The sequence below is a fragment of the Apodemus sylvaticus genome, chromosome 23, assembly GCF_947179515.1.
Source record: "Apodemus sylvaticus chromosome 23, mApoSyl1.1, whole genome shotgun sequence".
In the NCBI taxonomy this organism is placed as follows: Eukaryota; Metazoa; Chordata; class Mammalia; order Rodentia; family Muridae; genus Apodemus; species Apodemus sylvaticus.
Genome location: NC_067494.1, coordinates 56048607 through 56120695, shown reverse-complemented (window position 1 = coordinate 56120695; position 72089 = coordinate 56048607). Strand labels below are relative to the sequence as shown.

At 39.2% G+C, this 72089-nt stretch overlaps 2 protein-coding genes across 5 annotated transcripts; both read right to left on the bottom strand.

The window, feature by feature from the left end:
- Positions 1-12002: 12002 nt before the first annotated feature.
- Positions 12003-54371, bottom strand: LOC127674117 (zinc finger protein 54-like). Of its 4 annotated transcripts, none has more exons than XM_052169985.1 (5): positions 54325-54371; positions 27054-27156; positions 21102-21183; positions 19180-19306; positions 12003-17132 (listed from the first exon to the last, which is right to left on the bottom strand). In XM_052169985.1, exons 3-5 carry the CDS (start codon positions 21129-21131, stop codon positions 15085-15087), a joined length of 2205 nt encoding a protein of 734 aa, XP_052025945.1. In that variant the 5' UTR covers positions 21132-21183; positions 27054-27156; positions 54325-54371; the 3' UTR covers positions 12003-15084. The 4 variants fall into 4 exon arrangements, with proteins under 4 accessions (XP_052025945.1, XP_052025947.1, XP_052025946.1 ...); XM_052169987.1 differs by lacking the exon at positions 54325-54371 and adding an exon at positions 32350-32494; XM_052169986.1 differs by lacking the exon at positions 54325-54371 and adding an exon at positions 28620-28791.
- Positions 38534-54409, bottom strand: LOC127674122 (zinc finger protein 54-like). Its single transcript, XM_052169994.1, is given in 5 exon segments — positions 38534-38700; positions 38703-40220; positions 43077-43203; positions 47688-47781; positions 54325-54409. Coding segments are annotated over 4 exon segments (1791 nt in total). The 5' UTR covers positions 47772-47781; positions 54325-54409; the 3' UTR covers positions 38534-38638.
- Positions 54410-72089: the final 17680 nt, after the last annotated feature.

Below are 72089 nucleotides of genomic sequence, written 5' to 3'. Positions count from 1 at the left end.
CATATATTTACATAGTGGCAATTTGATTAGCTCAATTTTCAATCCAAGTTAGTGTAGTATAAACAGCAAAAGACTTCTGCTCAAGTGTTTCAACTTCTCAGTACGAAAGTACAGCAAAATGAATGTTTAGATGTAATGTGTTTTTATGAACATGATCTTAAAATTTTTTTATTTTCTAAATGAATCCAAGAATTGTTAAGTTCAACAATGTTTTTCACTATTGCCAACAGATTGAGCCACCAGATGAGGTTGTTTTGCAGCCAGCACCAGTTATTGTAATTGTAAGTTAACCTTTGTACTTTGTAAATAAAAAGCAGTTCTTTTTAGTTATAACTTTATAACTTTCTTTTTTAATTTTCTTCTTGTGCCTCTCTAAAAGTTTTTTTTTTAATTTTTTCTTTTATGGGATATTTTCTTTATTTACATTTCAAATTTTATCCTCTTTCCAGGTCTTCCCTCTGGAAACTCCCTATCCCATCACCCTTCTTGCCTCTATGAGGGTACTCACCCACCCACCCACTGACTCCCCCCTTCCTGCCCTGGCATTCTCCTACACTGGGCATCAACCCCCTTCAGGCCCAAGGGCCTCTCTTCACACTGATGTCCAACAGGGCCATCCTCTGCCACATATTCGACCAGAACCATGGGTCCCTCCATGTGTACTCTTTGGTTGGTATTGCAGTCCCCCAGAGCTCCAGGTGGTCTTGCCAGTTGACATTGTTGCTCCCCCCATGGGACTGCAAACATCCTCAGCTCCTTCAGTCCTTTCTCCAACTCCTCCATCAGGGACCCTGGGCTCAGTCCAGTGGTTGTCTGTGAGCATCCGCCTCTGTAGTTGTCAGGCTCTGGCAGAGCCTCTCAGGAGACAGCTATATCAGGTTCCTGCCAGCAAATACTTCCTGGCATCCACAATAGCATCTGGGTTTGGTGACTGTATATGGGACGGATCCCCAGGTGGGGCAGTCTCTGGATGATCTTTTCTTCAATCTCTGCTCCACAATTTGTTTCCATATTTCCTCCTGTGAGCATTTTGTTCCCTCTGCTAAGAAGCACTGAAGAATCCACATTTTGGTCTTCTTTCTTCTTGAGTTTCATATTGTCTGTGAATTGTATCTTGGATATTCTGAGCTTCTGGGTTATATCCACTTATCAGTGAGTGTATACCATGTGTGTTCTTTTGTTACTGGTTTACTTACCTCAGGATGAGGGCAGGTCTCTCTGAGCAGAAGTGGTGGTCTTCTCCTGGAAGACCAGTTCTCTCCTGGTGCTATTTGGGTATGGAGAGGTTGGCACAGTGTCCTTTAAAAAATATTTAATCTATTTTTACAATCCAGATTTTATCCCCCTCCCAGTCTGCCCTCTGATTGTTCCACATCCATATTTCCTCCCCCAGCCCACCCAACCTCCACAAAGATGTCCATCCCCCACCCCACCAGACGTCCCCACTCCCAGGTGCCTCAAATCTTTTGAGGGTTAGGTGCATCATCTCTGACTGAGTCAAGACCTGGCAATACTCTGCTATACATGTATTAGGGGCCTCATATCCAATGATGCATGCTGCCTAGATGCTGGCCCAGTGTCTGAGAGATCTCAGGAGTCCAGGTTAGATGAAGCTGCTGGTCTTCCAACAGGGTCGCCTTCCTCCTCCCTTTGTTCCAAGTTTTCCCTAATTCAACCACAGGGGTTGGCAGCTTCTGTCCATTAGTTGGGTGTAAATATATGCATCTGACTCTTTCAGCTGCTTGTTGGTTCTTTCAGAGAGCAGTCATGATAGGCTCATTTTTGTGACTGCTCTATAGTCTCTGTAAAAGTGTCAGGCCTTGGGGCCTCCCCTTGAGCTGGATCCCAATTTGAGCCTATTGCTGGACCTCGTTTTCCTCAGGATTTTCTCCATTTTGTCCCTGCAGTTCTTTGAGACAGGAACAATTATGGGTCAGAGCTTTCGACTAAGGTCCCTCCCTTTGAGTCCTGAGAATATCCTACTTCCCAGATTTCTGGTACATTCTGGAGGGTCCCCCTACTTGCTACCTCCTGAAGTTGCCTGTTTCCATTCTTTCTTTTGGCCCTTAGTGCTTTAGTCCTGTTCTGTCGCACCCTAACCTAATCATGTTCCCCTCTTCCCCTCCCTGTCTTCTTTCCCACACAAGTCCCTTTCTCCCTCTCCCCTCCTGTGATTGATTTCTTCTCCCTCTCAAGTGGGAATGAGGCATCTTTACTTGTGCCCTTTGGCTTGTTAACCTTTTCATGTTCTATGGATTGTATTCTGGTTATTCTGTACTTTTTGTGTGTGTGTGCCTACCTTTTTGGGTCTGAATTACCTCACTCAGGATATTTTCTAGTTCCATCCATTTGTCTGCAAAACTAAGAATGTCCTTATTCTTAATAGTTGAGTAGTATACCATTGCATAAATGAACCATATTTTCTGTATCCATGTTTCTGTTGTGAGACATCTGGGTTGTTTCCAGCTTCTGTCTATCACAAACAAGGCCTCTATGAACATAGTGGAACACATGCCCCCTGTGGCATGGTGGAACATCTTTTGGGTATATGCTCAAGAGTGCTATAGCTGAATCTTCAGGTAGATCTAGTTCTAGTTTTCTGAGGAATCTCCAGATTGATTTCCAGGGCATTGTACCGGTTTGCAATTCCACCAGCAATGGAGGAGTCTTCCTCTTTCTCCACATCCTCACCAACATGTGCTGTCACCCATGTCTTTGATATTAGCCATTCTGATTGGTGTAAGATGGAATCTCAGTGTCATTTTGATTTGCATTTTCCTGACTACTAAGTACTTTGAACATTTCTTTAGGTCCTTCTCAGCTATTCGAGATCCCTCTGTTGTGAATTCTCTGTTTAGTTCTATACCCCATTATTTTTTGTTTGAGTTGATTGGGGTTTTTTTTGGTGGTTAGCTTCTTGAGTTCTTTATATATTTTGAATATTAGCCCTCTATCAGATGCGGGGTTAGTGAAGATTTTTTCTTGATTTTGTAGGTTGCTGATTTGTCCTATTGACTATGGCCTTTGCTCTTTCAATTTCTTTGAAGGAATGCATTGGGATTTTTATGTAGATTGCTTTTAACCTGTGATTTTCATTTGGTAGGATGTCCATTTTTACTATGTTACTTCTGCCAATACATGAGCATGGGAGATCTCTCCATTTTCTGAGATCTTCTTAGATTTCTTTTTTTGTGAGACTTGTTTTATTGTCATACAGATCTTTCACTTGTTTGGTTAGAGTTATCCCAAGATATTTTATATTATTTGTGAAGTTGTTTCCTCAATTTCTTTCTCAGCTTCTTTAACTTTTGTATAAAGGAAGACTACTGATTTATTTGAGTTACTTTTATATCCAGCCACTTTGCTGAACTTGCTTATCAGCTTTAGAAGTTCTCTGGTAGAATTTTTGAGGTTGCTTATGTATGCTATCATGTCATCTACAAATAGTGATACCTTTATTTAGTAGCCAATTTATATCCCCTTGATCTCTTTTTGTTGTCTTATTGTTCTAAGTAGAACTTTGAGTACTATGTTGAATACATATGGGAAGAGTGGGCATCCTTGTCTTGTCTCTGATTTTAGTGAGATTGCTTCAAGTATCTCTCCATTTAATTTGACATTGGATGTTGGTTTGCAGCAAATTGCTTTTATTATATTTAGGTATGGGCCTTGCATTCTGGATTTCTCCAAAACTTTTAACATGAAGGGATGTTGACTTTTTTCAAAAGCTTTTTCTGAATTTAAGGAAATGATCATGTGATTTTTTTTCTTTGAGTTTGTTTATGTAGTGGATTAATATTGTGGACAAGCCTGGTGCTGTTTGTATTTTGATGCTAATTCTGATCTTCTGGGAGGGGCTGTGGACAAGGAGTGAGTCATGTATCCAGGTGACTTCTTGTGAATCAATCCCCTAATGAATAAAGGAGCCAATCACTGGGCAAATAGGTGGGACTTCCAGGTTAGAGAGAGGAAGAGAGGAAGCAGGAGAGAGTTAGGCCCTTTTGGACAGGGATAGCATGAGAACAAGATGTAATTACTAGTGTCTTCTGATTTCAATGGCAGATCCATCAGGATTTGCCACAGGAGGATTTAGATTTAATAAGGTTTACAAGATTAGAATTTTAGGGGCTGTGCTCAGTGATTCAGTTACTGCTGCTTCTGAACTAAGTTTGTGTTGCCGATTCTTTCACAGAGCAGCTCATGTGGGTTCGAGAGAGAAAGGTATAGTAGCAAAGCATGGGTTTGCCTGATGTGCACCACAAAGGTTGAGGGGGTTTTGAAACATGGGGCTGGTGCAATAGCAACCCACCAGTAGGAACTTAATGAGATGGGTTGAGAGGTTTTAGAGCTCTGAGTCAGAGAGTTTCCATGAGATAATAATGGTTGGCCATTACCTGCTAGTGCATGGCCACCCAGACTGCCAGGGCAGAGAGTTGCCGGCACAAGCACAGGAAAATGCCTGTTCATTTCAATGTTTCCCACAACAGATTATGTTAATGGATTTTCATATACTGAACCAAACTTGATTCTCTAGGATGAAGCATACTTGACTGAGGTGAATGATGGTTTTGATGTGTTTTTGAATTTAGTTTGCAAGATTTTATTGAGTATTTTTTCATTGATATTTATAAGCAAAACTGATTTGAAGTTTTCTTTTTTTTGTATCCTTTTGTGGTTTGGGTATTAAGATAATTGTGGCTTCATATAATGAATTAGGTAGTTTTCTTTCTGTTCTATTTTATGGAATAGTTTGAGGAATATTGGTATTAGGTCTTTGAAGGATTATAGAATTCTGCACTAAAGCTATGGGGCCATAAACTGTTTTTAGTTGGGAAATTTTTAATGACTTCTATTTTCTTATTGGATATGGGCCTGTTCAGATAGTTTACCTGCTCTTGATTTAACTTTGGTATGTGGTATCTGTGTAGAAATTCATCCATTTCATTGTTATTTTCCAGTTTTTTTTTTTTTAAGTATAGGCTTTTGTAGTAGAATCTGATGATTTTTTTTAATTTCCACCATTTCTATTGTTATATCTCCCTTTTCATTTCTGACTTTGTTATTACTGATACTGACTCGGCCCTTTAGTTAGTTTGGCTAGGGGTTTATATATCTTGTTGATTCTCTCAAAGAACCAGCTTTTAGTTTTCTTGATTCTTTGTACAGTTCTCTTTGTTTCTTTTTGGTTAATTTCAGCCCTGAGTTTGCTATTTCCTACCTTCTATTCCTCTTAGGTGTGTTTGCTTCTTTTTGTTCTAGAGCTCTCAGGTGTGCTAAGTTGCTAATGTAGGATCTCTCCAATTTCCTTACCAGGGCATTTAGTGCTATGAATTTTCTGCTTAGCACTGCTTTCATTGTGTCCCTTAAGTTGTGGGCATGTTGTGTCATTTTTTTTTGTTGTTGAATTCCAGGAAGTCTTTAATTTCTTTCTTTCCTGACTACATTATTATTGATTAGAGAATTGTTCAATTTCCATGGGAATGTGGCTTTTCTGTTATTTTGTTGTTATTGAAGACCAGCTTTAGGCCATGGTGATCTGATAGGATGCATGGGATTATGTCAATCTTGTGTCAGTTGAGGCTTATTTGGTGACCAATTATATGGTCAATATTGAAGAAGGAATCATGAGGTTCTGAGAAGAAGGTATATTCTTTTGTTTTAGGATGAAATGTAATGTAGATATCTGTTAAATCCAGTTGGTTCATAACTTCTCTTTGTTTCACTGGATCTCTGTTTAGTGTCTGTTTCAATGACCTGTGTATTGGTGAGAGTGGGGGTATTGAAGTCTATTATTGTGTGGAATTCAAAGTATGTTTTGAACTTTAGTAAAGTTTCTTTTATGAATGTGTGTGCTCTTGCATTTGGGACATAGATGTTTAGAATTGAGACTTTCTCTTGGTGGATTCATGAATATGAACTCTCCTTTACCATCTTACTTGATAACTTTTGATAGAAAGTCTATTTTATTGGATATTAGGACGGCAACTCCAGATTGTTTCTTGGGATCATTTGCTTGGCAGACCTTTTACTAGCCTTTTACGCTGAGGTAGTTGCTTTTGTTATTAAAGTGTGTTTCTGGTATGTAGCAAAATGCTGGATCCTGTTTGAGTATCCAATCTGTCAGCTATGTCTTTTTATAGGTGAGCTGTGTCCAATAATAGTGAGAGATATTAAAGACAGATGATTTTTAGTTCCTGTTATGTTTGTTTTTGTAGGTATTATTATGTGCATGTGGTTTTCTTCTTTTGGTTTTGTTGTGAGATAGTTAATATCTTGTTTTTTTCATTGGTTTAAGTACCCTCCTTGTGTTGTCATTTTCCGTCTAGAATCCCCTGTAGGGCTGGGGATTTTTAAATTTTTATATTTCAAAAAAGAATATTATGAAGCAATGTAGAAAAATGTATGCCTTGGTTTCAAGTTGATGGCTAGATCTCACTTCCTGGAAGAAGGGAGAAAAGAAAAGATACAATGCAAGAATATCCAGTGCATGAAGATATTCTACTTAGGTAGTATATTTTATAATGTAGAGATAAACAAGAAAAAAGAGAAATTTTGTGCTGAACTCTATAGTTCAGTGTCTCCAGTTTTGCTCCTCAAATATGCTCCAATCAAATTTTCTGTTATGATTACATTAAAAGAAGCCTTGGATGGGAAAATACCCTGTGAAGTACTGCATTTTGTAGTTGATAACCTTGAATCAGCATATCAATACTTTTAATGGTCATCAAAAGTGGTGAAATGAAATCATCTTTGGTAGGAAAAACTTGGAAATTTATACAAAATCATAAGATGGTAGGGGTAGTCTTAATTGAGAATATGTATGTAGACCATGTTAAAACAAATATAGTATGTATGGTGTGTATATGTGCTATGGGGGTATGTGTTTTTGTGTGTGTATACATATGAATATAGATGAAGATATATGCTTTAATATATTCTTAGGCTCACATATGTCTGGGTTAGTGTATATACAAATATGTACTTAAAGTCAGTACATAAGATAAAAATAGTCTTGAAGAATTACTGCAACTTTTCAAATGATTTTTATTTTCCTGATAAAAGCTTATGCACTGGCAAAATGTAAAATAATATTGTACATCATGTGCTATATTTTTGTTCATGAACTCTATATATGCCTCCAGCAATCAATGAAGTTTCACCTGTGCTATGATGCACATTTCACATATTTGTGTGTTTTAATTAAAATATCCATGAGTAGCATTTTGTGGATAAAGCCTAGAATAAAAATACAGATAAATTGCTGCTATTAAAGAATAAAAATGCCACTAATAAATCATGCTATGTCAAAATAAGAAGCAAAAATATATAGGTTTTAATGATTCCCTTTTTGTTTCCTTGCAGATAAACTCTCCTATCATCTATTAATCTTCTGTAACATTTAGGACATCTGGGTCAAGTGTTCATACCATTATGATACCCCTGTATACTGCCTGTGTTCTACAATCAAAGCTTTCTGCTGCCTCCCCACCACTAGTATTTTGACCTAGTCTTAAATACATATCCCTACCATGCTTATAAAGGTGATGTCAACAGTCCTTTCATCCATTCATAATTTTTGTTTCTCATTATATCTGTGGCAAATTCCTGTGTAAAATTCTCATAAGACTGAAGAGAGAAAATACACAGCCAGCAAAGTAGGCACAGAACTTGGCTTTTACATATAGATAAAGCCTCCCAGGGAATGGGAATTTGAAATTACTACAATTTGGTGGAATTTGTCAAATATCTTCTTCCTGCAAAAGACTCTTCACAACTTAGAGAATACCTAACAGAAAAGTTTCGCTTACCCAAAGCTTTTATTAAATTATTAAAAATAGATGCATGTTAATTTTCACAAAGTTCTTTCATGTGTCTGTCAGGTTTGAATTCTGACATAATAAATGTATTAAACGTAGCCCAAAGAAGTATATTTGTGCTGAGATTTTTGTGATAGTTCTTTTAAAACAGGGTTGAAAGAATATATCTTGAGAGATGTCTTAGTGAAAAAAATAAAGAATTCCATATGGAATTTTCTAAGAATTAATGAAAAAATAGTTTGTTTTTCTTTTTGTTTCTGCTAAAAATATAATCTCTCTTCTCCCGTACAATATACTCTGACCACAGTTTCCCATCCACCCACTTCTCACACATCCTCCGCCCCTCCTCTCTCACCATATCCACTTTTCCTCTATTTGCCTTAAGAAAAGATCAGGCTTCCTAGATACAGCCACACATGACAGGAAAAAGATAAAACAAAGCAAGGCAAAGCCCTCATATTAAAACTGCTCAAGGCAACCCAGTAGGAGGAAGAATCTTAAGAGTAGCCAAACTATTCAGGCACTGTTAGTTCCTCAAAAACACCAAGCTAACAGTCACAACATATATGCAGAGAACCTGTTGCAGACTCTTGCGGTGCCAAGTTCCTGATTCAATCTTTGGGAGACCATATGCACCCTGCTTATTATTCTGTGAGCCATGTTTTTCTGGTGTCTTCCATCCCCCCTAACTCCTACAAACATACCCATGCCGCTAGTGAACATACCTGATGGACGTCCCTAATTTGGACTCCCTTTAAGCCTAATGTTTGGGTGTGGCTCTCTTCACCTGTTCACATCTGTCCTAGAAAGAATCCTTTCTAATGATGAATAGACAAGGTACTAATCTATAAGTATAGCAGACTATCATTAAGAAACAGATCATTAATTTTTCTGTTGGTCTTGTACAGTTTTATACAAACTATCTAGGCTACTCAGTCTCTAGTCCCTGGTTATTCAGGTAGTATACACGGAATCTCTGCCATAGATTAGATCTAAAGTTAAACCAGACATTTGTTGGCTACTTCCACAAGTTCTGTGGCACCATTACCCTAGACCATCTTGCAGGCAAGACAAATTGTAGGTTGAAGGTTTTCTAGGTGGGATGGAAGCCATGTTTCTTTTTCCGTGGTCTGCAGAGATGATTTAGCTAGAGGAAATGATAAGTGTTCTAAACAAGAAGAGATTTAAAGGATGAGACCTGTTCCATAATAACATATGATAAAAATCACTTCAGCCTGTGAAATGTCCTCCACAGCCTCAAGTAAATGAACACGTAGTTTCCAGCATGTTGTGAAAGCCGTGGAAAAGTAAGCTAGTAATTAGAACTTCTATATTGCCTCTGTTTCAGTTCCTGTCCCTACGGCCTTGATTCCCATCAATGGTGGACTGACATAGACGTATAAACTATAATAAACTATTTTCTCTCTCTCTCAAAAGCTGATTTTGTTCATGCTGTTTATCAAGATTACAGACTGCAAACTATGAGAGATGTCCACTCTTACATCTGTTCTATTACAGTCCATTTGAGGTATTAGCAGAGAAATAAGAGGCTGGAAGGAAATAAAGTGGATACAAACTAAAACAAAAATGGTCTTCATCTTTACATTTTGTGATTATATATTATGCCCTAATGTCTCTGCCACAAGGCTCCTATAGATAAGAAACATGCTCAGTCATGTTCCAGGATACAAAATTAATATACAGAGTCTGCACAATTCTGTGTACAACAGAAAACATAAACAGAAAACCTACAATGGAATGTCATTTACAGTACCATCAAAATAATAAAATATATATATAAATAAATATTATCAAAGTCATGAAAGTATTGTAATATGTAAAATTGTGAGACACTGAAGAAAGAACCAGAAACTAATATGTGGAAAGTTCTCCTGTATTAGTTTGATCCCTAATGCAGTGATAAAAACACAAAATTAAAAACATGATGTGTAAGAAAATTGTATCTGGCTTTCACCTCCATATTTCAGGTTATTATTATGGGAAGTAAGAGCAGGAATCAAGAAAGACTCCTGGAGTCAGGATATAAAGTCAAAACTCTAGTATTGGGCTGTTTAATAGCTTGCTTTCCACGAATATTTCAGCTTGCTTTGATGTGCAACCTAGAACCTCCTGCTCAGAAAAACCATGAATCAAGAAAATATTCCTACAGAAATCATAACAGCAAACACAGGACATACTCAAATTCAATCAAGACAGAAATGTTATCATGGTTGTGGGGCAGATGCAAATTCCTAAATATAGGTTAGGAAGTATTTATAAGCCATAGCTTCATAAAAGAGAGTCAGTCTTCTTTCAGCGTATACATCCAGGATGATTGTACCCACAGAGAGCCACAACTCAAGAGACTACAGGAGGTATGAATTAGACTGATTCAAAATAACAATGTGAACACACATTTAAGTAGGTTTGGAAATGGAGTAAGGATATATGAGGTAAATGTTTGTGTTATAAAATAAACTTTACGTTCTATTTGTGTAGGTTGAGTAGGACTTTATTCAGTCTGAAAAGGTGTCAGCAAAGAACAGAAGATATTTATGTTCTATATCTTGCACAATCATGAGTATAATTGTTCCAGCAGCTGTGGATCCATCTGTCTCCCTGGTTAAACTGGGATTGTTTTCAGAAGCTATCTACAGTTTTCAGAAGCAGTCTAAGTATAATCTTATAGGAGCAAGTGACTGTGTTTTTACAGTACCATAACATCAGTGATCATGTCATTAGGGACAGGAGAGATTCTGGGGCAATCTCAGTATGCTGGCCTTGGGTATGAAGCAGTCCGCTGTGGTTGTATGAAGGAAAATGGTCTCCATATGCTGATATATTAATAATCTGTCTTAAGAGTGTATAACTATTTAGGAAATATTAGCTGTGACTTGTTGGAGAAGTGAGGAACTGAGGAACAACTTGATGTTTCAAATCCAATCCCAGGGTTGTGTGCTTCCTGTTTGTGAATCAGATGGAAGTCTCAGTTACTGCTCCTGTATCATGACTACTTGCCTGGCACCATGTTTAAAATAAGTTACAATTCTGGATAGCCTGTATAAAAGACATAAAATCCAGGTATTTCATTTACATGATGTAAGCTTAGATTGGGCAAATATGAAGAGACACCTTACACAGCAGATAAAGTTCTTAGCTATAAATTTATAGTATAATGGACAAAAAAAAACAGAATTTGTCAATAAATTACAAAGGAAGCAAATTATAATATAAACAATAAGCAAATTAATTGAACTCACTACACTCAACAGCAGTTGAAATATCCAGTATGTACAAATTAAAAAACTCTATGTTGTAGGCTGTAGAATACTGTATAGAGATTACAATTAAGCCTAGAAAGTGTCCACAATCCTGGGCCATCAAATCTCTGCCAGGCTATTCCACTGAAGCCAGACAAGACAGCCCCAGCTCGAACATATCCTACATGAGCTTTTGGAATAGGCCCAGCTGGAGTTGCTCAGGACCCACATGAAGACCAAGCTGCATATCCACTACATATGTGCAGCAAGGCCTTGGTCTAGCCTGTGTATGTTCTTTGGTTGGTGATTCCGTCTCTGAGAGCCTCAAGGGTCCAGGTTGGTTGACTTGGTCAGTCTTCCTGTGGAGTTTCTATCCCCTTCTGGCCTGCATCCGTCCTTCTGTTCTTCCATAAGAGTCCCCATACTCCATCCATTGTTTGACTCTGGTGTCTGCATCTGTATGAGTCAGCTGCTGGGTGGAGCCTCTCAGAGAACAGCCATGCTAGCTAGACTCTTATCTGCAAGCATAACAGATTATCATTAATAGTGTCAGGGATTGGTGCTTGCCATGGGATGAGTCTCAATTTGGGCCAGTTATTTTCTAGCCATTATCTCAGTCTCTGCTCCATCCCATCCTTGCCTTTCTTGTACATGGGATAAATTTGGGGTAGAAAGTTTTGTAGGTGGGTTGGTGTCTGTATCACCCCACTGAGGTTCCTGCCCACCTAAAGGAAGTACCTCTTTAGGTTCTACATCCCCCCCTTAGTCACAACTAAGGTCACCTTCACTGATTTGGGGTGCCTCCCTTATCCAAGGTCTCTATCTCATTCTGAAGATGTCCCCCACCTCCCATCCCCATCAGTTGAAGATGTCCCCCCATGTCCCTCCCCATACCTGATCCGGAGCCCCATTTCCCTCCCCATCCTCTTGCCCACCTGATTCCCTTCCTCCATCTGCCTGCTATGACTATTTCCTCTTCTAGGTGAGATTCAAGCATGCTCTTATCCCTTCCTTTTTGTTTACCTTCTTGGGGTCTGTGGAGTGTAGCATGGGTATCCTGTGTCTTATGGCTAATATCCACTTATTTTTTCAAAATATTACTTATTTATTATTATTTATAAAAGTACACTATTGCTGTCTTCAGACACCCAGAAGAAGAGTGCATCAGATCCCATTACAGATGGTTGTGAGCCACCATGTGGTTGCTGGGAATTAAGAGCTGTCAGTGCTCTTAACTACTGAGTCATCTCTCCATCCCCTAATATCCACTTATGAGCACATACCATGCATGTTCTTTTGGGACTGGATTACTTCAATCAAGACGATATTCTCAAGTTCCATCAATTTGCCTACAAAATTCATAATGCCTTTGTTTTTAATAGCTGAATGGTATTCCATAGTGTAGATATACCTACACTGTTTTCTTAATTATAATTCCCAAAGAGTATATTCCTCTGAACAAGAGTATGATCAGGCCTATCACAAGACCTCTGTCCCTGGTATGACTTCTGTCTTAGTTATGGTTTTATTGCTGTGTAGAGACACCATGGCCTACACAACTCTTATAAAGGTAAACATTTAATTGGGCTTGGCTTACAGTTTCAGAGGTTTTGTCCATTATCCTCATGGCAAGAGGCATGCCATCCTGGAGGCAGACATGGATTCTTGGAGGAGACTATCTTCTTCACTGGGCAGAACCTGAGAGACCTCATAGCCCACCTCCACAGTAACACACTTCAAATGCGTGAATCTCTGGGAGCCACACCTATTCAAACTACCACACTAGGCCTGGAATCAATGCAGATATCCATCAACGAATGGATAAGTGAAAATGTGATATATATCTATATATAACCTGATATATTACTCAGTTGTAAATAAAAGTGTGATATCTGGATGTAAAAGTAGAAAACTAGAAATTATGAATTCTGCCTCCTGGTCCCTGTACTGGCTGGTTTTGTGTGTCAATTTGACATAAGCTAGAGTTATCACAGAGAAAGGAGCTTCAGTTGGGAATTTCCTCCATGAGATCCAGCTGTGGAGCATTTTCTCAATTAGTGATCAAGGGGAGGGGATCTTGTGGGTGGTACCATCACCGGACTGGTATTCTTGAGTTCTATAAGAGAGCAGGCAGAGCAAGCCAGGGGAAGCAAGCCAGTAAGGAACATCCCTCCATGGCCTCTGCATCAGCTCCTGCTTCCTGACCTGTTTGAGTTCCAGTCCTGACTTCCTTTGATGATGAACAGTGTGTGGAAGTGTAATCAGAATAAACACTTTCCTCCTCAACTTGCTTCTTGGTATGATGTTTGTGCAGGAATAGAAACCCTGACTAAGACAGTCTCCAACAGTCAAACCACATGTTTGCTTTTATATGTAGATCTTAGCTTCAAAGTTTGTATTTATTCAAGTAAGACTGCATGTAGAAGCTAGAAATAGACCAGTATAAGGGACATGCAGGAAGCAAGAATGGATAGTAGATTATGGGTGATACGAAATTAGAGAGTGAGGATATTGGGTGCAGAATGGTTCAAATATGTAGTGGAGCAGTGGGGAGGAGAGGGGTTTCTGAAAGGCCAACAAATGAGATGCCTACAGCCAACCTGTCTCTGACTGGATTTAAGGCCTGCCCAGAGAGGAAGTCATACCATGGCCAAAAACCAAGGCTTGGGTAGTGTAGGTCCAAGGACATAACTAATTGAAATTTTGTTAGTGATAAATATCCATCTAAATATTCACATCCAGTTTGTACAACTATCCAGCTTGGTGAAAGAAGCCTCCCCTTACAGCAGGTAGTGGAGACCTACAACTATTCATAAGGTTCTAAAAACAAGCACCTATGTAAGAATCAGGTGATTACCATTTAATAACAGTTGATGGAGGGTCCGAGTTCTTTTATCTCCTTGAGAGTGGTCAGGCTGTTAATGACAGCTATACGATTTTAATTTAGAATATTGATTAATATTTCCCAATTTTTCTTCAGTAGTGCAAAATGAATTTCTGTGCTCCCTCACTGATTTTTCTTGAGACAAGTAACCTTGAACTCAGATAGCTACTTACTTCTGCCTCCAGGGTGCTGGGAGTATTGGCCTGCACCACCAAGCCCAGAACCCTTGCCAATTTCTGATTTGTCTGTGAGCATGCCCATGTTACATGCACAGCTTATATATCTCTTTATAGTTTCTTACCTTCAAAAAGATTTTGAAGGTGAATGAAAGATTAGACTTTTAGAGTTTTTGTGTGTGTTTTCTCTCATGATGAATTTGCTTTCATGTCAGCAATTTTAGCAATGGGTAAAAGTTTTGTCATATTCAGTGCATTTGGGGGTGTAATTCCCAATGACAAGCAAGACATGGAGACCATATATGGTATAACTTTATATGGTTTCTCAGAAATATGAACTTTGTGATGTACAGAACAATTAGAGGTATTTGTCACATGTTTAATGTTATTACATTTTGTCATTACTATTATTTTTTGAGACACATTTATATAGTTCTGGCTGTCCTTGAATTATCTATATAACAAGACAACTTTGAATTCACAGATATCTTCTTGCTTTTGTTGAATGCTGGGATTAAATGGTGTTCACAAACTTGTATGGAATTAAGAATTTCATTGTGAATTTTTGGATGACAAACAAGATGTTTCATTTGCCACTCTGCCCAGGGGGTACAGAGATATCTTAGTAGATAAAAGCAAGAGCTGCTCTTTGGAGGAGTGGGGATCAATTTCAAATACACAAATAGATACAACTCTCTTTAACTCCAGCTTCTTGGGATCTCTTGCCAGCTACCAGCCTCTATGGGCACTATGAATACATGTAGTGCAATGATACAAACACAAAAGCACCTATACACTCACACACAAAGGAGGGAGGGGAAAGGGAACTTTTCACACAATAACATTTGCAAAATTTCAACTTAAATTCTGTGATATTTTCTAAGATTTAAAACTTCATTTAAAGCTTTCACATGTTTCTCATCCTTATGCTTCTACTACATATAATGTTAGGATTTATAAGCCAAGATAATCCTAGATAATACTATGTCACATGGTACAGTGGTATCTTTATCTCCAGTATGAATTCTCTGATGTCTTCTAAGATTTGAAAGGTGGATAAAGGATTTGTCACAGTCTTTGCATTTGTAAGGTTTCTCTCCAGTATGAATTTTCTGATGTGCTCTAAGGTAGGAGCACCTAGTAAAAGATTTGTCACATTCTGTACATCTATAAGGTTTCTCTCCTGTATGAACTCTCTGATGTGCTCTAAGATTTGAGTTATGAGTAAAGGACTTGTCACATTCCATACATTTGTAAGGTTTCTCACCAGTATGAAGTTTCTGATGTCTTTTGAGATTTGAAATCTGGTTAAATGATATGTTACAGTCTTTGCATTTGTAAGGTTTCTCTCCAGTATGAATTTTCTGATGTATTCTAAGACTAGAAATCCGGAGAAAGGATATGTCACAGTCTTTGCATTTGTAAGGTTTCTCTCCAGTATGAATTTTCTGATGTGCTCTAAGATATGAGCAGCGAGTAAAAGATTTGTCACATTCCTTACAACTATAAGGTCTCTCTCCAGTATGAACTCTCTGATGTGTTCTAAGATGTGAGTCCTGGGTAAAAGATTTGTCACATACCCTACATTTGTATGGTTTCTCTCCAGTATGAATTTTCTGGTGTGTTCTAAGAATTGAGCATGTAGTAAAAGATTTGCCACATTCTTTACATACATAAGGTCTCTCTCCAGTATGAACTCTGAGATGACTTTTGAGATATGAATACTGGGTGAAAGATTTGTCACATTTTCCACATTTGTAAGTTTTTTCTCCAGTATGTATTTTTTGATGTTCTCTAAGAGTTGAGCACTCAGTAAAAGTTTTGTTACATTCCTTACATCTGTAAGGTCTCTCTCCAGTATGAACACTCTGATGTCTTCTAAGATGTGAGTTATGAGTAAATGACTTGTCACATTCCCTACATTTGTAAGGTTTCTCTCCAGTATGAATTTTCTGATGTGTCTTAAGAGTTGAATTTACAGTAAAGGATTTGTCACATACCTCACATTTGTAAGGCTTTTCTCCAGTATGGATTCTGTAATGCCTTTTAAGATGTGATAATTCAATAAAGGATTTACCACATTCTTTGCATTCATAATAGATCTCTGGAGAATGAGTTTTCTGATGCCATCTTAATGATGCATAGTGGGTAAAAGATCTGTCACACTCATTGCATTTGTAAGGCTTCTCTCCAGTATGGAGTCTGTAATGTTTTCTAAAGTGTGAAAGCTGATGAAATTCCCTGCCACATTCTGGACAACTACAATGTTCCTCAGAAGTATGGATTTTCTGATGTGTCCTGAAACTGGAAGAGTGGGCAAAGGCTTTGTCACATTGCTTACACTTGTAAGGCTTCTCTCCAGTATGCATTTTCTGATGGCTTTTAAGTACAGAGGTTTGACGAAAGGACTTTCCACATTCTTTACATTTGTAAGGCTTCTCCCCAGTATGAAGTCTTTGATGTATTTTAAGATTTGCACACTGGTTATAGGATTTGTCACAAATGTTACACTTGTATGGTTTCTTTCCAGTATGAATTCTCTGATGTTTAATGAGCCTTGAGGAAGTACTGAAGCATTTCCCACATTTCCCACACTTGTGTGGTTTCTCTTCAAGGTAGATTGATTGTTGCATGAGATTGTATGTACAATTGAAGTAGTCGTCATATTTATCTTCTCTGTGCTCTTTATTTGCAGTGTAGAATCTTTCACCTTGAATAATGCTGGAACATACATTTAAAGATCTCTCACAGTTTTCAGATTTGCAAGGTTCTTCTCCAGTGTGCACGCTCTTGCATCTGTATAGGTTTGATGAGTCAACAGAGGAATCCCTGTCATTACAGCATCTGTAGTTATTAGAGGTTTCTGTAGTATCACTTCTTTTATTAAGTGCATCAGGGGAGGAATCATGAAGCATTTCACCAAGCTTATTTTGCTGACAAGACTCCTTTTCAGTCTTCACATGTTGATGAACAGTATCACATATGCAGTAGTTCTCTGAAAATGAGTAAAAGTCAGATTAGTAGGGCTTGTTTCATGATCACACATTTCAAAAATACTTTCTTCCTACAGATTCTTCCTTAAGATAAGTCAACTAGCAACTACTTAGATGTGTTTCTTTCACTATAATTTTATATAATCTCACAAACGCAGTGTGACAGCCTTCAAGGGTTCTATCTGATCTTCATGAAAAATGTCTAATGGCTCAAAATGGATCAAATAATTGAAGAATCAATAATTAACTTTGGGATGGAACTCACTGATTATATTTAGAATACATGTCTCTATTTTTAAATATTTTTTCTCAGAAATTGGTGAGGAAAAGTTTAATCCAATCCCAGATTCACAGAATTTGTGTTTACATTAAAAACTTATTCAGGAGACCAAACTCTTGTAATATGAATGGCTTACTTAAAAGTATCAAACACTATTTTTTTTTCCTTGGCAAGGTTTCCTCTGTGAACTGGCCCTGGCAGTCATGCATTGGCTTTGTAGACCAAGCTGGCCTCACATTCATAGAGATATACTTGCTTCTGCCTCCAAAGTACTAGGATTAAAGTCATATGCCACCATACCAAGCAAAGGGTCCTTTTCCCTAAAAAAGGTAAACTAGATTTCTCCAAAGCAACAGAATCAATGTGCAACAGAAGCAAAGTGACCATTTTGACAAACATCAGAGGCTCTGGGATCATTTAAGCTAAGGAGGCAATGGGCAGCCATTGCTTAGTTCCTTTCTCCACACACAGCTGTGCTTCTTAACTTTCCTCATTCTCAAGTCAACTCTATACACTGACTTCTGAAATCATTTTCCAGAAGGGTGTCTGTGTATCCTCCACTGAGAAGAAAATGAAGGATGTATTATGAATACCTACATATAAGGAAGGCAATTACAGAACAATGCTACTTCATGGACTCACATTAGACTTATAATTTGAACAATTATTCCAATTGCATGGTCAGCATAGTTAAATAAAATTGCATTTTATACTAGTATTACCTTACCATAATTCAGGTGCAATAAGGCACAGCATCTTCTTTTCTCATTTTTAATGTTTTTATTGAATAAAAATGTAAAGGTCAACAATAATATCATTTGTTAGAACAAAGCATGATAATGTATACCTAGAGCCCCAGTCCTTAAGAAGCTGAATTGTGAGGTTTGAATGTTTGTGGCCAGCCTGGGCCACATGAAGTCAGACCAACTTGGGATAGAGAGTTTTTATCTCAAAGAAAAAAAAATAAAGTACCACTTGCATTGAGCAGTTACCCAGGTGTATGTCGTATGGGCTACTGATCCCTACGAAATACTATTAAGTAGGCTAGAGTGGTTTGTCAGAGAGTTCCAGAGATCTATGTCTTCTAATAGTTACAACAGGTAGGGTGCATTTTGGTGCTAGAACATTATACTCGGCTAAATGATTGGGAATCATTTTAAGTGGAACTGAATATAGGAAATTTCAGCTCTTTCTTTCCCTTTCATTTTAATTGTTCACTCTTGCGCTTCACTACCTCATCCTATTTGTGGCTCGTCTCTCCTCCCCTCATTCCAGGGCAATATAATTTTTTCCAGACAGGTGACCGGGCCTACCTTGCACACAATAATCCAAGTGTTCTGTGAAGTAGCCCATGACCCATCTACCATAGAACACTGCTCAGTACATGAAGAGAATACAAAGTAGAGGAATCGAGGAATGAACTCCTACTTGCTATTTTCTCTCAGAATCTTCAGCACATTAAGGGCAAATATTTAATTCACTTATGTTGAATTTTTCTCACAATTACAACCATGTAATAAATACGATGATGGGCATGGAGCTTTACGATATGGGGATAAATATTATACAACACAGAAACAAAATGAAGGGTGCATGACACTTCTAGACTAGAAAATGGAAAGAAAAAATAAAACACCACGAAAAAGTTCCTTTCTATATCAAATTTTCCCTACTGTCATGTTTTCAAATGGCTTAACAGAGTGTATTCCCATAACGTCAACATATATAGAAAGGAGGAGGTGGAAATTATACAAGCAAAATGTTCTCACCGACAGAGACCAGGTTGCTGTAATTCTCCAACATCACATCAATGTACAGAGCCCTCTGAGCAGAGTCCAGGCACTCCCACTCCTCCTGAGGGAAGTCCACAGCCACATCCCCGAATGTCAACAGACGCTGAAACAAAAATGCACAGCGTGACCACGTGATGCTGGGCACAGTGCTTTTCTGGAAATAAGATGGGATGTAGATGAACGGAGAGTATTACTGTGAGCAGATTTCTCATGTACTCACACTCAGTGATGAATGTCCTACCTCTGTGAAAACAGGATGACACAATAGTTTCACAAGCATGTCCGTGAAACTGGACACACATTTGAGGTCTGGACATGATTATCTGTTATGGACACTTTATGTTCCTTAGGATGACAGTGTACATGTCTCAGAAGGACAATTCATGATGAGGGCATGTGCTCTAAAATGCTATACTGACAATCATGCTAAAATACTGATGTTGACTCAATCCTGTGCACACTTGGGCCTTACAGAGAAGCACAGGAACTAACTCCAAGTAAACAGATGGGGTGGCATGAAAAAAATATACACACATACATACAGGTTCTGCCCATCAAAAGGAACAATCAGCAGGACCAATCACACAGACACCCACAAAAGGGGAGAAAATCTGTACTAGTGACGCTTTAGATAGGGGTTCATGTCTAGAATTCATGTCAAGAATTACAGAAGTTAAATACCAAGGTAATAAAACTGTCAATAAATAATGGGCAAAGGATGTAAATAGACACCTTGAGAAGACCGAAACCCAAATAGGCAATAAATGTGGCAAAAAGTGTCCAGGATTCCTAAAATGTCAACAGAGAAACACAATAAAAGTACTTTAAAATATTGCCTCAGGCAGAATAGCTGTCATTAACTACTTTAACAAAAGTTAAAGAGGATATGGAAAGAAAGGAAGACCTTTTTCGCTGTTGGGGTGTGTGTGTGTGTGTGTGTGTGTGTGTGTGTGTGTGTGTAAGAGAGAGGGGGTACAAATTAATGCACTCAAATGGAAATCATTTTGAAGAGTATTTAAAAAATAAAGATAAAATTAATGTGTGGCTCTGAAATTTCATTTCTGGGAACACACCCAGAGAACTCTACATTCCACTCTCGATATATTTACACGCGTGTTTACCGGTGCTTTATTCACCACTGCAAATAACTGTAATCAAACTAATTGTCTACCACCACATGAATGGATGATGAAAATGTTACACATGTAAAATGGAAATCGATTCAGGTAAAGAAGAAAATGCAATAGTAATTTGTAGGAAAGTAACTGGACTTATAATGTGTAGTATTGAAGTCATATATTGCCAGAAAGAAGAAACCATATCTTCCCTCATATGCTGAATTTATACAACAATATTTGCTTATGGAACCCATGTACATGTGGACACAAAAGAACATGAAAAAAAGAGAACAATAAAAGTTAAATATCAAGAGATGAGATAGGACTGAATACAGGTAATGACCATCAGTTATGAAAACAGGTTAGCACTAATTGCTTTTCTAGTTCTAATTTACATGTTTTTGGGGTCTTTTTTTGTAATGTCACATGTTCTTTTGTTGTTGGGTTTTTTTTGGTGGTGAATAAGCACTACAAAACATATCAGATATTGAAACTATTAAATCAAATGAGTCTCCAGAGGTTTTTTTTTTTTTTTTATTTGATTTGTTTTGTTTTTCGAGACAGGGTGTCTCTGAGTAAGAGGTTTTGTTCCTAGTGACTAATTTAACTATATAAAAGTTCATTTGGTTGTACAGATTTTGGGGTCTGGTTATTTTCATCATGCAATTTTGTTTGTTTCCAATGTGGTTTATAATAAAAAATTATAGAAGCAGAAAATTAAAGGATTGCAATACCTGAAAATATGACATTTCTAGAAAAGAAGTGAACATGACCACTGACCTGACACATGTTTCCTGGAAAATCATCCATTTCTGTTTCTCTTCTTTGACTTTCTCTTTTGGTAACAATGAAGCTTGTGGCCCTTTCATATAAGGGGTCAAAAAGAAAAAGAAAAATCAGAAATCAATATTGATATCTATTAAAGAATAGTGTCAAACAACATAAATAGATTCAAGCAGAAGACTACTATGAGGTATCCTGTCAATGATCGCAAAACCAAGACAACATGGGGCCATATCTGAAGCTTGGAGGGCAAGCTACACCATCAAGCATATTGTTGCATCCAGAAAAATAATCTCTTTAAATTGATGGAGAGGTGTAAGTGCCTTTCAAGATAGTCCAAATTAACACAAGTCATTTCACTAAAGTAGCCTACAAGTAGTACTTGTATTTCAGTAAAGTACATAACAAATTACAGAAAAATATGCACAAGAGAAATAGATGAATAGCCATGAAAATGTGGGAATAATTAATTTTATGTGGAAAATAGATAAATATAGGAGAACTAGGAAGTTATCATCCATAAGCAAGACAGCAAAAATACTAATTCTCACAGAGAAGGAAGAATAGTATCCATAATCCAACCAACAACATAAATTATTAAAACATTAGGATTAAAACCCCCATAAGCAAAAAAAATAAATAAATAAAACTGTAGCCACTGTGGGTATGAATATAGAGAATCTTCAATTAAATAATCAAATCCTCAAGTTAAATAAATCTAGCGTGTGACACAGCTCTTCTACTCCTTTACATATGCTCAAAGGAATCAGTGTCCTACTCCACAGATGATTATTGCTGCTCTACTCACAACAGCTTCAAAAAGGGAAACAACATAAATGGCCTTCCATGGACAAATAGTGAAAATGTGGTATGTACACGCTACGGGAAATTATTGAGCTGTAAAGAAAATTAAAGTCATGAGTCTTGCAGATAAATAGATGGACTTATAAAAGATCATGGTGAGCGGAGTGGCCCAGACCCAGAAAGACAGGCATTGCATGTTCTCTCTCAAAGAAAGTTCCAAATCTTCTGATGTGAGCTCACAACCTGGAGTACCTACAGTAACCAGAAAAGTAACAATCATGGTGGGATGTGGGGGAATAATAGGCGAATAATAGGGAACAAGTAATCTAAAGGGGAAAATGGAATAATGGTGTATTTAATCACGGAGAAGGGGCAGATCAGACCTCTGTCTTAGTTAGGGCTTTAATGCCAAGACCAACGCAGCTCTTAAGAGGTCATTTAATTGGTGCTGACTTAGAGGTTCAGAGGTTCAGTCTATGATCCTGGTGGGGGTGTGGCAGTGTCCAGGCAGGCATGGTACAAGAGGAGCTAAGTGTTCTACTCTTCATCTGAGGGCAGCTAGAAGACTGGCTTCTAGGCACCTAGATTGAAGGTTTTAAAGCCCAAACCTATAGTGGCACACCTATTCCAACAAGGCCACACCTACTCCAACAAGGCCACACCTACTCCAACAAGGCCACACCTCAACAACACAGAAGAAGGACAATAAAAAAGAACAACAACAACAACAGTAAAGCTGTCTAAAAAAGTCATAAGGAATTATACTATTATCTACCCACTAATAATGCCTATACATAAATCTGTGGATACATATATATTTAGAATATAAATGAAAATTTCTCATCTGGGTTAATAATGCTCCTCATAAGGGCCATAGATTTTCTAACCAAACCAACACCAGGCACAAGAAGCATGCTTTGAAGTTGTTGGCCATACCTGTCCAAGAGACTGCCAGTATATTATAGGCTATTGCTGTTGCTCATGGTTGCCTCCTAGATGTAAAAGATGATTTCCTATTGTTGAAGATGCCATGCACTTCAGACACAGAACCTCAACCTGGATTGGAGCATAAAGCATTCTCCCTGGCTTTCATGGTATAAGAAGGCAACATTCAAGTTTCCAAAGAAGGGAGCCAACCAAGCCTCCTACCCAGCTATGACACCTATGAACCACAACAATGATCTTCACAGCACAATAACCCTAAGGGTTCAAAAGTGGCCCACATACCTTGATGGCAACCAATATCTTCTAATTGGAATTAAAACCACAACAACAGGGAAATAACAGATGGTACTGAAAACCTAGCCACGTTCCCAGGGCTAATGATGTCATGGGTCTTGGAGAAGAACATACTACTACTCCTTTACAAAATCAGCATAATCCCAAACAACTTTCTAAATATCTATCCTACTTCACACAAATAAATGTAATCCTCACTCTCCTTAAGAAAAGTTATTTTAGTAAGACATGAAGCGGGGGTGGGGTTGGGGTGGGGTTTGGGGTAAGGGGTGGTGTGGCGGTGGTGTCTGTGGCGGCAGCAGTGCACGCCCTTAATCCCAGCACTTGGGAGGCAGAGGCAGGTGGATTTCTGAGTTCGAGGCCAGCTTGGTCTGCAGAGTGAGTTCCAGGACAACCAGGGCTACACAGAGAAACCGTGTCTCGAGAAAAAAAAAAAGACACGAAGAACATTACAGAAAACCACTATCAGTAAAAATGGAGTTGTGATGCTCAATCCCAACTGACACATAAAGTCACACAAGTCCTGCAGTAGGGCTCAGGCATCACGAAGCAAGAGGGTGGGGATATGGTAAGAGCCAGAAGAATAGAGGGTTGCTCTGCATTGTGTCTCCTAGAAATGCCAGAGAAGCTACTTCAATAAAATCATACAAATGTAGCTGCCAAAACAAGGACAACACCAAGACACATGCTAACATGGAAGGGAGAAAGCTCGGTAGACCTCAGCCTTAGTCAAGCACTAATGAATTCTGAGAGCTGGAGAAATAGTCCAGAGGACAGTATACCATATGGTTATCCAATACCAAGTGTTCATGAAAATACACAGACTGAGTAGGTAGTAATGATATGTTTAAGAATATTAAAAAATACAACAATAAATGAAAAACTTATTAAAATAGTAAATGCCTATGTAAACTCATGCTTTTCCACTATCTAAAAAATAAAATAGATCAAAATAGCTTCATAGCATTTTATATAATTGCTACTCACATAAATAAAGCTTAATAGGGGTCTAGGGAGATGGTTCAATGGTTCTGAGCAAATGTTACTCTTTTGGAGACTTTTTAACAAAAAACTAAATATTAATAATTAGTAAGGTGGGCAGTGGTGGCGCACGCCTTTAGTCCCAGCACTCAGGAGGCAGAGGCAGGCAGATTTCTGAGTTTGAGGCCAGCCTGGTCTAGTTCCAGGACAGCCAGGGCTACACAGAGAAACCCTGTCTTAGAAAAAAAAATCAAAAAAACAAACAAAAAAAATTAGTAAAGACAAATACAGAGAGAGAGAAAGACAGAGAAGGAGGAGGGGAGGAGGGAGGGAAAGAAGAAGAGAGGGAGGAAGGCAAAAGAAAATTAAAAATTCCCGAGTGAACTAACCAAGTTCATGGAACGTCTGTGTGGTGAGAACTTTGATTTGCTGAAGGAACTGAAGAAGACACTAACAAGAGCATGGAAAGATGTTTCACTCACACAGAGTGAGACATAATCTGGGAAATCGTCAGGGTCTCTGGAAGTGGCCTATAGGACCAGTCCAAACTCTATGATACTTAAACTTCCCACAATATACTTCACAGAAATGGCGAAGAGAAGAAGCCTAGAATTTGCACTGATGCACAAATTCCCAGGGTACAGAACAACCCCATGAAAATATTGCCATGCTTGAGCTACTCTGTGTGATTCCAGATCAGTCCAATGCAGACCAGAACCTGCGAATGAAAGTCGACAAATAACACAAACACTCACTGCAGATTACATAGCTTCTTCTTGAAATATAAATAGATAATATTCCCTAAGCTAAACAGACAGCAACATTCAAAAAAGTGACACCAGATTAAAAGATATATTTTCTACAAAGATTTACTTCTTATCTAAAGATACAAAATACTGAGAAAGAAGGAATTTCCTTTAAATGCCACGCATCTGGAAAGCAGTGAAGAATGATGATCATAATTATACCTGAAGGACTTTCGGCAGCAGGATGATGAAGGGGCTTAAAGGGGGGAGTATAGGGGGTTAGGTGAGTGTGGCTACGCTGCGTGGGGGAAGGTGTCCAGGCGGGCCCTTGCCTGGCACCTCTGCCCCTGAGGGACCACACACACCCAGACATGGTATAGAATAGAGTTTATTCAGAATAGGGGATGGGAGTTAGTGGTAGAGAGAGAGAGGGAGAGGGAGAGAGAGAGAGAGAGAGAGAGAGAGAGAGAGAGAGAGAGAGAATAGAGAGAGTGGAGGCCAGCCATGACCATGTGGAGGGGGAGAAGAGCCCCAGGGGCAGAGAGGTAAGAGAGTGTGGGAGAGCGGAGAGCAAAGAGAGAGAGGAGGAGCAAGTAGCCCCTCTTATAGTGGGCCAGATCTCTGGGGCGGGGCATACCTGGCTATTGCCAGGTAGATGTGGGGTGGAGCTTAGACAAAACCCCAACAATACCAGTGACAAAATAATCAAGACAAAAGTATTAAAATACAAACTAAAGATTTTTCACAAATGCTCCATTCGATAGAAAGTCCTTGATCAACATGGGTGATGTCACAAAGCCCAGAGTTCAGACATCTATAGTAGAATAAATAAATCGTGAAAACTGGCACCTTGCCTCATGTGCTTCTCAAACATGAGAAGACAACCTGGAAGGAGGTTTGTCTTCTCTAAGACTTCAAGCTATTCCTATTAAGTTACACAGCATAATCCTGAAATTACCAAGGAACAGCACAGAGCTGGAAAATACAAAGAGGATCACACCTAGAGGTGATCTCATAGTGTATTGCAATTACAGCAATGGAAACTACTTGGAATTGTCATGACAACGGACAATAGGAGATCTCAAAGGGAAGACAGGATAGGTCTACAAATAATAGCTTCTGGTTCTTATCAAAAGTCTATTGGCATTATCTTTAGGCATGGAGAAATTAACAATAAAATGTAGAGAATGTGCTAGAATACCAAAAGCTCAAAAATTACGAAAACAACAAATAAACCTAGATATATTAATTTTCATCATTTCATAGTACATGAAAAGCCACTGAAATGAAAACCATTTAATGTTGGTATGTAGACCTGATCAGTGATGTGAATGGAGGAAGGACAGCGTCCCTCACATGCACAGTCAGATACATTTTATTTGCCTCCTACTATTCAATTCTTGTGTAAAGAATTGTAGGACAATTCTGAGGTGATTTTTGTCAGTGGAAGTCTCCAGAACTACTTCTAGTGAAACAGCATGTGGCAAAACTGATTTCATGTCCCACTTCCACAGCCACTTGAATCCCTTGCCGTCCTACCCACCAACCCTCCATCCTACCCACCAACCCTCCATCCTACCCACCAACCCTCCATCCTACCCACCAACCCTCCATCCTACCCACCAACCCTCCATCCTACCCACCAACCCTCCATCCTACCCACCAACCCTCCATCCTACCCACCAACCCTCCATCCTACCCACCAACCCTCCATCCTACCCACCAACCCTCCATCCTACCCACCAACCCTCCATCCTACCCACCAACCCTCCATCCTACCCACCAACCCTCCATCCTACCCACCAACCCTCCATCCTACCCACCAACCCTCCATCCTACCCACCAACCCTCCATCCTACCCACCAACCCTCCATCCTACCCACCAACCCTCCATCCTACCCACCAACCCTCCATCCTACCCACCAACCCTCCATCCTACCCACCAACCCTCCATCCTACCCACCAACCCTCCATCCTACCCACCAACCCTCCATCCTACCCACCAACCCTCCATCCTACCCACCAACCCTCCATCCTACCCACCAACCCTCCATCCTACCCACCAACCCTCCATCCTACCCACCAACCCTCCATCCTACCCACCAACCCTCCATCCTACCCACCAACCCTCCATCCTACCCACCAACCCTCCATCCTACCCACCAACCCTCCATCCTACCTGGATCCTTAGCTACGGCCTCCTCCTCCTCCTCCTCCCTCTCCACTGTCTAGGGCTTTTTGTTCTGCTCCACAGGTGAGCAGGTCTGGGTGACCAGTGAGGCCTGCACATGAGAAAGAGATTTTTTAGCAAGCACCTTCATTTCTAGCACAGTACTGTGCTCAAGAGATAAAAAGAAGATTCTATAGTGATCCCCCAGTTCTCATGCAGTGTCAGAGCACTGAAGATAGGCAGGAAGCATTTTCAGTTAGCGTAATGGGAACCTCACTTCCAATCACAGCTCAGTCAAGTCTCAGGGGCACAAATGGAACTTAATGATTGGGATGAGAATATTATACACTAGAGAGGTTCTAGATTTATTATGGACTAAAAAGGATGGAAGCCTTACACGATGGAAGAACTCACAATCGCAGAGTCACTTGCTACTTCCTCGGGAGGAGCAAGGGAGGCTGCAAGCAAACTTTTCTCACTCACACAAACCAGAGTGCTGAAATTCTGCAACGTCCAGTCTCGGTACAAAAGCCTTCCCAGAAGGGTCCTGACATTGCCTGTCCTTCTGGAAGAAGTCCACAGTCACACCAGTGGCTGTGAACTGACCACAAAATACAAAACAGCAGTTTGAATCATTGTCCTGGTGCACACCTTTAATCCCAAATGTAGGGATTAAAGGTGTGTGCCAATACCACTTGGTCTATAATGCCCTAACTGAAAATACTATGACCGATTTCCTCAAATAGCATAAAAACTCAGCACAAAAACACGTTTCTCTTTTTTCCTTCTGTCCATTTGTTGTGGTTGTGGTTGCTGTTGTTGTTGAGACAGGAGTTCATCCTGTAACTCTGGCTCTCCAGACCTCACCAGGTAGACCAGGCTAATCTCCAACTCTTTGATCTACCAGCCTCGGCCCTGCCTCCCCCATGCTGGGAAAGGTGTGTGCTAACAGGCCTGGCACATTTACATCAAAATGCTGCATTTACTTCACAGTGCATGTCTCAGATGGAAAAGTAAAGGTGGGTTACTTTTAAATGTTAACGGTTAAAAGCATATGTATGAAACTCGCAAAAAATATACTTTTGGGTTCAATTACATCTGCAGCCACTCCTTTCATGACTAATATATCAGAGCTCTCCTGGGATGCTATGTCACCAAGTACATCCACAGGTACAACAAGGAAGTTTGCGCGGATTAATGTAAATTCCAAGAGCTTTGTCCTCTTCACCTAAACAAAGGGAACGGTTTGCAAGCATCAAAAGATAAATTCAAATATTCTCCTAGAGTACTATGAATATTTTGGCAACCAGATGAACAATAAAAAACAAATCAGGATCATTTCAGTTCATATGAGCTAAAATTTGTTGACAGGGGAAGAAATGCACAGCAGAATTCCAGAGCCAGCTTCCTTTTGAACGCAGAGAAACCGATCGCAGCCTGGTCCCCTCCCTCCCGTTTCCCAGCCCCGCAACTTCTCTGACCCGGGGATCCGGGCGTGCGGAGGCGGCTCCCGCCGCAGCGCTGCTGACTCCCCAGGGAGCCCCGCGCGGCGCCCACGGCGGCCCCGACTTTTACCTTCCCCGAAGCCCGCCGTGAGTTCTGACCCCAGGTCTGCACACGCGATCCTCCTCGGTGCAGGCCTGCTCGCTCTGGACACGAACAGGTCCCTGACACTTCTGGCTTAGGCTCTCAGTACCCAGGCCTCACTCAGCCGGCTCCCAGCTTCCGTTCACGTCACTCCCCTAACTCCTCCCACTCTGAACACTTTTCTACAACCCACACCCTGTTTAACACACAACACCCTCACACCCTCTGTTTCCGGGCTAGTGGCCCTGCCCTGCGGAGACCCGACCCTCCCATTCTGTGTCAGGCTGCCTTCCACACAGCTCCAGATGTCAGGCTGAACAGCCTCCACACATGCTTGCTGCCGGCCTACACCAGAAGTGGATCTGTTAGGACGCTGCACCCAGTATTTGACACACAGAGTGAGTTCTGAACCCTTCAGATCCAAGGTAGCCTAACACTTCGACAACCAGTCCCTGGGCTACATACTTCATACCCAACAGCAACAGGCTGTCCCATCCCAACACACAAACATGAGAAGCCAAAATCCTGAAATTCTGACGTGGGGAGAGACATTGAAAGAACTTGGGTTTTGAAATAAATGTCTAAAGAAATCAGAGATCAGACCTTTGCTATCAGCCAAGGGCAGAATTCATCCCGCAGTGTACTACTTTCACCACAAGATGGCGGTCTTGCCAGTTTACTAACTCAGGCATTAGACTTCTATGACTCATACTTAAGGTGTTTTGAGAGAAAACAGAATTTCTTCTTTCCTTTCTCTCCTTTTTTTTTTTTTAATGGAGTGATGAATACAGACACTCTTGACTGTCCCAAATACAGAAAATAAGTAAGGTCTCAAACAGTCAGCTACACCATTTATCTCTACCTCTGGGAACACCAAGGAAGAGGAGGTGGTATATTAGGGTTCTCCAGAGTCACAGAACTTATGGGTAATCTTTATGTAGTAACGGAATTTGTTGATAACTTAACAGTCTGTAGTTCAACTCCCGACAATGGTCAGCAGCAGCTGTGAATGGAAGTCCAAGGATGTAGCAGTTGCTGGATCCCACAAGGCAAGCAGGCAAAGAAGAGAGAGTCAATCCTCCTTCTTCCATTGTCCTTATGTAGGTCTCCAGCAGAAGGTGTGGCCCAGATTAAAGGTGTGTGAAACCGCGCCTGGATCTGGGACTTGCTTTGTCACAGATGACCTTGAATTCAGAAATCTCCCTGTTTTAATCTTCTGGGATTCATAGTCACTCTGTCTCAAGATCTCCAAGCCAAGATTCAGGTCAGAGTTCATTCCAGATATAGTCAAGTCGACAACAGGAATAGCCACTACAGGTGGTTAGGAAATAAGAAGGGGGAAAGGAGGGGGGATGCTAAGACACCAATCCCTAGACTCCATATAACTACTGAAATCAGTAACCAGCAGCAACTGTCTTTACCTGCATTGGCCTCACACAAGACCACAGTCAGTCTAAGAAAGGGAATAGTTCGCTTTACCTCTCAGATGTTGGCTGTGGATAGATTCATAGATTCTAGAAGAATCACTGCCTTTAGTTGTCATCCTGTGCTGAGTGTATCAAGCTCCAAACCCACAGTCTTACGAATGGTTCTGGTTTATCTCAGTGAACCACAAGCACTATGAATGCATATGGACACAGAGTGACTGTTGGAATTGTGAACCAGAATAGTGGAGAGGCAGGAGTGAGAGTGGGCAGTATTTGATGTGAGCACACAAATGCACACACACGCTCTGTGTGTATAGACATTCTGTGTGTGTGAAATAGCTAATAATAGAAAGATTGGGATGATTCCTTCATTCCTTCATTCAAGCCAGGATTTCGCCATGTAAACCTGTTTTTAAAGGTTTGGTTTAAATGAGCACAGCAGTCTGTAATTTATTGCTTGGTAGCATCAGTATCGCAGGGATTGTTGTTGTTGTTGTTGTTTGGCAAGACCGGCTGGCCTTGAATTCAGAGATGAGCCTGCTCTGGCTCTAACATGCTAGGGTAAAGACATGTGCCACCACGCTGGGCTCATTATTTGCGTTAGAATGAGCTAATATCAAGTCAGGAGCTGCCCCACATTTTATGGAGACTTTGGTGGCTCACTGTAACTATTGGCTCTAGGAGGCATACAACCAGCTCTCAGACTGACAGGAGTGACTCCCTACAGAGCAGGGTCTTTTAGCACCACACCTCCCACCTAGCACCACACCTAGCCCCTGACTAGGCTAACTTCAGTTCCCAGCTTAAAAACAGGCTGGTGTTCAGGTATGCCATTTGTAGCCCAAGGGCTCTTATGGCTGGTGTGCTGTCGGCTCAGGAGAGCATAGCTGTTTCTTAGCCCGTGGTATGAGCCCCTGGAATCACGTTCAACAAACCAGCATGCATTCTAAACCGTGCCCAGAACCCTGTCCACATAGCTAGGGGAAAACCTGACACTGGCAAGGAACCATTTCTCCCTGTCTTCCTAAGTGCCATCATGGCTTTTACCTCTGGAAAACTGAAATCGTTTTAGATTAAAGAAAGTTTGTGTCACACGTTGGTTTCCCAAATGTAGTGGTAATATTAATTTGGGGGTTTTTACCCCACCTTAGATCATTTACTTCCCAAATAAAAGACACAAAACCTTTATATTGATAATAAGCCTTAAAGCATTAGAGCTGGACAGATATCAACCCTCTAAGGTATTTTGTTTACTTTCCTGTCAATAACTCCATGACATAACTTGTGCCACCTTTCTCCCTGGCTGCTCTTATCCAACTGGCCGGTATCTCATGACCACTGTCCCATTATTCATCTACTCCAGGTACCTTCTCCTCCCTTTATCTCTCTGCTCACAGTCTCGGCCTCAGACTACAAGTCTGGGAACTGAAACCTGACTACCTCCCTTGTGATGGTTTGTATATGATTGGTCCAGGGGGTGACCGTATTAGGAGGTGTGGCCTTGTTGGAGTAGGTGTGTCACTGTGGGTGTGGGCTTAAGACCCTCACGCTGGTTGCCTGGAAGTCAGTCTTCTACTAGCAGCCTTCAGATGAAGATGTAGGACTCTCAGCTCCTCCTGCACAATATCTGCCTGGATGCTGTCATGTTTCTGCCTTGATGACAATGGACTGAACCTCTGAGCCTGTAAGCCAGCCCCAATTAAATGTTGTCTTTTACAAAACTTGCATTGGTCATGGTGTCTGTTCACAGCAGTAAAACCCTAAGACATCCCTTTAGCCCAGCTACTGGCTGTTGGCATCTTTATTCAACCAATAGTTTTAAATTGAGAAGCAAGATTACATAACATTATTTGGTGTATTTAAGTATCTCTTAGTCCCTGGGGGCAACAAGACCTTGGGGCAAGTATTTAGCATCACAATATATGGTAACAGACCAAACCTCAGCATCAAAGAATGTATTCAAAATATTCAGAAGAAGTATTGCTTTTTTTTATGTCAAGAAGTATTAAATGTTAAGTTGCTTTGCTGTTAGTTCTTTGAAGTTATGATAGAATCCTGTGGTCTTGGGGTTGTTTTCAGGATTGCATTGTATAGTTGCTTCAGTGACATTGCCACCTGTAGTCTATTTTATATTACTTATTTCATGGTGTTTACACTTGGTATTATATGCACCTGGATACTCATTTATTTCAATTAGAGTTTACAATTTAGAATAATAGAAGTCTTTTTAATATCAGCAGACTTAAGGTCCACTTCTTAACTCACTCCTATCAAGTAGGTTGTGCCTTTACCTTGGGCAACTGTCAAGACATTGCAAGCTGAAAGTGGTGGTGCTCTCTTACAATCCCAGCACTCAGGAGGTAGAGCCAAGCAGGCCTCTGTGAGTTTGGAGTCAGCATGATCTACAGAGTAAGTCCCAGGACAGCCAAAATTACACAGTGAAACCTGTCTCTGAAAACAAACAATCAAACAAAGACATCAGAAGAGTAACATATAATAGGGCAAGGTCATGCAAGCCCTCAAACCCAGAACTCAGGAGACAAAAGTAAGGGAAACTCTGTGTTCAAGGCCAGTCTGGTATACATTAGAGAATCTACACCAGCTGGCAATACCCAGAGACCCTGTCTCAAAATAAAGGAAATTCCTCCCTGAGGAATAGCTTTTATGATACCAGAATCAGCATGTAAGCTTCCTGTTAAGGACTAGGTAAAATATTAAGGCCTAGATGGAGTATTAAGGCCTAGAAAAAATGTTAAGGCCTATGTAACACTTATCTGGATATCTGTGATTATAAGGAAACTTTCTCATATATTTCTGCTGTTACTAGGAAACTTCCTAATGCCAAGATTGATTACATATTCTGTTATGTTCTGTGCCCTTGGAAACCAATCACAATAGAAAGTCAGTAGAAGTCTTTTGTATAATTATCCACAGAAGGAATGGACCAGAGCCAACTACCCAATAGCAGTACCTGTATATAAGCTTTTATGGTAATAAGCTGCCCCTGGGATGGATCTCTACATAAGAGAGACATCTGCACCAATATAAGAAACTATTTGGAATAAGACTTCCATTTTAAGTAGTGATCCAGTAAAGTTTAAGTGTCCAAGACCTCCCTTGGAACTAGCATCCTACCTAGAAGAAAGAGACATGTACTTGGGTAACTGACATTCTGGTTGTCAAGTTAAGATATGGATATTAGACAAGTTCCATCCTGGTAGACAAATGAAGACATGACTATTAGCCAAGTCAAGTCCCCTAACACACTTGAATACTCCAACCAATGGAAGTAGGATAAATCTAAAACAAAACATGTCCCTAAGAAAATCCCTGTACCCCTAAATACTGATTGGGGTAATAACTTGGCACAGATGATAACTTGGACTTAGTGGCATAAAAACTCTGTAGGATCTTAATTGTTGTTTTTTTTATTTTTTTGTTTGTTTTTCGAGACAGGGTTTCTCCGTATAGCCCTGGCTGTCCTGGAACTCACTTTGTAGACCAGGTTGGCCTCGAAGTCAGAAATCCACCTGCCTCTGCCTCCCAAGTGCTGGGATTAAAGGTGTGTGCCACTAAGGCCTGTAGGATCTCAATTCAATGCCATGATTCATGTCCCAAATCTAGACCATGGCTCTGGTCTACCCGTCCTGGGGTAGATAGCTCAATAAATGATCCCCATCTGGCTGAGATCAGTGTGAGGCAATTCTTGGACCTTAACACTTAAAAAAGGTGGAATCTAATGAACAGTTCTACACAGCTCTCTGGTTGGACTTAAGACACTCTTTTTTTTATTCAATGTATTCTTTATTTATAGTTCAAATGATTTCCCCTTTCCTGGTCCCTCCCCTCCCAAAAAGTCCCATAAGCCCTCTGGAACTGGAAACAGAAACCTCTGTTTACTGGTACTGGAAACATAGCTACCTACTCAAAGCAGGTGATGTCAGGAATCTTAGAGGAGAGCCAACAGCCATCACTTTACTAAATCAGAATAATCTCTAATAAAAATATCTAAACATTTTTAACCATATCCATAAATAAATGAAATCTTCCCTCATCTGGGAAACGTCTCTTTGTAAAGTACACACACACACACACACACACACACACACAAATCTACAAGTAATAAAAATGCAGAGTTGTAGAGGCCATGCCCATCAGCCATATCTACAAAGCACTCCTGCACCTAAGGCTCAAGGAATAATTTGTGAACAATTTGTAAATAATTATGAAATGAGAAGCCATGATTTAAGAGGACATGGAAGAATATATGGAAGGATTTGGCAGTAGGAAAAGGAATGGGAACATTTTACAATAACAGTTTTATCTCAAAAAGTTTAAAGTACAACAAAAATGTAGAAAATAAATGAATGAACAAAAATATTAAGAAATCCAAAGAAAAATTCAAACAAAAATGCTTGTAAACCTATCAATGAAATGCAGACAAGGATTCCTTAAGCTATCATACTGCTCTAGCTATAATGGCCATCATCAGAAACAGAAATGATTACTGTTGCCATAAACATGGGGTCAAATACTGCTGTGGGATTGAGTACTAGAGAATCTGCTTTTAAAAATATCATGTATATATATTTAAATAAATACATCTGGGTGACACAATTAAAGATCTGTTGTCTTAGTTGGAGTTTTACTGCTGTGAACAGACACCATGACCAAGGCAACTCTTATAAAGACAACTCTTAATTGGGGCTGGTTTACAGGATCAGAGGTTCAGTTCATTATCATCAAAGTGGGAACAAGGCAGCATCCAGGCAGGCATGGTACAGGAGGAGCTGAGAGTTCTACATTTTCATCTGAAGGCTACTAGCAGAATACTGGCTTCCAGGCAGCTAGGATGACGGTCTTAAAGTCCACATCTACAGTAATACACCTAACAAGACCACACCTTCTAATAGTGCCACTCCCTGGGCCAAGCATATACAAACCATCATACTGGATGTGTGGCATTGTTCCTAGGGAAACGAAGACATACTTCTATTTATTACAGACAAGGAACCAATAGCAGATCAATGTTTGGAAACAACATAGTTCAACTTGGTGAGCCAATTTGTTTTTTTTTTTTTAATCTGCATTTTGTCTGCTTATATTTTTGTTCCATGTCTGTTCCTGTAGCTCACATAGACCACAAGAGGGCACTGGATACCCTGAGTTGAGTTTACAGACTGAGTGAGTGCCCATGTGAGGGTGCTGGGAATTCAAAATGAGCAGACAATGTCCTTAACCACTGAGTCATCGCTAAAGCCCAGTGGACCGATGAGTTTTACTGGTGTGACTTAAAAGACAGTTGGTGAGCTGCTACTTGAAGGTAGTTCACCTGAGGTGGGAAGTGTGTTTTTCAAAACACTTAGTACCTCCTCCAGGAAGCTTGAATAGTGACTACTTCATAGCTGGTCTGAACGCCTTCCATGCAGTTCATTTTGTCTGATGGTGGTGTCAGTAGCCCTTTCGAATTATATACACATGAGGCAAGAGTGCACTATTGAATCTTGCCAATTTATGGGATCTCCTGAAGCTATTAAATCAACTATTTCTATAGAGATAGGGCTGAATATATCACCTGCCATTTCTTTTTCCTCAGCTTTAATAGCCTTTTTTTTTTAAGGAGCTTCCTCCATGTTGGCAGGCTTAGTCTCAGAGGAAACTGATATACAACCTATCCCAGGTATGACCTCCAAGGCTCTCCATCTTCACCAAGGATCACTTGCCCATCATGTTCATTCCACCTTTATTCACTGTATCTTAGACATTCATCAACTGACATATGAGTAAATGAAAATGTGACATATATCTACAAAGGTATATTACTCATGTGTAAATAAAATGAATAAATAATGTTGCTCTCATCTTAAAAAAATGCTCAACTTCATTAGTCATTAGGGAAATGCAAATCAAAACAACCCTGAGATTTCACTTTACACCAGTCAGAACGGCTAAGATTAAAAATTCAGGAGACAGCAGGTGTTGGCGAGGATGTGGAGAAAGAGGAACACTCCTCCACTGCTGGTGGGGTTGCAAATTGGTACAACCACTCTGGAAATCAGTCTGGCGGTTCCTCAGAAAACTGGGCACCTCACTTCCAGAAGATCCTGCTATACCACTCCTGGGCATATACCCAGAGGATTCCCCAGCATGTAATAAGGATACATGCTCTACTATGTTCATAGCAGCCCTATTTATAATAGCCAGAAGCTGGAAAGAACCCAGGTATCCTTCAACAGAAGAATGGATGCAAAAAATGTGGTATATATACACAATGGAGTACTATTCAGCCATAAGAAACAATGAATTCATGAAATTCTTAGACAAATGGATGGAGCTGGAGAACATCATACTAAGTGAGGTAACCCAGTCTCAAAAGATCAATCATGGTATGCACTCACTAACAAGTGGATATTAGCCTAGAAAATTGGAACACCCAAAACCTAATCCACACATCAAATGAGGTACAAGAAGAACGGAGGAATGGCCCCTGGGTCTGGAAAGACTCAGTGTACCAGTATAGGGCAAAACCAGAACAGGGAAGTGGGAAGGGGTGGATGGGAGAACAGGGGGAGGGAAGGGGGCTTATGGGACTTTTGGGGAGTGGGAGGCCAGAAAAGGGGAAATCATTTGAAATGTAAATAAAAAATATATTGAATTAAAGAAATAATGTTGCTCTCAATGCCAGGGATACTAAATGGAGGTCTCTGTACCAGATATTGATATCTATTTAGGAATTGCTGGTCATAGAGACCCCAGAAGTACCCTAAAAAAAACAGGTTATTGCCAGTACTCTTGCATGGCCATCCTAAGCACATGGTGTTACTGAAGGTGCCACTTTGGTTGCAAGATAGACAGAGAGCAGTCTTGAACTTACTAGGAAACTCTTCCAACTGGCTAGCTTTTTATAACACTGCAACATCTTGTGCAAGCTGCTAGCAGAGAAATGATGTTATGGTCTTACTTACCCCTGGACCATGCATCCTACAGTACCAAAGTACTAGTCAAGATGTATGCACTGTATAATACTGACACCATTGTGTATGGGCATAAACAGGCTCTCTCTTGAATGGATTTGAGGCCTGGTTCTTAGAGAAATTCATACCATGGTTTAAAAAACATACAAAACAAAACAAAGGCTTTGGAAGCATAAGTCCAAGGAAAGAAGCTATTGATATTTTCTTAAGGAACATGTTATTAATCTGCCATGTGAATAGTCATGTTTCTAATCATCATTTTGTAGAATGGTGAAGGAAGACTCTTTTTAGAGTAGGAGGTAGGTAGTGCAGAGACCCATAACTGTTGAGCAAGTACTAAGAATAAGCAACTGTGTAAGACTGGGGCAACTAACATTTCATCATGGCTGATGGAGGGTTCTGGCCTCTCCATTAATTCTATGGTGGTGTAATGGCTGGTAATGGCAGCTATATTATTTCATTTTAAAGTTTGGAGCAAATATTTCCCCATCAGTACTTTAAAAGGAATTTCTGCCTTGGAGTTCATATTATCGACAAGGCTGGCATAAAGCTTATATGGATAAACCGGATCCAGATCGTTGGGATGGAAGGGGTACATCACCTTTGAGGATTTCTAAGTTGTATGTCAGCATTCCAATGAATAACACTTTGGGATTATGTGTGGTATACCTTTACATGGTTTCTCAGAAGTATGATCTATGTAATGTACACTATAATTAGATGTCTTTGTCAGAACTTTAAAGTTATTACATGTTGTCGTTATGATTTTTTTTTTTTTTTGAGACAGGGTCTATGTAGTGCCGGCAGTCCTGGGACTGGTCTCACAGTGACCTTCTAGTCTGTCTTCTGAGTGTTATGATTAAATGTGATTAAAAGATGGCATTTATCATCTTGCCAGGCATTATTATGAACGGTTGAATGTGGAATGAGTAAACTGTTTTTGTTATAGCTTTTCCTAGGGATGCCAGAGAAGGCAGAGTGGTTAAGAATACTGGTTGCTCTTCCAGAGAACCAGAGTTAAATTCCCAACATATAAATAGCTATACACAAACATCTGTATTGCCAAATTCAGGGGAATCTGATGCTTTTTTTCTGGCTTCTGCCTGCACCAGGCATACATGCAGTGCACAGACATATTTGCAGGCCAGTATTAAAAAGAAATAAAAAGCTACCCCACAGTTATATTTACAGAATTTTATTTTAATATGAACTGACACATTCTGTGAGATTTAAGTCTTCATTTAAGGCTTTCACAAGCTTGTTATCTTTATATTTCTATTACTTGTCCTGTTGTCATTTGTATGCAGGGAATACAAGATAAATGTTATGTTATATTATTTACAATGGTACATTTTTCTCCAGTGTGAATTTTCTGATATCTTCTAAGACTTGAAATCCATAAAGGATATGTTACAGTCTTTGCATTTGTGAGGTTTCTCTCCAGTATGAATTTTCTGATGGTCTTTAAGATATGAACACCTAGTAAAAGATTTGTTACATTCCTTACATTTGTAAGGTTTCTCTCCAGTATGAATTTTCTGATGTACTCTAAGGCATGAAGCTCTAGTAAAAGATTTGTCACAACATATTTGTCACAAAAGATTTGTCACATACATTTGTAAGGTCTCTCTCCAGTATAAACTCTCTGATGTGTACTAAGATGTACTGGGTAAAGGATTTGTCACATTCCATACATTTGTAAGGTTTCTCTGCAGTATGAATTTTCTGATGGACTCTAAGATTTGAGTATCAGATAAAAGATTTGTCACATTCCTTACATTTATAAGGTCTCTCTCCATCATGAATTTTCTGATGTACTCGAAGACTAGAAATCCAGAGAAAGCACTTATTACAATCTTTGCACTTATGAGGTTTCTCTCCAGTATGAATTCTCTGATGTCTTCTTAGATTTGTGTGCCAGGTAAAGGATTTGCCACATTGCAAACATTTGTAAGGTTTCTTTCCAGTATGTATTTTCTGATGTACACTAAGTGTTGAGCTGTCACGAAAAGATTTGTCACATTCCTTACATCTATAAGGTCTCTCTCCAGTGTGAACTCGCTGATGTGTTCTAAGATGTGAGACCCGGGTAAAGGATTTGTTACATTCCATACATGTGTAAGGTTTCTCTATATTACCAGCTTTCTGATGTGTTTGAACACTTGAGCACTTAGTAAAAGATTTCCCACATTCTTTACATTTGTAAGGCCTCTCTTGGTTATGATCACTCTGATGTCTTTGAAGATGTGAGCTCTTGGTAAAACATTTATCACATTCCCTACATTTGTAAGGTTTCTCTCCAGTATGAATTTTCTGATGAGTTTTAAGAGTTGAATTTATAGTAAAAGATTTGTCACATACCTCACATTTGTAAGGCTTTTCACCAGTGTGGATTCTGCAATGCCTTTTAAGACGTGATAATTCAGAAAAGGACTTACCACATTCTTTGCATTCATAGTGTGCCGCAGGTGAATGAATTTTCTGGTGCCATCTTAATGATGCACAATGAGCAAAGGATCTGTCACACTCCGTACATTTGTAAGGCTTCTCTCCAGTATGCCTTCTCTGATGGCTTTTAAGTGCAGTTAGCTGCACAAATGACTTTTCGCATTCTTTGCATTTGTAAGGTTTCTCTCCAGTATGAAGCCTTTGATGTGTTTTAAGATTTGTGCACTTGTTAAAGGATTTTTCACAGACATTGCACTTGTAGGGTTTTTCTCCAGTATGAATTCTCTTGTGTATGCTGAAGCTTGAGGCAGTACTGAAGTATTTACTGCAGTGTCCACACTGATATGGTTTCTCTGTAATGTAGATTGTTTGTTGCATGAGACTGTGTATAGAGATGAAATGGTCATCATATTTATCATGCTTCTGTTCTTTCCTTGCAGTATAGAGTCTTTGATCTTGGCTAATGTTGGAACACAAATTGAAAGATTTCACATAGTCTTTAGACTGGCAAGGTTCTTCTCCAGTGTGCATACTTTTGTGTCTATCTGGGTTTGATGAGTCAAGAGACGCATCCTTGTTCTTATAGTGTCTGTCGTTATTAGAGGTTTCTGTAGTGTCACTTCTTTTATAAAGTACACAGTTGGAGGGTTCATGAAGCATTTTTCCAAGCTCATTACACTGACAAGACTCCTTTTCAGTCTTCACATGTTGATGCACAGTATCACATATGTAGTAGTTCTCTGAAAATGAACATAATTCAGATGAATAGGGCTTGTTCCCAGATGATACATGTGATAAATGGCTGTCTCTGTAAGTTCTATTTTAAACTAAATCAAACTGCAACTGTTTAGAACCAACCTCCCTGTAGCTGACACTATTTGTTCACTATAACTGTATGGATTCTCACAAAAACAGCATGTCAGCCTTCAATGTCAGTGATTTCTATTAGATAGCTCATCTTTTATGAAAATGTCTAACTTGGCACAAGATGGAACAAATAAGTGAGGGTAAGTTGTTACTTTTGAGATGGAGTGCACTCACTGATTATATTCAGAGGACAAGTCTCTATTTTTAATTTTTCCTCAGAAATAGATGAAGACTTTAATCCAATCCCAGGCTCACAGTGAGTGTACTTCCTAACACATAGCAATAGAAGTTACTCTTCAGGAAATCCATTTCCCTTTAAGATTAAATTAAATAAGTAAAAGACATTAGATTCTTCAAAAGTAGTTAATACAAAGCAAATATTTTGCCAGATATCCAAGGATCTAGATCACTTGAGGCAACACTTTCATGGGCAGCTATTGCTCTTAACTTTTTCGCCATTGTCTGAGCTCCACACACGGCCGTGCTTCTTAACTTTCCTTATATGGTTATGCTCATGCACACTCTGGACACAACCTCCTAAGATCACTTTTCCAGAAGGCGGTTGGTGTGTCCTCTACTGGAATGAAAATGATACATATCATATGAAGACATACAAGCAAGTTAGGCAGATTCAGAATAATCCTACTTCATGGACTCATAATTTGTAAAATTATTCCAATCTGTTGGCTGTACAGTCAAGTAAAAATACACATTGTACTAGTATTGAGTACACATAGGTCTACAGGTCTAAAAAGTCAAAACATCTTGTAAGAGTTACAGCAGGCAGGATGCACCTTGAGGACAGGAGACTGTAGTAAGTGCAAAGATCAGGAATCCTTTCAAGTAGAATTGAATACAGTAAAGTCAATTTCAGATCTTGCTTTCTCTGTCACTTGAGTCCTTCACTGTGGTTCTGCTCATTCACTTCCACTCCCTGGTATTGGTTACTACATTTTCTCTTCCTTCTGGGGCAACCTCATTTGCTCCACACAGGTGACCAGGCCTATTCTACATAAAGTGATCCATGTTTTCTGTGAGGTAGCCCATGGCTCATCTTAGAATATTTGGAAATGTTACAGATGTCTAACACCATACTGTGCTCAGTACCTTAGAAGAACAGAAAGTAGAGGAATCTAGGAATAAATTCCCAAGTACTATGTCCTGTTAGAATATCCAGCATATTCTGGGAGAAATTTCAGTTTGCATACCTTCAGTTTTCCTACAATTAAAACAATGTCAATCACAATGATGGTTATGGAGGTTTAAGATATGGCTGGATATAGTACATGCTACTGAATTTCAGAATGAATCTTGGAACCAAAACCAAGGGTGCATGATACTTCTAAAATGAAAAGGAAAAGGAAAAACTAAATACCATGAAAATGTTCTTTTTTTTCTTAACATAATTTTTTTTACTGCTTGTTTGTGCATTTTATATCATGACCTCATTCCACTGATATCCCAGTCCTTACATGTCTGCCTTCTACCGTTGTAACTTACCCCTCAAACAAAAATTTAAAAATCCTTTTTTAATAATTTTTTTAAAAATAAAAAGTTTTTTAAAAAAAATATCTGCTTAACTCTTATGGGAAACTCTATGTTCTTGTATCAGTGGCAGCCTTCTCTAACACCTGGAACAACTGTTACAGCAGCAGGTCTGCTGTGCATGTACAAGTCCACTTGACCATCACATATATCACATCATATACTCTTCTCCTCAAACAACTTTACTTGCAAATGATTATTGCAATGAGTAATTGCTCTGGTTTCAGGCCTCTTGCTTCTGCTACACCATCAGCACAGAACCCTTGCCAAGACTCCTCTTGGATATCTTGCTGTTGCCATGAGTCATGTAGATCCTGCAGTTTGGTTCAGGAGAACTGGCCCTTTCACATGATCCCATAGATCACGGATGAGTAGGTGTTGGGGTATTTTTGTTGTTGTTGTTTTTTGTTTTTTGGGTTTTTTTTGGATTTGGCTTTTTTGAGACAGGGTTTCTCTGTATAGCCCTGGCTGTCCTGGAACTCACTCTGTAGACCAAGTTGGCCTCGAACTCAGAAATCCGCCTGCCTCTGCCTCCCAGAGTGCTGGGATTACAGGTGTGTGCCACCACCGCCTGGCGCATTGGGGTGGTATAACTCATAGTTCTGGAATTGGTCCTGGGTGGTACCTGAGTTGGTCTGCCTATCCACTTTCCTGCACCATTCCTGCCCATCAGCTCTCCCATGTTGAAGTCAGAGCTTGCCTAACCATGTCATGGCTGGCAGAGAGGCAGGGACAACTCAGGGAGCCCCTCAGTCATCAACACGCCCTCAGGCAGCAACCTGCACGCAGACCACAGACATCTGCATGGCCTTTGGTGGTAAGATGGGCCATGGAGATTGACAGAGAAGCATTGTAGTAGGGCCATGGACCTCGGGTGGTGGTGCAGTCCTCTCACATGAGGCTGGGTCCTCACTGTGCTTGAGTCTTCAGTTCCAGCAGTTCTTTATAGTGCACAATCCACTATGCTTCTCTTTGTCTCCAGTCCCTCTACCACATACTTGATCATAGTAGTCACACTCTCTGGCTGTCTTCTGCTGGAGTGAGAAGGCAAATCTCTTGGAAATTTTGTTTTTCATTACCAAACTTTGCCCAGTCTTTTGTTTTTTCCATGACAGCTTATATCAAGAGTTTACAACCTATTTACAAAGGATGAGTTAAGAATTCTATAAGCAAAATGTTCTCACCAACAGAGACCAGGTTGGTGTAATTTTCCAACATCACATCAATGTACAAAGTCCTCTGAACAGAGTCCAGATATTCCCATTCCTCCTCAGAGAAGTTTACAGCCATATCCTGGAATGTCACTAAACCCTGAAACGAAAATCACAGTTTGACTATGTGTATAACAAGGAGACAGGATGCAGATTAGTAAAGACAATTTTCATCAAAAATCATTAAAATTAATTCATTAAAAAGAGGGTTTCCAATATAGTCACATTCTGTAATGAATTCTTGAACTCTGAAAACAGGATGATACAATCGTTTTACAAGCAGTATCAATAAAAAAGAAACACACTTAAGGTCTGGACATCGTTTTCTATCACAGTATCACAGTGTACATGTCTCAGAAGGACATTTGTGATAAGAACATGTATTCTTAAATTTTCTGCCTGAAGATCATGCTAAAATACACTGAGTTAATCTTGTCTCTACTGGTGTCTCACCTAACACTATTCTAACAGGTTCAGGTATGATTTTTAAGCTCTAGGTGCAATGCCACACAATTAAATAACAAAGGGATAGGTATGGAAGGCAGGAACTCATGATTAAGTTGTAGGCAAAGAAAGCAAAGAGTTTGGGAAGTTTGTCCATGGAAGCAAGGAGTGTAGTAACACTACAAATTGAAATTTTTAACTGTAACATATAAAAATCAAATACTCTGTTCAATTAATTTTATAAGGATATTTGAGCTATTAGCCAGCAGATAGAAAACTTTGCATATGATATTCTTAATATAATCTAAAATTTTCCTAAAAATATATGAGTCACCATAGACAAATAGCAATTTCAGAACAGTGAAGCTGCAGGGTAGGCATGGAGAGCTGACATTCAAACAAAGTAAGTAGAGCAAGGCCATCATGGGGGACAGTCTCTCTGCATCAAATGTAACAGCTTATACACATGTCAGTCAATGCCCATAAGACAGTTGTGTTGATGTATTCCACCATTGCACATAATCTTACACAATTAGTCCAAGCCCAGGTGTTCTGCACAGTGGGATGGTGTGGGGACAAGAAAGAAAGAAAGAAAGAAAGAAAGAAAGAAAGAAGAAAGAAAGAAAGAAAGAAAGAAAGAAAGAAAGAAAGAAAGAAAGAAGGAAGGAAGGAAGGAAGGAAGGAAGGAAGGAAGGAAGGAAGGAAGGAAGGAAGGAAAGAAGGAAAGAAAGAAAGAAAGAAAGAAAGAAAGAAAGAAAGAAAGAAAGAAAGAAAGAAAGAAAGAAAGAAAGAAGGAAGGAAGGAAGGAAGGAAGGAAAGAAAGAAGGAAAGAAAGAAAGAAAGAAAGAAAGAAAGAAAGAAAGAAGGAAGGAAAGAAAGAAAGAAAGAAAGAAAGAAAAGAAAGAAAAGAAAGAAAAGAAAGAAAGGAAAGAAAAGAAAGAAAGGAGAAAATAGTAAAAATACTGATCTCTCTACTCTGGGAAATTACCACTGAGCTTCCTAAAAACGTCAGTGATTCTCCTAAGACAAACAGATTACCAACAAACACATGGATATATAAATTGTGATATTAAACACCAAAGAGAAATACAAGTAGATTACTATCTCAATCTATACTCAAGAGTATTAATTTCATGGCATAATTAAGCCACATATGCCTGCCATGAAGGTAATGACCACCAGTTACGTAAATGCTTTTCTTACTGTAATTCCATCACAGGATTTGGGGGGGGGTGTTATATTAGTATATAAACATATATTCGAAAGTGAAAACATAAAAACACATGTGAGGCTCCAGAGCTTCTGTTCCAAATGAACACTGTAAAGGCATAAAAATGCATTGACTTGCCTAGACTCTGGTTAATTGCTGTGTGTGATTTTGTTGGTCTGCTGGCAAAAATTTTCAAAATAAAATTTAAAAAATAATCAGAAACAGAAAATTAAAAAACTTGCAATGCATCAAACTATAATATTTTTAGAAATAGAGTGGACATGACTACTGGCCTGGGACTTATCCTTCTGTTTCTCTTCTTTGATTTTCTTTTTGGAGAACAATGTACAGCAAGCTTGTGGATCTTTAATATTAAGGGGTAGAACAGGAAAAATAAAATTAACACTGAATCCTATTCAAGAACAACGCCAAACCACATAAAAAGACTCAAGTAACAGAATACTACTTGGTGTCCGGTCAGTGATCCCAAAGCCAGAAGAATATGGAAAGACATTTAAAAATTGGAGAGAAAATCCACGTCAACCACATTGTTATAACTCAGAAAAATACTCTCTCCAAACTGATGGAATCATCAGTGCATTTGAAGACAGTCATGAACTAACACAATTCATTTTACTAAAGCAACATAGCACATAATAAATTAGAGGCAAAACATACACAGGACAATTAGAGGAATTACCTATGAGAACACATGAAATAATACATTTCATATGACAAAGAGATAAATACAGGAAAACTTGGAAGTGATCATCCATGCTCAAGACAACAAACCACTCTCACAGTAAAGAAAGAATATTATGAATAATACAACCAGCAACAAAAAACAACAAAACAAAATCATAGGGAGTATAAATACTATGAACAAAAATATTGCCATTCTGGAAATGAATACAGAGTATCCTCAATTAAATAAACAAATCCTCAAGTTAAATAAATTTAGCATGTGAATCAGCTCTACCACTTCTTGTTATATGCTCAAAGGGCTCAACATCCTATTATACAGACGTGTGCTCACCCATGTCCACTGATTTTATAGTCTTAATAGATGCAAAATGGAAACAGTGTAAATGCCATTCAACCGACAAATGAAAATGTATATATACACTATAAAATATCATTGAGCTCTAAAGAAAATGGAAGTCATGACATTTGCAGGTAAATGTATGGACTGAGAACAGATCACACTGAATGGAGTAACAGACACAGAAAGTTCAGACATTATGTGTTCTCTCATAGGGAGTTCCTAGCTCCAAATATTCCGATGTGAGCACACAAGGTGAAGTAAATACAATAACCAGAAAAGTAAAAACAGACCATGGTGGGATGTAGGGAAGTAATAGACAGGAGGTAATAGAGAAAAAGTCATCTAAAGGGAAAAATGGAAAAAGTAGGAGTGGGAATTTATTATAAAGAAGTAAAAATATAAGCACATAAGAAGGAGAAAAAAAACATTAAAAATGTCTAAACTATCATAAGGAATTATCTATCCTCCATAAAATGCCTCCCGTACATATAAATCTGTGAGTGCACAGACATTTGGAGTGTAAATGAAAACTTCCCATAGGTCTGATAATGCTCCCTATAAGACCCATATATTTTCTAATAAAACTACCAATGAGGAGTTTGCTTTGAAGTTGCTGTTACAGCTGTTCAAGAGACTCCCAATACATTACATGCTATTACTGTTGCTCATGGTTGCCTCCCAGACATAGAAGGTGAGTCCCTATTGTTGAAGAAGCCATGAACTTTGGAAACAGATCCCAAGGTACTCAAGAGATGGATCTGACAATAAAGCATCCTCCCTAGGGTTTAGCTTTCATGCAAGAAGGCAATATGCAAAATTGCCAAGGAGGAAGCCAACCAACAGTCCTGCCCAGCCATGACACATATGAACCAGAACATCTGCATTGCATGATAACCTAAGAGTGCAAGTGTGGCAACCGTGCCTGGGGGGAAATAACAGCTTTCTAACTGACTTAAGACCCTCTCAACAAGAGGGTCATACCTGGTACTGGAAAGTTAGCTAGTTTCCCCAAGACTAGTAAAGTCACCGATCTTGGAGGAGAAGCTACAACCTAACTGCACTCTAAATACTTATCCTAATTCCCACAGATAAATGCAGTAATCACCTTTCATCAAAGCAATGGAGATTATTATAGAAACCTACAATCAGTCAAAATGCAGAGTTGTGATGCTCAGTACAACTGTCACATAAGCAACACAACTCTGACACTAAGGCTCAGGCATCAATGAGCAAGAGAGGGCAGGAATATTGTAAGAGCCACAAGAACAGGAGGTTTGTTGTGACATTGTGTCTCCTAGAAGTGTCAAAGTATCTACATGCATAAAATCTTACAATCATAGTTGCCTATACATTCACCAAAGAAGACAACACCTTCAAGAGATGGAAGGGAGAAAGCTTACTAGGCCTCAATACTAGTCAAACACTAAGGAATTCTGAGAGCTGGAGAAATGGTCTTCCCTAGAGAATAGTATACCTTATACAATACCAAGTGTACATCCTCGAAAACAAACAGACAAGTAGGCTGTAGTTTTATATTTATGAATTTACAGGAACAATGAAAGAAAAAAATTTTTTTTAGCTTTTTGAATTTTTTTTTTTTGAGACAGGGTTTCTCTGTGTAGCCCTGGATGTCCTGAAACTCACTCTGTAGACCAGGCTGGCCTCGAACTCAGAAATCTGCCTGCCTCTGCCTCCCAGAGTGCTGAGATTACTGGCATGTGCCACCACTGCCTGGCTTGAAAGAAAAAAAATTATTAAGAAGTAATAAATGCTTGTGTAAAGTGAAGATTTTGCATCATCTACATAAAAGTGACCAGAATTATTTTTGCTATTTGTATAATTGCTACTAACATAAATAAAACTTAACAGGTAGTAAGAGAGATACCTCAATGTTTATGAGGGCCTGTTTCTTCTTGCAGAGACCCAGGTTACATTCTGATGATTCAAAGTGTGGCTCCCAATTGTTCATAATTCCAGTACTATGATACACATGACATACAGTCATATACTGTATGCAAGGCATACACCGAGTCAGATAAAGCACTCATATACCTAAAATATATTAATATAAATTTAAAGAAATTGAACAGTAAATAAAAATTAGGGAAGAGAGAGAGAGAGAGAGAGAGAGAGAGAGAGAGAGAGAGAGAGAGAGAGAGAAAAGAGAGAGAGAAGAGAACAAAATAAAAACTTCTTGAATGGACTAACCATGTGGAACATATTAGTGTGAAATCTGCAGTAATTCTGAGCATGGTTTATATCTTCAGGACAAACAGCATCACATTTAAACTTCCCACAATAGCTTTCAGAGAATTAGTAAAAAGAAGCCTAGAATTTATACTGACCCAGAAATTTCCTGGGTACAGAACAACCCCAGGAAAATGTTGCAATGCTTTCTTTAGCTATCCCACTGTGATTCCAGATCAGCCCAATGCACTAGAGCACCAGATCCAGACCTGCCCAATAGCAGTGACCATGTAAATGTCACCAAGATACCACGAAAAAGAAGGGTACACTAGCCAGCCTCTTCAAACAGTGGTTTTAGGAAAATACTTATTATCAGCATATAAAAAGATGACTCTGGGTCCAAGTCTCTCCTACCATACAAGGAATCATAGACCTTCATGCATGACTTGAAACAATGAATCCTGCAGCGTAACACAAGGGGGTAACATTTGCTATAAGAGCAGAAACTGACAAATCGTACTGTGTACAATTAAAACATCTAGGGAAATAATAATAACTAAAAGTATAATGAGACATAATACCCCATAGATTTACTCACTAGCTATTTACAGAACGATGGGTGAGAATCCAAAATCAACCAAAAAATTACAAAGGAAACAAATAGTAATATAATAAATAAAATAAATAAGCAACTGAATTGAACACACAATGCTCAATAGCAGCTGCAGTGGCCAATTTGTACATGATGGATGATCATTTTTATGTGTTCTTGGATTCGGTTGGCAAGAATTTTATTGAGTATTTTTGCATCGATGTTCATAAGGGAAATTGGTCTGAAGTTCTCTTTCTTTGTTGGATCTTTGTGTGGTTTTGGTATCAGTGTAATTGTGGCTTCGTAGAAGGAATTGGGTAGTGTTCCTTCTGCTTATATTTTGTGGAATAGTTTGAAAAGTATTGGTGTTAGGTCTTCTTTGAAGGTCTAATAGAATTCTGCACTGAAACCATCTGGTCCTGTGCTTTTTTTGGTTGGAAGACTTTCTATGACCCCTTCTATTTCTTTAGGGGTTATGGGACTGTTTAGATGATCTATTTGGTCCTGATTTAATTTTGGTATTTGGTATCTATCTAGGAAATTCTCCAGATTCTCCAGTTGTGTTGAGTATAGGCTTTTGTAGTAGGATCTGATGATTTTTTTTGATTTCCTCAGTTTCTCTTGTTATATCACCCTTTTCATTTCTAATTTTGTTAATTTGGATACTTTCTCTGTGTCCTTTGGTCAGTCTGGCTAAGGGTTTATCTATCTTGTTGATTTTCTCAAAGAACCAGCTCCTGGATTCCTTGATTCTTTGTATGGTTCTCTTTGTTTCCACTTGACTGATTTCAGCCCTGAGTTTGATGATTTCATGTCTTCTACTCCTCCTGGGTGAATTGGCTTCTTTTTGTTCCAGGGCTTTCAGGTGGGGCACAGAGATTTTTATGGGATTAAACAGCCATCACCTTCCATACAGGAGAAGCTGAGAAGTGCCCCTTTAAGACCTGTTTGTCTAGACAAGCAGTCCCTGTCAGGACTTTCTCCAGCAGTGCTAAGACTCCCAGCTACAGCTGCAGGGCTCCAAAGGCAGTTTATCAGTTTTTGTTAGGTCAATTCAGTCTGCTTTCTTTCCTTCTGAAAGTAAAGGGGTGAACAGCAGCAGATGAAGCTTTACCCATTTTTTTTTAATATGAAACACTGAGCAACAATATAACGACGAAACAAAACTACAGAGACAAACTGGCAGATGTGGACAGACCGGCATGCCAGAGATGAACAAGAGAGCTTGGGGAAACACCCGAGAGGGAAGAGAACCAGATGTCTCACCAAAGGGAAGCAGAACTAGAACCATGTGTTCCCCCAGTGGGAACCAGAGAGGAAGCAGGACATTCCCTGACCTCTTCTTGACCCTAGGAGATTTTGCTCTGTCCAGCCCTTCTCCTTTGGGTCTCCAAAAGTCTAGACCAAACCAGAAACAGCCATCACCTTCCATACAGGAGAAGCTGAGAAGTGCCCCTTTAAGACCTGTTTGTCTAGACAAGCAGCCCCTGTCAGGACTTTCTCCAGCAGTGCTAAGACTCCCAGCTACAGCTGCAGGGCTCCAAAGGCAGTTTATCAGTTTTTGTTAGGTCAATTCAGTCTGCTTTCTTTCCTTCTGAAAGTAAAGGGGTGAACAGCAGCAGATGAAGCTTTACCCATTTTTTTTTAATATGAAACACTGAGCAACAATATAACGACGAAACAAAACTACAGAGACAAACTGGCAGATGTGGACAGACCGGCATGCCAGAGATGAACAAGAGAGCTTGGGGAAACACCCGAGAGGGAAGAGAACCAGATGTCTCACCAAAGGGAAGCAGAACTAGAACCATGTGTTCCCCCAGTGGGAACCAGAGAGGAAGCAGGACATTCCCTGACCTCTTCTTGACCCTAGGAGATTTTGCTCTGTCCAGCCCTTCTCCTTTGGGTCTCCAAAAGTCTAGACCAAACCAGAAACAAAACCCACCAAAAAGAAAAAGAATTATAAATGTACAAGAAACTTACGTCCTCATGGAGAGAGCCGACTTGGTGGCACTCACTATCAATAACTGAGGGTTCGAGGCTAAGGGACATCCCCAGCCAATGCACCAAATGTTGAGGTTCAGGAAATGGCCACACAAACCAATCTTACTTAAGCAAGAATGTTTATTGAATGCACACTATAACGCTGGATGTCCAGAACCACAAAAAGGGCACAGAAGTCTAGTTGCTGTACTAGTCTGCTCTCGGGGTAGGCTTTTTACAGGAAAAAAAACAGGTTCAAAAGTTTAAAGGGCAAGGAGGGAAGAAGTTGGCTTACTAGGCAAAGTATTATCAGCTAACCTTTAAGCTGATTGGCCTTGAGTAAGGTAAGGGTGGTGGAGGGATGGTGAACAGGGGAATTTCAGAACATTGAGATAACAGGGCATGAATATTATAATCCTAACTTTTTGGCTTATTAGTAGCAGTCTTCAGTGTCAACCACAAAACCCACAGTGAGCTCATACATAGGCACAGGAAGGGCTTCCTGTTGGTCAACTCTGTCTAAAGATATTTTAAACAGTTCATATTGACGTTTGATTTGATGGGCCCTACAGATGGCTTTGTGGAATGTATTAAGATTAGAGAACATCATATAGAACATTCATACCAAACCAATCAGGGTCCGTGGTCAGCATGTCCTGGCTCTAAGCCCAGTCACTTCTCTGTCAATGACTGGCAGGCATGTCACAGCAACAATATGAAATCGCTGGCAGGCGTAGAACAAAATAGCTACAGCTGTTCTAGCTGGGTCAGACCATAACAAGAACAAGAACAACAGCATCACTGGCTGGCATCACTACCACAGAGACTGGACTGGTGATAATTGATTTCTTATACTCATGTTTGCCCTCAGTTTCCTGATATGATTTAATAAGAATTACTGATGAGTAGGCATGCATTCTGAGGATTTAAAGTAGATATAACTTTCTTTAATATAAAAGTTTCAATTTGTGATTCTTTTAAGATTCTTACAGGATTACTTTTGAAGATAAATAATAAAATAATTAATCCTTTTTTTGTTTTGTTTTGTTTTTTGAGACAGGGTTTCTCTGTTTAGCCCTGGCTGTCCTGGAACTCACTCTGTAGACCAGGCTGGTCTCGAACTCAGAAATCTGCCTGCTCCTGCCTGCCAAGTACTGGGATTACAGGCATGCGCCACCACTGCCCGGCTAACCCTTTCTTTATAACCACAAATTTCTGCCTACCAGTAAGAGAAATTGGCTAAGAAAACTACCTTTCTTGCTTGCACTTTGTTAAACTATACCAAGTTGCTTAGTTATGAATTTAAGTGGGTTCTTGGGAATAATTTGTTTTCTTTACCTGTACTATGTAACATTTCTTGTAAAGGTATTGGAGAACATACTGTTTTTTCATAGTCATTTACTACAAGAAAAATAGAATGTAATCTCATTGTAATTTTATACTGCTTGAAAGGTTTTGCTGGGATATATAAGCTAAGAGAGAAAAAAATAAAGATGTTCAAACCTTGTTCCATCTATGAAATCTGTATATATGTATATGTAAAGTTTGTATGGGAATGTGTTGGAACTTTGTCCCATCTATCAAACTGTATGTATGTAAATATGTAAAACTTGAGTGGGTGATTATTGGAGCTTGATCCATCCACCAACTATGTGTATATATGCATATTGTGCATGTATGTATATGTGTGAAATTCCTGGAGTCTGTTTGTTGGGACATTGTTCCTTCTACCCAGAAACACACTCTCTCTCTCTCTCTCTCTCTCTCTCTGTGTGTGTGTGTGTGTGTGTGTATGGGTGAAATTCTTGCCACTCGCACATCTGTCTGTCTGTCCATCCATCCACCTTTTGCTATATCCACTCAGTGTGTGTGTGTGTGTGTGTGTGTGTGTGTGTGTCTGTCTGTCTGTCTGTCTATGAACTTTCTCTCTTTTCTTTCTCTCTGACTGCTAAGAGTTATAAGACTTCAGAGTTTATCCTCTGGTACAGGGAATGGTAGCCACAATCAAGGTTTGTTCCCTGAGAAAAAAATGTCCTGAGTAATTTCTCTAATTGCTGACTGCCATAGGCAGCAGCCCCATCAGTACCTGGACCGACACCTCAGCCCCTCCATTAGCCCCTATAGTGCTGACCCCCATCAGCTGCTCTCAGCACTGACCCCCACTCACATCATTCATTGCTGCCTGCCGCAGTTTACACCCCTCCCCCCAGTGAATGTGAAAGCTGGTCTTTGACATCCTACACATTTTCTATCAAAAAAAAAATCCATTTCATGTTATTGGGGTCCAGGAGTCACCCCACAGGACAGACTGACACTGATCTCAGTCAGAATGTGAAAGCTGGTCTTTGACATCCTACACATTTTCTATCAAAAAAAAAATCCATTTCATGTTATTGGGGTCCAGGAGTCACCCCACAGGACAGACTGACACTGATCTCAGTCAGACAGGGGTGCTTTATCGAATGCACACTCCAAGGCAAGTTGATCAAGCAGGGCAACAACTCAAAGCTGTGCACTGGACATTTCTCAGGACCATTTTATAAAGAATAAAACTGCAAAAATCACATTGAGCTCATACACCTGGAATGAATGCTGGAAATGCTATCTGGTTGTCAGCCTTGACTTAAGCCATTTTATACATAAGAGTTCATATTAACCTTTAATTTGATGGGTCTTATATAAAAAATTATAGTTGTGGAATTTCTTAAGATTAACAAACCTCATTATATACACCACACAACAGGCTATGTGGTCAACACGACCTTGCTGAGTCAAGTTATTTTCTGCATCACTGACTGGCAGGCATATTACAGCAACAATATAAAATACCTGGCAGGCTTGGAACAAAATGGCCACAGCTATGCTAGGTGGGCAAGTCTCAACAATATCGAGTATCTAAAGATACAAAGTACTGGGCTGTCCTGGAGCTTGCTCTGTAGTCTAGGCTGGCCTTGAACTCATGCATATCAGCCTGCATCTTCCTCCAAAGTGCTGGGATTACAAGTTTGCACTAACACCATCAGGTCTAAACATTTTTAAAAATGCTATAACTAACAACAGTAGTAAAGAGACTGGTGATCATAATTATATTAGTGACAGAAAAGCCAAGACAAAAGTATTAAAATACAAAATAAAAGTATTAGCAAATGATAAAATGGTCTATTAGATAGAAAGTTCTTCATAAACATGTGTGCATACCAGAAAAGCCAGAATGCAGACATCTCCAGCAGACATAAACAGGAGACTACATAAAACATGTGAAAACTGGCACATTGACCATGTTCTTTTCAAACATGAGAAGATAATCTAGAAGGAGTTTTGTCTCATCTAAGACTCCAACTGCTTCCTATTAAAATCCTCTTTGCGTGTTTTACAGAAAGTAATCTTGAAAGTACCAAGGAACAGCACAGAGCTGGAAAACACTGAGCAGATCACACCTAGACGTGATCTCATAGTGTATTACAATCACAGCAATGGAAACCACTTGGAATTGTCATGACAATGAACAATAGGAGATCTCAAAGCGAAGACAGAATAGACTGAATTTAACTGTCAGCAAATAGAGTTTTCTTATGAATACTTTATTGGCATTATTTACAGGAAAAGAGAAATTAACACTAAAAGGAAGAGAACGTGCTAGAATACCAAAATCTCAAAAATTATGAAAACAACAAATACACCTAGAGGTCTTACTTTTTGTCATTTTATAATACATGAAACTGACTGAAGTGAAAACCATTTAATGCGGATGGATGCAGACCTGCTCAGTGAAGTTCATGGAGAAGGACAGCGTGCCTCACATGCAGGCAGTAAACTGTTATTGCCTCCTAGGATCAGTTCTTCTCTGGACAGTCTCCTCAGCTCTACAACAGGATAATCCTGAGGAGGCTTTTGTCAGTGGAAGTCTCCAGAACTTTTTCTAGTGAAACAGGATGAAGCAAAATGGAGATCATGCCCCGCTTCTGCATTCACTTCAGCCCCTTGCTGTCCCGTCACAAGTCCTCCACCATACCTGGATCCTTAGCTCCCGGCTCCTGCCTCTCCATCTTGCAGGTCTCTGTTCTGTTGACAGTGGGCAGGTCTAGGTGATCAGTGAGGCCTGCACATGAGAAAGAGATTGTTCAGAAAGCACCTGGATTTCTAACATAGTATCGTACTCAGTAGATAAAGAGAAATGAAACTGAGTATTCTACAGTGACTCTCCAATTGTCACACAGTATCAGGATACTGAAAATATTTAAAAAGCATTTTCAGTTAGCATCAATTGAACCTCTCTTCCAATCCCAGCTCAGTGAAGTCTCAGGGTCAGAAATGGAACTGAATGATTAGGATATGAATAGTATACGCTACTGATGTTCTGAATTTATCATGAACACTAAAAATGATGGAAGCCTTATACTCCCAAAGGAACACCCAAAAGAAGAGAAAGCATTTCTTAAATTTTTTTGTTCCTACTCCTCCACTGCTGGTGGGGTTGCAAATTGGTACAACCACTCTGGAAATCAGTCTGGCGGTTCCTCCGAAAACTGAGCACCTCACTTCCAGAAGATCCTGCTATACCACTCCTGGGCATATACCCAGAGGATTCCCCACCATGTAATAAGGATACATGCTCTACTATATTCATAGCAGCCCTATTTATAATTGCCAGATGCTGGAAAGAACTCAGGTATCCCTCAACAGAAGAGTGGATGCAAAAACTGTGGTATATCTACACAATGGAGTACTATTCAGCCATTAGAAACAATGAATTCATGAAATTCTTAGGCAAATGGATGGAGCTAGAGAACATCATACTAAGTGAGGTAACCCAGACTCAAAAGGTGACTCATGGTATGCACTCACTAATAAGTGGATATTAACCTAGAAACCTGGAATACCCAAAACATAATCCACACATCAAATGAGGTACAAGAAGAAAGGAGGAGTGGCCCCTGGTTCTGGAAAGACTCAATGAAGCAGTATAGAGCAAAATCAGAACGGGGAAGTGGGAAGGGGTGGGTGGGAGGACAGGGGGAGAGAAGGGGGCTTACAGGACTTTCTGGGAGTGGGGGGGGCTAGGAAAGGGGAAATCATTTGAAATGTAAATAAAAATATATCGAATAAAAAAAAGAAAGACTCATTAGAGATAAAAAAACTAAACAAAAACAAAAACAAAAAAAAATTTTTTTTGTTCCTCTAAAGATTTCACCTTGCTTTGTGGGATCTGAGACTCATCCACACAAATCTCACAAACCTGCAGTCTAATTTGCCAAGAACCCCAAGGAGGAGCAAGGGAGACAGCAAGAAAACTATTCTCACCCACTGAAGCCAGATTTGTCTAATTCTGTAACATCCAATCTCCAGATAGAGACCTCTGAGCAGGGACCAGGCACTCCCTCCTCCTGGGAGAATGAGGAGTCACATCACTGATTGTCAACAGACCTCAAAATAAAAGAAAACAGGTTGAACATTCCTGCTGGTGCACAGTTTTAATGTGAGCACTGAGGAGAGAGTGATGGGTAGAAGTCTGTGAATTCCAGTCCAACCTGGTCTACAAGATGAGTTCTACATAAGTTTAGTCATGCGTCCATGGACAGAATGGTCTTCTTGAACCAAGAAGAAATGAGTATTGCAGGCATTTTTCTGATGTATATGAATTATCATAATTATTCACAAGATGCTTTCTAATATTATAATACCTTTTAATTTTTTCATCCTCTCCCTCTCTCCCTCCCTCCCATCCCCAAACATGGTTCCTCTGTGTAGCCCTGGCTGTTCTTAAACTTGATTCTGTAAACCAGGCTGGCAAAGAACGCCAAGATCTACCTGCCTCTGCCTCCAGAGTGCTGAGATTAAAGGTGTGTGCCACCACCTCAAGGTGTTTTATACTGCCCTCTCTAACTGTGAAAAAACTGTGACCTGATTCCCTCAAACAGCATACTGTGATTTTCCAGGCTCTAATTTACAACATTGAGATCTCAGAACAAGAAAACACTTTTTTTTCTTTCCATTTCTTCCTTTCTACTTTCTCTCTGTCCACCTCTTATTTTTCTTGTAGCTGTTTTTTGTTTGTTTGTTTGTTTGTTTGTTTTTTTGAGACTGGGTCTAACGATGTAGCTCTGGCTGTCCTGGAACTCACTATGTAAATCAAGCTAGCCTCATTGAGATCCACCTGCTTTTGCTTCCTGAGCGCTGAGATAAAAGCAGAGTGTCTCCAAGCCTGGTTGTACACTTCTTACGACATTGTATTTACATCACAGATTCCAAACGTTTCAGATCAAAAGTTAATGGTGGATAGAAAGTTTACTTGTAAAAACGAATGTTTACATCCATACCTGTAGAACTCACAACAAATTATACTTTCAAATTCAATTAAATTTGCAGGGGTTCCTTTCATGACTAATATCTAAAAGCTCTCTGAGAATCCAAGTCCCTAGCTAGGTCCATATGCCACTTTCTTGTTGAAGAGGGAAGTGGTAAAACACTCAAGTTAGTATGGATGATTGTAAATTTCAATAGCTTTGTCCTTTCCACCATAGTAAAGATAACTAAGTTTGCAAATATCAACAAATAAATTCAAATATTCTACTTGATTATTCTTATGAGAACTTTTGGCAGTCAGAAGATTAATAAAAAGAAATAGTATTATCTAGTTAATATTATTGAAAATTTATCGACGAGGGTAAGACATCCACAGCAGAATTTTGAGAGCTATCATCCTTGTGAGTAGAGGAGACGCTGATTATGCTCTGCTCTGCTCCAGCCCGTTCTCCAGCCCTGCAGTTCCTCTGACCTGGGAGGTTCCGGGCCTCTGGGCTGCGTTCCGCCGCTGAGCTGCAGACTGCTGCCTCTCCCAGGACACCCCAGAGGCAGCTGAGGCTGAGGGAAGTTTTCCGTCCCGCAAGACCCCAGCCGTGTCTTCTGCACTCAGGTCTCCAACGCACGATTCCCCATGGTGCAGGCTGCCCCAGCTCAGTCTGGAAATGGGCTCTGGACTCTACTGGCCTTTACCTTTTAGTCTCACTTCTTTTGTGAAACACACACACACACACACACACTGCCTCCGACTTCCCTAACGTCGCTCCTCTAACCCCACCCACTCTACACCCTCTCTATGCAACCAGCCAACACACCACGTCCTCCCTTGCTGTTTCTAGGTGGGTGGCCCCGCCCCGCCGAAACCCGTCCCTCCCCCTCTGACTCGGGCTTCTTTCCACACTGCTTTCGCCCTCAGGCTGCCTTGGACCTGCTCTGCAGAGCCTCCGGACTTGCTTGCTGCCAGCCTAGACCAGAAGTGGATATACTAGGACGCTGTATCCCTATATCTGACCCCCATATTAGAACCCTTCAGGATAGGCAGCCTAAATCTCCATTGGAGTATCAGCATGTAGGCCACGAAATGCATACAGAACAGCAACAGGCTAAAATTTAGATTCCAGAGTCCCATCCCAAAAACACAAACATGAGAAGCCAAAAACCAAATACTGCAGTTTTGATTTCGAGGAAGACCTTTCTCCGGGCGGTGGTGGCTCACGCCTGTAATCCCAGCACTCGGGAGGCAGAGGCAGGCGGATTTCTGAGTTAGAGGCCAGCCTGGTCTACAGAGTGAGTTCCAGGACAGCCAGGGCTACCCTGTCTCAAAAAACCAAAAAAAAAAAAAAAAAGAAAGAAAGAAAGAAAGAAAGAAAGAAAGAATGAATGAAAGAATGAAAGAAAGAGAGAAAAAGAAAAGAAAAGAAAAGAAAAGAAAAGAAAAGAAAAAAGAAAAGAAAGACCTTTCAGGAATGGGCTGTTTCAAGAACTCAGTGGTCAGTTTTTGAGTCCAGGAATCATCCCACAAACCAATTTCGGTCAGAGATGGATTTTTTTTATTGAATACAAACCCTGACTGATCTATCAGGGCCATAACTCAGAATTTAGGGACTGACTACATCCCCAAACATTTTCCAGGGCCTATTTATAAAGGAAAAACAACAACAACAACAACAACAACACACACACACACAATGAGCTCTTGTGCTGATGCAGGAAGTGCTGCCTGTGGTCTGCTCTGACTCAAGCTATTTTGTTTAGCTAGGCAGTACAATTCTAATTGACCTTTATTCTGATTGGTCCTAAGTAGAGCTTTTGGTTGTCGAATTTCTTAAGATTAACAAACCTGAGAACATAACAGCACATGTGATCAGCATGACTCTGCTCTGAGTCAAGTTATTTTTCTGTGTCAATGACTAGCAGGAATATTACAGAAACAATATGAAATAGCTGGCAGGCATGGAACAAAATGGCTACAGTTGTGTTTCAGAGGCAACTCTCCACAGTCAGCCCACAGCTAAGAGCCCAGGGCTGATTCACACCGCATTGGACTGCTCTCACCACTAGATGGCGGTCTTGCCATTTTAGTAACTCAGAAGTTTGTCTTCATGACTCATGCTAAAAGTGCTTTGAGATAAAACCTAGAATTTATTTTTTTATAAAACAGTGATGAATACAGAGAATCTTGGATGTCCCTTGTAGGTATAAATCTTTTGCAGCCTATTTTAATAAATGTTCAGTCTCTTCTCTTTCCCACCACCCACCAGAGGTAGTAGAAGAGAAAACTTATTAGGAGATGGAGGAAGTGGACCTGTTTAGCCATAGTTCTTTGGGGGTGAGCTCAGTCAGACTGTCAGCAGTTCAGTCCTGTAGCCAACACCAAATACAAATCAGCAGCTGCAGTCCAGTCCTCTTGGCAAGCAGACACTGCACACAAACCAGCAGCTGTAGTTTAATCCTGAAGGAACCACAAAGCTCAACAACCAGCTGAGGCCATTGAAGAGCAAGAAACCACAGGAACCTCAACGGAAGTTCTTTGGTGAGTTTCTCTCCATGGCAGCATTACCACAAGCAGGGCCAATACATGCATGTCATTAGCAAAGAATATCGAGGCACAACAAAGCAAACAGATGCTCTCACTCCCACGAGTGATTCATGTGTTTGCTATGGATAAAAAAAAATCCATCTCTGACCGAAATTGGTTTGTGGGATGATTCCTGGACTCAAAAACTGACCACTGAGTTCTTGAAACAGCCCGTTTCTTGGGAACAGCCCCCACGACTGTTCTTGAAACAGTCAGTGGGGTCACATTTGTCATGGGTCCTTTCATGTGTTTGCTATAGAAAGACTTCCTTTCACCTGTGTGCTCCAGCAAAACATAATTTTACTTACCTGACTTTCCAAAGAAACTAGAAGTTTGTACTTCAATCCCTGATGCAGAAAATAACGTGTGTCATTCCAACCCTAAAAAAAAAGTAAGTTACACCATCCCATCTCTAGCTCTGGGAATACTAAGGAAGACATAGTTAGAAAATAAGAAGGGAAAGAGCAGGAAAGCCATTCTATGGACTCCATACCACTACTGTAATCAGTAACCAACAACAACTGTCCTCGCCTGCACTGGCCCCACAGAAGACCACGGTCTAGGAAAGGGAATGGCTTCACTGTAACTCTCTGATATTGGCTATGGATAGACTTGTTTTATGTAGTTTAACTTTCACATTATAGGGACCTAGGAACTCATCTATTTCAATTAGAGTTTCCAATTCAGTGTAAAATGAGTCTTCAATATATGTAGGAATAAGATCTACATGTTCACTCATGTCTACTAAGTAGCCTGTGTAATTGTCCTGACACAGTAACAAACAGTTACATATAGCTTGCAAGGTTATGCAGGCCTTTAACCCCAGCACTAAAAAGGCAGAATAAGGGGAACTCTTGAGTTCAGGACCAGCCTGTTCTACATTATGAGTCTAGGACAGCTGGTGATATAAAAACAGTCTCTGTCTCAAAGAAAACCCCTCCCTGATGAGTAACTTTTACAGGACCAGAAGCACCATGCAAGCTTCTAAAGGAGGAAACCATTGAAAAGTCCTACCCAGCTATGGTGTCTATAAACCACATCAATGATCATCACAGTACAATAACTAAGAGTGCAGTAGTGGCAAGGATACCTTGGTAGTAACCAACAGTTCTCTAATAGGATTAAGACATTGTTAACAAAAGAGAAATTGATTCTCTGGCTGCCTCTCCTCCACCTCCATCAGACTCCTGAACTCTACAGGTATGCTTCCCTTTCCCTGCCCAACCTCCCTGCTTTCTGAGACCTCTGGGCCAATCCAAACTGCTATGGGTAACCTGCCATCCCAAGAGAACATCCATTCTCCTGCCACATATCTGCCTACCTTCACTGGGCCTGAAGCTCCTGAACCATGCAGTCTGATATCCACCAGACGCCTGCCACCCCAGGACCATTGAGGCTCACCCCCCTGCCCAATACCTACTACAGCAAGAACAGTCAGGAACCAAAACCACCCAGGTGGCTAAAGGCCCTTGAGAGAACACAATCAACAAGAGCCAGAGTATTATGAGACCTCCAAAGCACAGCTACCCCAATGCAGCAAGCCCTGAATAACTAAACACGGCCAAAATGAAGAAAACGACCTTACATCCAAACTCATAAAAGATGATAGAGGACTTTAAAGAGAAAATGAATAAATGCCTTAAGAAAAATACAGGAGCCGGGCTGTGGTGGCGCACGCCTGTAATCCCAGCACTCTGGGAGGCAGAGGCAGGCAGATTTCTGAGTTCGAGGCCAGCCTCGTCTACAGAGTGAGTTCCAGGACAGCCAAGGCTACACAGCAAAACTGCGTCTTGAAAAAACAAAAAAAAAACAAAAAACAAAAAAAGAAAAAAGAAAGAAACAAAGAAAGAAAGAAAGAAAGAAAGAAAGAAAGAAAGAAAGAAAGAAAGAAAGAAAGAAAGAAAAAAGAAAAAAAGAAAAATACAGGAAAATATGAGCAAACAGACAGAGGACTTTAAAGAGGAAACAAATCCCTTACAGCCATACAGGAAAATACAATTACACACGTGAAGGAAAAAAATAAAACTGTGTAGGACATGAAAGTGGAAATAGAAGAACTAAAGAAACTATAAACTGAAGAATCCTGGAGATGGAAAATCTAGGGAAGAGAACAGGAACTATAGACTCAAGTGTCACCAGCAGATGACGTAGAGATGGAGTAGAGAATCTCGGGTGTGGAAGATACAATAGAAGAAAATGATACAAAGAAAATGTTAAAGCTAAAAAAAAATTCCTAATTCAAAACATACAAAAAATCTGGGATACCATGAAAAGTCCTAACCTAAGAATAATAATAGAAGTTAAGAGACCTAGTTCCAAAGTCCAGAAAATATTCTCAACAAAATCATAAAAGAAAACTTTCACAAGGAAAGAGATGCCTATAAACACACAAGAAGCACATGGAACACCAACTAGACTGGACCAGAAAAGAAAATCCTCCCACCACATAATAATCAAACCACAAAATCTACATAACAAAGAAAGAATGTTAAAAGCTGTAAGGGGGAAAGCTAGGTAATGTACAAAGGCAGACCTACCAGAATTACACCCAACTTCTCAACAGAAACTGCAAAAGCTAGAACGGCCTGGAAAGATATTCCGCAACCTATAAAAAGTCACAGGCGCCAACCTAGACTAATATACTCGCAAAACTCTCAATCAACATAGAGGGAGAAAACAAAATATTTCAAGACAATTCCAAATCTAAACACTATCTATCCACAAATCCAGCTCTACCAAAAATACTAGAAGGAAAACTCCAACCCAGAAGGAAAATTACATCAAAGAAAATACATGAAATAAGTAATTTCATATCAGCAAAACTGCAAAACCAAGGAAATCACACACAAACTCATACACAAGCACACACACACACACACACACACAAATACACAATATCAATATAACAGTAAATAACAATCACTGGTCATTAATATCTCTCAATATCAGTAGACTCAGTTCCCCCAATAAAAAGACACAAGCTAACAGGACGGATACAAAAACAGGATTCATTATTGTACTGAATACAAGAAACACACCACAGTTGTGAACATAGACATAACCTCAGAGTAAAGGGCAGTAAAAAAAGCTTTCCAAGCAAATAGACCCAAGGAGCAAGCTGGAGTATCCATTCTAATATCTAATAAAATATACTTTTAGCCAAAATTAATTAAAAGGACATTTCATACTCATCAAAGTAAAATTTACCAAGATGATATCTCAATTCTGAACATCTATGCACCAAACACAAAGACACTGACATGTCTTTGTAAGGAAATGTCACAAAACTTAAATAGCTCAACAAATCCCATACATTTGTAGTGGGAAACTTCAAAACCCCACTCTCACCAACTGACAGGATATGCAGTCAAAAACTAAACAGAAAACAACGAAACTAACAGACACTATGAATCAAATGAACATAACAGATATCTATATAATATTTCACCTACCCAAACACACACACACACACACACACACACACACACACACACAATATAACTTCTTCTCAGCACCTCATGGATCCTTCTCCAAAACTGACCATATAGTCGGTCACAAAGCAAGCCTCAATAGATATAAGATAATTTAAGTAATGCTTTGTATCTTATCAGACCACAATGGATTAAAGCTGGACTTCCACAAGAGAAACCCTGGAAAGTCCTCACACTTATAGAAATTGGACAACTCTCTACTCACTGATGTCTAGGTCAGGGAAGAAATAAAGAAAAAAATTAAAGACTTTCTATAATTCAATGAAAATGAACTTATGGTGCCCAATGAAAGCATTGTTAAGAGGAAAATTAAAAACACAAAGTGTCTTTATAAAGAAATTATGAAATTATCATATCAGCAATTTAAAAGTGCAGCTGAAAGCTCTAGAAAAAAAATCAAGCACACCTAAGGGGAGTAGAAGGCAGGAAATAGTCAAAATCAGTGCTGAAATCAACGAGTTAAAAACAAAGAAAACTATACCAAGAATCAAAGAACTTGCCAAGAAAATCAATAAGATAGACAAACCCTTAGCCAAACTAACCAATATAGGTATAAAGATATAGAGATAGTTCTCAAATGAACAAAGTCATTAATGAAAAGAGAGACATCACAACTGACACTGAAGAAATTCAAAGAATCATTAGGTCTTACTTTGAAAACTTTAACTCCACAAAATTGGAAAATCTTAATGCAAGAGACATTTTTCTAGATAGATTCCACTTTCCAAAGTTAAATCAAGACCAGGTAAACTATTTAAACAGTCCCATTATGACTAAAGAAATAGAAGTAGTCATTAAACATTTCCTAGCCAAAAAAAAAAAAAAAAAAAAAAAAAAAAAAAAAAAAAAGGGCCAGGAAGACGTGGTTTTAGTACAGAATTCTACCAGACTTTGAAAGAAGAGGCAATTCCAACACTCCCCAAACTATTCCACAAGATAGAAACAGAAGGAATACTGCCAAATTCATTCTATGAGGCCACAGTCAACCTGATAGCTAAACCACACAAAGACTCAACAAAGAAAGAGAACTTCAGACCAATTTCTCTTACAAACATTGATGTAAAAACACTCAATGAAATAATCACAAATCAATTCCAGGAACACATCAAAGATATAATCCATTAAGATCAAGTAGGCTTCAACTCAAGGATGCAGGGATGGTTCAATATACAAAAGTCCATCAATGTAATCCACCATATAAACAAACTGAAAGAAAAAAATCACAGGATTATCTCATTAGATGCTGTAAAAGACTTTGGTAAAATTCAACAACTCTTCATGTTAAAGGTATTAGATAAATCAGGGACACAGGGCACATGCCTAAACATAATCAAAGCAATATTCAGCAAGCCAATTGCCAACATCACAAGAAACAGAGAGAATCTAGAAACAATCCACTAAAATCAGGACAAGACTGCCCATTATCTCCATATCTATTCAATATAGTAATTGAATTTCTAGCCAGAGCAATAAGACAACAAAATGGGATCAAGGGGATATAAATTGGAAAGGAAGAGGTCAAAGTATCACGATTTTCGGATGATATGATAGTATACATAAGTGACTAAGTGACTCCAAAAATTCTACCAGAGAACTATGACAGCTCATAAACACCTTCATCAAAGTGGAGGGATTCAAAATTAACTCAAAGAAATCAGTAGCCCTTCTTTACACAAATGATAAATGGACCAAGAAAGAAATTAGCAAAACCCTTTACAATAGCCACGAATAACATAAAATATTTTGGTTTAACTCTTACCAAGCAAGTGAAAGATCTGTATGACAAGAACTTCAAGTCCCTGAAGAAAGAAATAGAAGATATCAGAAGATGGAAAAATCTCCCATGTTCATAGATAGGTATGATTAACATAGTGAAAATGGCCATCTTACCAAAAGTAACTTATAGATTCAATGCAATCCCATTGTATAAATGAACCACATTTTCTGTATCCATTCTTCAGCTGAGTGGCATATGAGTTATTTCCAGCTTCTGGTTATTACAAATAAGGCTGCTATGAACATGGTGGAACATGTGTCCTCATTATATGGTGGGGTATTTTTTGGGTATATGCCCAAGAGTAGAATATCTGGATCTTCAGGTAGGACTATTTCCAATTTTCTGAGCAACTACCAGATTGACTTCCAGAGTGGTTGTACCAGTTTGCAATCCTACCACCAGTGGAGGAGGGTTTGTCCTTCTCCATATCCTCACCAGCATGTGCTGTCACTTGAGGTATGGTATTTCTTTCATCTTAGCCATTCTGATTGGTGTGAGGTGGGATCTCAGTTTCATTTTGGTTTGCATTTCTCTGATGTGTAAGGAGTTTGAACATTTCTTTAAGTGCTTTTCAGTCATTCAAGATTCTTCTGTTGTGAATTCTCTCTTTAGCTCTGTACCCCATTTTTTAGTTGGGTTATGTTGTTTAGTTGGAGGTTAACTTCTTGAGTTCTTTATATATTGTGGATATTAGCCTTCTGTTGAATGTAGGATTAGTGACGATTTTTCCCCAATCTATAGGTTGCAGATTTGTCCTATTGACTATATCCTTTGCTTTACAGAAGCTTTTTAGTTTCAAGAGGCACCATTTATAGTGCCTGAGCCATTCGTGTTCTGCTCAGGAAAAATTTCCCCTGTGCCAATGAGTTTGAGGCTATTTCCAGTTTCTCTTCTATTAGATTCAGTGTATCTGGTTTTATGTTGAGGTCCTTGACACACTTGGACTTTGAGCAAGGTGATAAGGAACATTTTCATTCTCCTACATTCAGACTTCCAGTTAGACCAGCACCATTTATTGAAGATGCTTTCTTTTTTCCACTGTATGTTTTGGCTTCTTTGTCAAAGATCAAGTGTCCACAGATGTATGGGCTTTCTTCTGGGTCCTCAGTTATATTCCATTGATTAACCTGTCTGTCTCTGCACTTATACTGTACTGTTTTTTTAATCACCATTGCTTTGTAGTACAGTTTGAGGTCAGGGATGGTGATTCCCTGCAAGTTCTTTTATTATTGAAAATTGTTTTGGTTATCCTGAGGTTTGTTTTTTTTTTTTGTTTTTGTTTTTCCATATGAAGATGAGAATTGTTCTTTCCATGTCTGTGAAGAATTGTGTTGGAATTTTGATGGGGATTACATTGAATCTGCACATTGCTTTTGGTAAGATGGCCATTTTCACTATGTTAATTCTATTAATCCATGAGCATGGGATATCTTTCACTCTTCTGAGGTCTTCTATGATTTCTCTTTTCTGGATTTGAAGTTCTTGTCATAAACATCTTTCACTTGCTTAGTAAGAGTTACACCAAGATATTTTATACTATTTGTGGCTATTGTGAAGGGTGTTGTTTCCCTAATTTCTTTCTCAGCCTGTTTATCATTTATAGAAAGAAAAGCTACTGATTTGTTTGACTTAATTTTATATACTGCCACTTTGCTGAAGTTGTTTATCAGCTGTAGTGATTCTCTGGTAAAATTTTGGGGGTTGCTTACATATATTATCATTTCATCTGCAAATAGTGATACCTTGATTTCTTCCTTTCCAATTTATTTCCCCTTGATAGCCTTTTATGTCTAATTGCTCTAGCTAGAACTTATAGTACTCTTTTGAATAGATGGGGGAGAGTGAACAACATTATATTATCCCAGATTTTAGTGGGATTGCTTCTAGTTTCCCCCTATTTAATTTGATGTTGGCTGTTGGTTTGCTATATATTGTTTTTATTATGTTTACGTATGGGCCATGAATTCCTGATCTCTCCAGGACTTTGAACATGAAGGGGTGTTGTTGTGTCAAAGGCTTTTTCAGCATATAATGAGATGATCATGTGTTTTTTCCTTGAGATTGTTTATATAATGTATTACATTGATGGGTTTTCATATATTCCGCCTTCCCTGGGATGAAGCCTACTTGGTTGTGGTGGGTGATATTTTGATGTCTTCTTAGATTCAGTTTGCTAGAATTTTATTGAGTACTTTTGTATCAATATTCATAAGTGCAATTGGTCTGGTTCTTTGTGTGGTTTGGGTATCAAACTCTGACTTCATAGAATAAATTAGGTAGTGTTCCTTCAGTCTCTATTCAGTGGAATACTTTGGGGAGTATTGGTATTAGCTCTCCTTCGAAGGTCTAGTAGAATTATGCACTAAAACCATCTGTTCCTGGGCTTTTTTGTTTTGTTTTGGTTTTGATTGGGAGGTTTTTGATGACTATTTATATTTCCTTAGGGATTATGGGACTTTTAAAATAGTTTAACTGATATTGATTTAACTCTAGTACATGACATTTGACTAGAAAATTATCCATCCAATCTAGATTTTCCAGTTTTGTAGAATATAGGCTTTTGTAGAAAGTTCTGATGATTTTTTTAAATTTCTTCCATTTCTGTTGTTATGTCTCCCCTTTCATTTCTGAGTTTGTTAATTTGTATACTGTCTCTGTACCCTTTAGTTAGTTTTGGCTAAGGATTTATTTATTTTGTTGATTTTCTCAACCAGCTCTTGCTTTTGTTGATTCTTTGCATCATTCTCTTTGTTTCTAATTGATTTCAGCCCTGAGTTTGATTATTTTCTGCAGTCAACTCCTCTTGGATATGTTTGCTTCTTTTCTCTTTTAGACGTTCAAGTGTGCTGTTAAGTTGCTTGTATGAGATCTCTCTAATTGGTTCATGAAGGCACTTGGAGCTATGACTTTTCCTCTTAACACTGCTTTCATGATGTTCCTTAAATTCAGAAATGATGTGCATTCATTTTCAATGAATTCTAAAAAGTCTTTGATTTCTTCCTCTATTTCTTCCCTGACCAAGATATTACTGAGCATGGAGTTACTCAGTTTCCAAGAGTATGTGGGCTTCTGTTGTTTTCGTTGTTACTGAAGTCTCACCTTAATCCACAGTGATCTGATAGAATGCATGGGAATTATTCCAATCTTCTTGTATCTGTTGAGGCTTGTTTTATGTCTGATTATATAGTCATTTTTGGAGAGGGTTCCATGAGGTGCTGAGAAGAAGGTATATTCTCTTGTTTTGGGATAAAATGTTCTGTAGATATCTGTTAAATTCATTTGGATCATAACTTCTGAGTTTCGCTGTGTCTCTGACTAGTTTCTGTTTCAATGACCTGTCCATTGGTAAAAGTGGGGTGTTGAAGTCTCCCATTATTACTGTGTGGGGTTCAATGCGTGTTTGAGCTTTAGCAAAGTTTCTTTTACAAATGTGGGTGCATTTGCATTTGGGGCATAGATGTTCACGATTGAGACTTCCTCTTGGTGGACTTTTCCTTTGATGAATATGAAGTGTACGTTCCCATCTCATTTGATAATTTTTGGTTGAAAGTCTATATTATTAGATATTAAATTAGCAACTACAGCTTGTTTCTTGGGACAATTTTCTTGGAAAACTGATTTCCAGCCTTTTATTCTGAGGTAGTGTCTGTCCTTGTTACTGAGGTACATTTCTTGTATGCAGCAGAATGCTGGATCTTGTTTACATATCCAGTGTGTTAGCCTGTGTATTTTTATTGGAAATTGAGTCCATTGATGTTGAGAGATATTAAAGACAAATGATTGTTATTTCCTGTTATTTTGTTGCTAGAGGTGTTATATCTAGATTACAATCTGAATCTACACTCAAGAACAGCAATTTAATGGTAAGATCAAGAAAATTATGCCTGTCATGTTCAGCAATCCACAGGATGCTTAAATCTTTAGTATTAGGAAGCAAGTATTATTTAGAATTAAGAACCAAGATATAAGTCTCTTTCAACTCCACACGTTTATAAGAAGATGTGGCAACTACTCCAAATGCATGTTTATAACCATGATCAAAGGAAATGTGACATATCCAACAAATAGCATATGTAGCACATGAGCCTTCAGGAAAAAATAAGAATATAGTACAGGCTATATAACAATCAGGTACCAATGTATTTTTTTTGCTCATGTGTCACAGTGAAAATATTTTCGAAGTTACATGTTACAAGTCCATATGGAATATTTACCCTAAAAGGGGGGTGGGGTATAGGAAGGGCAGATTTGAGAAAAGAGCCATAGGAGATAAGATACCTTTACAGAATGATGAAAGTATAGTGTATAACTGTAGTCATAAAGACAGCCTGGTAAGAGCACAATAAGAAGCAGGATGATAGAACAGGACAAAGGACCCAGAAAGAACATGAGAAAGCCATGTTTACTTAATATTCAACAAAGAAGGCAAACAGATACATCTCAAAAATATAATCTTCTCAACAAATGGTCCTGGCAAACCCGATCCAATGGGAGAATAAAATTAAATTCTTATTTATCTCTTTTGATAAAAATTCATTCAAAACTGACCAAATACCTTATTAAAAGCCGAACATGCAGAAGCCTAAAAAAAAATGAGGATACTGGGATGGGCAAGAACTTATTGCATAGAAAGAATGCCAACAGCACAGGAAATAAGCCCAAGTATCAACAAACGGGACAGCATGAATATAATGTTTCTGTCTACCAAAGAGAATAATTAGCAGGGCTCAGAGACACCCACAGAACAAAAGAGAATCTTTATGAGTGACACTCTGGATAGGATTTCATATCTAGAATTTACCAATAATTACAGAAATTAAATTCCAAGGAAACAAACCTGACAATCAACAAATGGGCACGTGTACTGAATAGAAACTTTGAGAAGAGAAAAATTGGCCAATAAAGATGGCAAAAGGAGTTCAAAATCTATAATATGCTATCATAGAAATGTAAAATAAAACCAGTTTGATATAGTGCCTCACCCCAGGCAGAATGGCTGCCATCAATTAACCTGATAAGAAATGTTAGAAAGGAATAAGATACCCTTATTCACTGTTTGTGTGTGTGTGCATGTGTGTGTGTGCATGTTATATTTAAAAATTAATTCAGCTATTGTGAAAATCAGTTTGAAGATTATTTAAATATTTAGAGATCTAATTATTATATGAGCCAGCTATTTTAGTTATAGGAATATATCCAGAGAAGTCCACAATCCACCCTAAAGATACTTGAACCCCATGAAAGATACTTCACTGCTTTATCCACCATAGGAAAGAACTCAAATCAATCTAGTCATCTACCAAGAGATGAATAGATTTTAAAAAATGGCATACATATAAAATGGAAGACTATTCAGCTAAAGAGAAAAATGTAATCAAACTTTGCAGGAAATGGTTGGACTTAGAATGTGTAATATTAAGCGAGGTCATATGCAGAATCTAGCCAATAACATATCTATATGGAAACAATGCATATATGAGCACTGAAGAAAATGGAAAAAAGTGAACAGGATTAAATACCAGGGGTTGAAATGGGTCTGAATGCATGTAATGGCCACCAGTAATGGAAAAGGATATAAAGCTAATTGATTTTCTTGTTCTAATTATTTCATGTGTTTTGGGTGGTGGTGGTGGTGGACCAGTCCATAAAAATAGAGTCAATAGTGAAAACATAAATCACATGTGAGGCACCAGAGCTTCTTTACTGTAAGTGCATAAAAGTATATTGAGTTGTATAGTAGGTTGGTTAATTTCAGCATGTGATTTTGTTTCTTTGTTTCCATGTGTTTTAGGATAAAGTTTCAAAAATTATCAGAAGCACAAGATTAAAGGCTTGCAATGTCTTAAAATAGAATTTTTTTCGAAAATGAGTGGACATGACTACTGATCTGAGACATTCAGAATGAATGAAGAATCAGCCATTTTTGCTTTTTCTCTTCCTTAATTTTCTTTTAGGAATAATAAATAGCCTGCTTGTGGCCCTTTACTATAAAGAGTCAAAAATAGATAAAAATTAATACAGTATCTTGATGGTTAGGTACATCATCTCTGAATCACCACAGACCTGGCAGTCCTCTACTGTATATGTGTTGGGGGCCTCATATCAGCTTGTATATGCTGCTTGTTTAGTGGTTCAGTGTTTGAGAGATCTCAGGGGACAGGGGAGTGGGGAGGAGGTACGGGATATGGAACAGTCAGAGGCTGGACAGGGGGTGGGGAATAAAATATGGAGTGTAAAAAATTGATTAATAAAAATTAATACAGAAAGATGTCAAACACATGTCGAACCACATGAAAAGATCCAACTAATAGAATACTACCTGGTGTCTAGTCAGTGATCCCAAAGCCAGGAGAGCATGGAATGACATTTAAGACTTGGAGAGAAAATGACCATCAACCACATTGTTGCACTCAGAAAAATACTCTCTCAAAATTGAGGGAGACAGGAGTGCATTTGAAGGCAGGCACAGATCATTACAATTGGTTTCACATAATAAGTTAGAGGTAAATCATATACAAAAGAATCAGAGGAATTATCCATAAGAACATTGGAAATAGCCACTCATAGCAAAGAAAGCAAACCACTAATTCTCTCAGAAAAGGAAAAATACTATCAATAATCCACCTAGCAACAACATAAAAGGAGGAAATAAAAATGATATGAACAAACAATATCCACTCTGAAAATCATTACAACCTTCAATTAAATAAACAAATCCTTATTTACATGTAGGAGAACTTTCTGGGTATACGCCCAGGAGTGGTATAGCTGGGTCCACAGGTAGTACTATGTCTAATTTTCTGAAGAATCACCAAACTGATTTCCAGAGTGGTTTTACCAGCTTGCAATCCCACCAACAATGGAGAAGTGCTCCTCTTTCCCCACATCCTCTCCAGCATCTGCTGTCCCCTGAGTTTTTCATCTTAGCCATTCTGACTGGAGTAAGGTAGAATCTCAGTGTTGTTTTGATTTGCATTTCCCTGATAACTAAGGATGCTGAACATTCCTTTAGGTGCTCCTTTAGAGACATTTGAGTTTCCTCAGTTGAGAATCCCCTGTTTAGCTCTGCACCACATTTTTTAATAGGGTTATTTGATTCTCTGGCGACTAACTTCTTGAGTTTGTTGTATATGTTGGATATTAGCCCTCTATCGGATGTAGGGTTAGTAAAGATCTTTTCCCAATTTGTTGGTTGCCGTTTTGTCCTATTGACTATGTTCTTTGCCTTACAGAAACTTTGCAGTTTTATGAGGTCCCATTTGTCGATTTTTGTTCTCCTACATGGAATAAGGACACATGCTCCACTATGTTCATAGCTGTCTTATTTATAATAGCCAGAAGCTGGAAAGAACCCAGATGTCCCTCAACAGAGGAATGGA

What these genes read in the sequence shown, in the direction of transcription:
- LOC127674117 (XM_052169985.1), bottom strand. Translation starts at nt 21,131, where the DNA reads ATGGATGATTTTCCAGGAAACATGTGTCAG. An exon ending in TTCCAGGAAACATGTGTCAG is followed by an intron (nt 19,307 to 21,101) that starts GTCAGTGGTCAT and finishes TTTTTGTTTCAG; the next exon opens with CGTCTGTTGACATTCGGGGA. An exon ending in CAGCAACCTGGTCTCTGTCG is followed by an intron (nt 17,133 to 19,179) that starts GTGAGAACATTT and finishes ACTCATTTTCAG; the next exon opens with AGAACTACTGCATATGTGAT.